We start from the raw sequence: 71,919 nt of genomic DNA, 5'->3' as shown, positions 1-71,919 counted from the left end.
TCTGATAGTCCTTGATATCGATACACTTTATTAAGAAAGAGCCTTGCTGTGACTTCACTAAACGATGTCTTCTTACAAGGAACAAAGTCCACCATCTTTGTAAGCCAATCTACTACGACAAATATGTTGTCAAATGAGTTCGATGATGGCAGGTCCGTGATGAAGTCCATGGAAATTGAAGACCATGGTCGACGTGGAATCGGCAATGGCTGTAGAAGTCCACAAGGGCGATGCCGAGGATTCTTGGATCTTGAACAGATGTCGCAGGAGAAGACAAAATCTTTCACATCCTTCCACATTTGGGGCCACCAAAAATCTCGAGAAATAAGCTCCAAGGTCTTGTTGAATCCAAAATGTCTCGCAGTTGGAAAATCGTGGCGAGATTGAAGAACTCGGAGTCGTACTGGTCCTTTTGGGATATATAACCGCTCCTCAAAGTATAAAAGATCTCCCTCCACCTTGAACTTGTCGTCATTGGTATGCTACTTAATATCAATGGCTATTGAATCTTCAATGGTCATGGCACCTACCTGATTCAGGAAGTCAGCATCAATTGGTACAATAGTAGCGCAAAGCTGAAATTGCTCTAGCTTCAACAATATCGTATATTGTTGATCAAACGCTGCTTCTCCAGCCTTTGGTACAAGATACGATCTCCTTGATAAGGCATCAAATAGTCCTTGCTACTTTCCAGGTCGATAAGTGATAACAAAATCGAATCTAGATAGCAACATACTCCACTGAGCTTGACGTCGATTTAGAACTCGAGCCGACATGAAATACTCCAAATTCTTGTGATTTGTGTATACGATCACTAGGTGTGCAGCTCCTTCAAGAAAGTGATGCCATTCTCTGAAAGAATTCACTATAGCAAGAAGTTCCTTATCATGAACCTCATAATTGATTTCAATAGCAGAGAACTTTCGAGAATAGAATGCAACCAAATGGAGCTTCTTGTCTTCTCCCATTTGTGAAAGTAGAGCTCCCAAAGCAAAATCCGAAGCATCAGTTTTTAAATAAAAGGCCTTTGTAAATTCTGGATGTACTAAGATTGGAGCCATAGTAAATGCGATCTTCAGGTCTTGAAATGCCTTCTCTGCTAGAGGTCCCCATTCCAGCTTATCCTTGCATGTCAACCGAGTGAGAGGAGCAACAACTTGAGAGTAATTCTTGATGAAGATCCGATAGAAGTTGACAAAACTAAGAAAGCATTGTACGTCTCTAACCGTCTTCAGAACCTCCTAGGACACGATTGCTTCCACTTTTTTTGGGTCCATCTTTTAGCCTTCCGTAGTCGCAACGAACCCCAAAAATTCCATCTCTATTTAGTGAAATAAACACTTCTCCAACTTGGCATATAATCCTCGCTCACGTAGTTTCTCTAAGACCAAACAAACGTACTTTTCATGCTCTTCCTCATTTTTGGAGAATATCAAAATATCATCTAAATAGATGACAACAAAATTGTCAAGGTGCTCTCGGAAAATATCATTCATCATATGTTGAAAGACCGCTGGAGCATTGGTGAGACCAAAGGGCATGACATTATACTCAAAATGGCCATACCTTGTACGGAACGCTGTCTTCCACTCATCTCCTTTCTTGATTCGTACGAGGTTGTAAGCTCCCCTTAGATCAATTTTTGTAAAGATCCTTGCACATCCAAGTTATTCTAAGAGACCATAAATCAAGGATAACGGATAACGATTCTTCTTTGTTATCTTGTTGAGGCCTCGATAGTCCATGCACATCTGCAACGAGCCATCTTTCTTCTTCACAAATAAGATGGGTGCTCCAGTTGATGATTTTGAATGACGGATGAAGTTCTTGGCTAGATTCTCGTCGATGTACTTCGGCAACTCTGCCAACTCAGTCTGCGATAGATTGTAGATTGGGCCAAAAAGCGGTTGTGCTCCTTCTTGCAAGTCTATGGCGCAATCATATGGTCGGTGTTCCGGTAGCATGTCGGCATTTTTCTTTTGAAACACGTCTTTAAAATCCTTATATTGCTCCGATATACTTGTTGTCGAGATCTTCTCCCCAGTAGTTGGAGCCACATAAATGACAAATGGTGTGCCTTCCTTAGATGATCTTATAAATGCTCTTACTCTAATGAATAAGGATTTCTCTATTCGGGGTTTTCTACTAGGCTTGCTTTTGGGTGGTTTTGTGGGAAAGGTTATCTTCCGCAACCTCCAATCTATGGATGGGTTATGCTTTTCCAACTAAGAAAGACTAAGAATAACAGGATTTGATGGGGTTCTAATAATATTGAAAATAATATGACTACTATGACCCTTTAACGTCACTTCTATAGGTTTTGATTCATGGATGACACTACCAGTCAATAAAGGTCGCCCATCTATGACCTCAATGTGAATAGGTTTGGATTTTTGTACTAAAGGGATTTTATGATACTTCACAAATTCTTCGTCTAAGAAACAAGTAGATGCTCCTAAATCTAATAATGCTAAGGTTCTCAGTTTTTGACGGCCAATAAGCAAAGGGATTGTAAAACAAAGGGCAAGTTGAACAGAAAGAAAGGAACCTGGTTATTGTTGCGATATTTTATTGTCTAGCCGAATGGTTCCTATTGTGGCTGGACATCCTCGTTTTCGTGAATAAACATGCCCCTAGTCCTGACAATACGTTGATTTTGCTTCTTCGGACAGTTTCCAACTTTGTGGCCTTCTTCACCGCAATACAAGCATAGACCTTCCCCCATACGCTATTTTTTTTCTTCTAAAGTAAGGGATTTGACACGTATCGCATCAATTTGCATGTCTTCTACCTCTGAATGTAAATTCACGCTGCTTGTGGACATTGTTGGGGCATGGTGAACCGTATGTTGTCTTGAACGTTGGTCTTGGCGGCGTTGGAATAGGTGATTATCGCACTTCACAGCTTGGCTAATAGCTTCATTGAGGATTTGTGGATCAGGAAGAGTTAACAGCAAATCCTTCACATCATCCCTTCAACCCTAATAGAATTGACTCATCAACACTTCTTCGTCCCAATTGATGTCACATGCTAATTTCCTGAAGTTCGATGCATAGACTGATGTAGAGCGCATCCCTTATCGTAGTGATCGGATCTTTGTTGTAGCCCATCGAACCTTGTCGTGTTCACCAAATGCTTCCCCAAACGCCTCCAAAAAGCCTTCAAAGTTGTTTAGTATGGACGATTGTTTCTCAAACAAAGGAGCAAACCATGATATAACTTGTCCTGTAAGTAAGGTTCCAATAAGCCCAACACGTTGTCGTATTACGTGCTTTCCTGCTCGAGAACGTGCCGGGCGTCTGGCTGTAGAAGGTAGTATGGAGATTCGCCGATAGTCAAGCAGTCTATCAGTTTTTGACTGCTGGAATATAAACGACTGCAATAATGTACCGTAAATCTATACGGGTGCTCTTCGACTGCTTGTCGAAGTCCTTTTTGCCCCAGCCGGTAGGTCTCTAGACGTTACAGAGAACCCCGTACAACCCAAACTGTTAATCTTCAATACTGCTTTGTACTTACGATCTTGTATCCATTGACTGTCTTGTTAGATTAACCCAATAAATTTCATTCACTCCGCATACTCAATCCTATAGACACCCTTTTAATCCTTCAATCACAGACGTAACTCGATTTCACAAAACAGTCAAGAGTATTCAAACCCACTTCATTTAAAAATCCCGATTCACCATTACAACACTGACTTCAGCAGCGATTGCCTCAGTCTTCCCCAAAACTCTACGAAGAAGAAAAATCCAAATTCTATGTCTTTCCTTCCCCGACCCGAAGCATGAAGCTCCTCTCTCTAATTCCCTTGATCTTCAAAAACCTCCCATGAAAAAAAAACCGAACTGGTAACCTTGCAGAAGCTTGAAAAATCCTTCCCCCCCCGATTTCCCTCAAAAAAAAAAAACCACCCCCAAAACTATCTCCCACCTAACCTTATCCTCCAAATTTCTTCAATCTTCCGTCTTAGATCCGGAATTGGCTCCCACCTCAAGCTTGGATCCAAAATTGGCTCTCGCCGTCAAGCTTTCTCCTCCGTTTTTGCCTTTAAGAAATCCATTTACCGAAAACAACGTTCTCTGAGACGGCACAGAGAACAGGACAGCCTGAAACAGAATCGAACCCTGTAATCGGGACCACATTGAGTCGCCCGACCAATTCAGGTCCTATATTGGGAAAGATGCCCGTAGTAACCTGGATGTTCCCATAATTGGGTCAAATTGGTCCTCGCGTCAGATTGGCTAAGACCCGTAGTAAGACCTGGATTTCCCGTAATTAGACTGCACTGGGTTGACCGGCCAATTCAGGTCTCATATTGGATAAGAGGACCCGGATTGGATTATCGAAATTGGATCCAATTGGCTCCTCGAACCCGTCTTGTGAATTGGTCCTTCTCTTCCTGCTGACTCCCGTTATTGGGATCGAATGGAGCATTTCAGTTTGCCCCGACTGACTGTAACGGAGTGACTGAACCTGACCACTCAGTATTTGTACTGGAGTTGGTCGATGCTCCCAATATTCGAGGTAACTGAATATTAATAAAATTCCCCTTTCTTTTTATTTTCACTGTATAATCGTGTTACAACACGACATCCACCCCCTCTGAACCTGTGCATCCTCCGGTATGCACCAATTTACCCAATTGCTGTTTGATTCAGAATATATCCCCTACGTCTTTGTCCAGTTCGTCGTCGTCACCTTCATTATCCATATCACTTTCATCTTCTTGCTGCGGAATCTCTGTACCTTCATTAAGGTCTTCCATATTCATCTCCGCGTGTCTTCGTTTAAATATTTTTACTCGCTTCCCTGCAATTGGTATTTTCAATTTTGTACTATCTAACTCCCGTAATGAGTAAGTCGCATTATCATGAACAGTTGTTACAACATATGGTCCAAACCAACGTTTTGAAAATTTCCGCAAAGTACTATGTTGATTATCCAGACTATTGTCATAAACAAGTACCCAGTCACCTTCCTCGATTGCTTTTGGTCTCAATCGATGTTGCTTATCGAATCGTGCCTTGTTTTGTAACCTTGCTCTTTTTAACCTTTCCAATGCTATCTGGACATCTTCCGTTCTTTGCTCCAATTGTCAAATCCTAATAGCCAGAAGTTCTTCTCTTGTCAATCCATCTTCCCATGGTAGCATACTCCAAGTAAGTACCTTTTCTTCAATCGGCATAATTGGTTTTTGACCTGTCATAAGTTCTACTGGCATATATCCTGTCACCGAACTATGTGTTGTTCGATCAGCCCATAATGCAAATGACAAAAGCCGTGGCCACTCTTTAACCTTCCCATTACAAGCTTTAACCAATGCTTTCACAATCGGCGGGTGACCACGTTCGCTTTTTGCATTCCCTTCCGGATTATAAGCAGTAGTCAGTGATAGTTTAACTCCACATTTTTCAAAGAACTTACGAGCTTCTTGTGCATTTAATTCTCCACAATCTGCAGTGATTTTTCCTACGCACCCGTAACGGCAAATGACATCTTCAAGCAAAAACCTACAAATCCCCTCTGTAGATTTTGTCCTCAATGCTCTTCCTTCTACTTGATTTGATAAATCTTCACGAGCTAAAACCAAATATCTCATCTGCCATAACCCAACTGGCATAATAACCAAATCAACAACCCATTTAAAATGAATAGTCAGAGGATACGTAGGATGAAGACCATCTCGATGTCGGATATTAGAATACGATTGACAGATTTCACATGACTCTACAAATGAGAGTACATCTCGATACATATTTTTCCACCAATATCGTTCCTTGAGTTTAGCAAAAGTAGCCCAGATTCCTCTATGCCCTGCCCATAAACTATCATGAAACTCCTTTAATAATTTTAGTTTTTCTTCCCTTTTGCCTATCACTCGTTGTGGCATCCCAATTTCTTTCTTTGGTCTCTTCCATAAGAATCCATCTCGAAGTAAAAATCCATATGCTTTTTTTTCTTATTTGTTTGAATTTTTCTGTAGACCAATTCCCCTGCTTAGACAAGGTATTCAAATAATGACCAATATCCAATAATTCTCCTTCATAAGCTTCTTCAAGAAATAGCTTGTCTTCTCTGTTGAGATTTGATATTGAATAGAATTTCAATCCGACATCATCAATGTCTTCAACCATTTCGTCCTCCCTCTTGTATCTTGCTCGAGATAGCATGTCTGCTACTAAATTGTCCTTTCCAGTGATATGCTTAAATTCTGGATTTAGTGACTTAATATAAGCAATCCATCTCAACATTGCAATATCTGGCGTTGAACAGTTAATAATCATTCCAAGCAATGGCAAGCAATCTGTTTCAATTACTACTACTGCTCCAATCAAATAGTCCTTTTCAGCTTTCATAGCCGAAACGACTCCCCAAAGTTCTCTTTTGACTTGCGAATATGCACGCTGACGAATACTTAAAACTTTAGCCCCAAATCGAAGTGCAAATCTACTCCCATTCGAATCATCTTGACCCACCGCCCATCCAACGGCAATTGGACTAGCGTCTACAGTAAGAATCATTGGTCTATTGCACTTATAATCAACCTTCCTCAATATTGGAGGTGACATCAATAATTTCTTCAATCTTTGCATTGCCTGAATATGCCTTTCTTTCCATTCAAATCGGTAACCCTTGCGTAACAGTTCATATAATGGATCCGCTATGTGAGCAAAATGAGGGATCCAGATTCGATAAAATACACATGCACCCAAAAACCTGCGAACCTCTGTTAAAGAACCACAATCCTCTTTCATCCTTCCAATTGCATCAACTTTAGTCGGATCTGGTTTTCTTCCGTAAGATCCGCATAAATGTCCAACAATTACAACCTCTCGTATTCCAAATACGGACTTCATACCCGATAATGTAAGATGAACTTCTCCAAGCCGAGTTAAAATCTTTTCACAATCTTGTATATGATCAACAACATATCTGCGACATCCCCTCGTATCTAAAGTTTCATCCTTGTCTCCTTCTCTGCACCCTTTTATTGGAACATCATCCTGAAAAGGCATAGTCTTTTCCGGAATAAAATCTCTCAATACCTTATTCATCCCATTCATCATATGTGCAACTGAGTTGGTCGCGCCTTGAGGAAGAGTGCACATTCTAACCAATCCAAGCGGTGTCCTCATCGTTGTCATATCTCTACTTCCTTCGGCAAGTTGAAATTGATCATAACCTGAATACAAATCACCCATTGAATAGATCGCCCTTCCAACAAACGCCTCAGCAAATTCATCCACAATAGGTCCAATTCCTGCATTCCTGACAGTTACAGCATTCACCGGCTGCATATCTTGAATAAACCGCAGTGACCCATTCTTCTTAGGTACCGTAAACCATCGACTAGAATACGGCGCAAATGAAGGTTCTAATATTTTCATCTTTATCTTTTCTTTCAATAGTTCCACCAATTTAGGTAAATGTGCCCTCGGTACTGGAATCGGTCTTAGATTCCAAGGTACATGCGGTACAGTGAAGATAACCATAGGTGTTATAATATTTGGATCCACTCACCCAATTTCATGAGATTCGAAGGCAAACGATCTACCTTGTTTAGCCAACATCTTTTTGAAGCAAGTAATTTCCTTTGGCAATAAAGAACCATTAGAACCAATCTTCAATTTTTCAAAAGTCTCTTCAGTAAACTGATGTCCAATACTCATTGGATCTCTTAAACTTGCTTCTTTTGATGCTTCTCCCATTTGTTCTTTAGAATGCTCTGATAATGGTCCGGCAACAGGCTTTACCTTCTTATCTGCCGTTTTATATCTCGTCTCTACTGTGACTTCTGGTGCTTGAAAAGATTCAAGCATGGTATAAACCTCTCTCGAATGAATCTCAACAATCTTATCATTATCCCCTAACCCAATAGATGTAATCAATTCCAATGAATCTTCCAGCCCATTTTCTTCATAAACACCTAAAATCCTCTCATCATCTTGCAATGTACCTATCTTGCGTAACTGTCCTTCAATATCATATAATCTTTTTCTTTCTTTTCTTTTAAAATCATCAACTTTCTTATACATAATATTTCCATTCTCCAATATACCAATAAAACTCGCATCAAAGGCACCTTCATCTCGCGAGAGTACCTCCTCTTTTGTACCTCCATAATCTCGCTTTACGGTGGTACCTTCCCAAAATCCTTAAATCCTTCAATAATCTTTGGCAATGGTTTCTCCCTCAACCTATCTCGATTCCGTTCATGGTTAGGAGGTACTGTTAGAAATTATACAGCTTTCCTCTCATCTTCGCTCCGTACCCTTGCATAAGCAGAACCATCGTCAAGTACCTTTATTTCCATCCGTGTTGCCGTGATATAAGGTTGTCCTAAAATCAACGGATAAGACGTTGTATCTTGAACGAAGAAATGTTGCTCCGTAGCAACATCCCCAATCCGAATTTTGACATCTGGACAAGCTCCATATAATTCGCCTCGTGTGTTATTAGCTGCTCATATTGCCCATCCATGTTCCATATCAATTGGCCATTTTTGCTTCTTATAAAGATCTTTAGACATGAGATTTATTTCAGAACCATGGTCCACCAAGGCAACTATTGGTTCTTCTATATCTCCTACCTTCACCAATACCTCAGTAGTTGCCCTTGCCCAATGCTTTCGAGTATAATGGCTCAAAGTTTCCATTTCCTTGTCACTAGAATCTTCAAAACGTACTCGCTGATTATACCCATTCTTTTCATTTGTTGATTGCTTGTAACCAATATCAACCTCTTCTTCATCTCTACATATTCTTGCATCAATAGCATGACTCATTCCAGTTTCGCTCATTAATTACCTCTTTCGCTTAATGCTGTCAATGATAACATCATGAAACTCCTTCTTTGCAATTCTCAAGACTTCTTTCAATGTGAATTCCACCTTAGCGTTTAATATACGTTCTTCCAACACCCCTTTCAAATTTGTTGCCGCTTCAATGTCAGAAAGTAGCTTATAAGCAATTGATTTGCCCTTATCTTTTGTCTCCTTTGTTTTTTTTTCCAATGATGCTGAGGTATCCTTTACACGCAATTCTTGTGAAGCTGCCTCCCGAGCCTTGTCTCCTCGAGTTTGCCTCTTAAAAGAATTTCCTTCTCTAGTATCATCAAAATTTCCTCGTCTTTTTTCTTCCATCAAAGCTTCATGTTGGCTCTTAGCAATATATGCATGAACTGAAAGAGACTCAACAGGATCCTCCCAACCTGTTCTTCCTCGTATTGTAGCTGCAGTTCTCAATAACGCTTCTCGAGGTAATTTCCCTTCTTGCATTGTAGAAGCGGCAGAAGCCCAAAACTCACTAGTTTCCGTACTTCCACCAATTTCATCATCTACTCTAGCACCATAACTTGCACTTTCTCGTACTACTGTTTCATGCTCTTTTAAGTAATCTTGAACCAATGCTCTCATTCCTCCCTTGCCAAAATTGGTTTGAAGAAGATCCTCCCTATCTTTCAATGTTATCTTCCCATCTTTCCAGCAAATAATTCCATGCCGTATCATATTATTAAATTCATTGCAATCTTTTCTAGTGTGTGAAGCATCATCACACCAAATGCATCTTTGTACATATCCTTGTTTTGAAACATTCTTTGAATTGTTTATAGAAGTATTCTCTTCAAGTCTTGCCAATTTGATTTGAAGATCTCGCATTCCTCGTATAATTTCTTCCATACCCATATCTGCTTTCTTTGACAAGGATGTCGAAGGTTGAACTGTAGGCATTGTCGGTGGTGTTGTACGTACTGGAGCTTTGGGTGCTTGTACTGTTTTCGGAATATTGCTCCTATCCTTCCTCCTTTCTTTTTTTGTAAGCAACCCCACCGCATCTTCAACGTTCTTCCACTTCGTTGTCAATCCTTCATCTTCTTCTTTGTCTTCAAGAAGGGGTTCTAATTTCTCTTGCAATTCTCCATCAGCAGCTTGAAGAAATAGATCAACTTTGTTCGGCTCCAATGTCAATTTTTCTACCTTCGATAATTGAGAGTACTGCCTTTTAAATTCCCTTAGTAGCTCTGTTGCTTGCAAATTCTTATTGGGCCGTTCAATCCATCCCAGAAATAGCTTCTTAGTAACACGATGAACATCTTCCAAGAAATATTCGTCTTTCAATGCATGTAAAAAATCCTCCCATGAATTCCCACAACGATCCGTAATCGATGTAATGTGGTCCCTTATCTCCGGTGTCGTGGCAAGTCCAAATAGTGCAACCATTTTTCTCTCAGAAACCCGATTTAATTCCATTTCACGAACATAACATCTTAAATACCTTGAAATATTCCTCCCATCAAATTGATCAATTTTATTGACCACTGCTTGCAATGCTTTGGTTGCCAAAGCTTCCTTTCGATCATTGCTTTGTTGTTGCTGCATTGACAATGAGAAGGCTTGAAACAAACTAGCAATAGACGGATCCATGTGCATACCTTGTCCTTTAGAAGACTCCCCACCAGAAATTTATCCAAAAAATCCTTCAAAATTTTTATTTTCGTTTTCTATAAAAATAAAGATAAAATCAACCGAAATCCAATACCTTCCACCTCAAACTTTCACGTCGGGTTCACCACTTATGTCGTATTACGTGCTTTCCTGCTCGAGAACGCGCCGGGCGTCTGGCTGTAGAAGGTAGTATGGAGATTCGCCGATAGTCAAGCAGTCTATCAGTTTTTGACTGCTGGAATATAAACGACTGCAATAATGTATCGTAAATCTATACGGGTGCTCTTCGACTGCTTGTCGAAGTCCTTTTTACCCCAGCCGGTAGGTCTCTAGACGTTACAGAGAACCCCGTACAACCCAAACTGTTAACCTTCAATACTGCTTTGTACTTACGATCTTGTATCCACTGACTGTCTTGTTAGATTAACCCAATAAATTTCATTCACTCCGCATACTCAATCCTATAGACACCCTTTTAATCCTTCAATCACAGACGTAACTCGATTTCACAAAACAGTCAAGAGTATTCAAACCCACTTCATTTAAAAATCCCGATTCACCATTACAACACTGATTTCAGCAGCGATTGCCTCAGTCTTCCCCAAAACTCTACGAAGAAGAAAAATCCAAATTCTATGTCTTTCCTTCCCCGACCCGAAGCATGAAGCTCCTCTCTCTAATTCCCTTGATCTTCAAAAACCTCCCATGAAAAAAAAACCGAACTGGTAACCTTGCAGAAGCTTGAAAAATCCTTCCCCCCCCGATTTCCCTCAAAAAAAAAAAACCACCCCCAAAACTATCTCCCACCTAACCTTATCCTCCAAATTTCTTCAATCTTCCGTCTTAGATCCGGAATTGGCTCCCACCTCAAGCTTGGATCCAAAATTGGCTCTCGCCGTCAAGCTTTCTCCTCCGTTTTTGCCTTTAAGAAATCCATTTACCGAAAACAACGTTCCCTGAGACGGCACAGAGAACAGGACAGCCTGAAACAGAATCGAACCCTGTAATCGGGACCACATTGAGTCGCCCGACCAATTCAGGTCCTATATTGGGAAAGATGCCCGTAGTAACCTGGATGTTCCCATAATTGGGTCAAATTGGTCCTCGCGTCAGATTGGCTAAGACCCGTAGTAAGACCTGGATTTCCCGTAATTAGACTGCACTGGGTTGACCGGCCAATTCAGGTCTCATATTGGATAAGAGGACCCGGATTGGATTATCGAAATTGGATCCAATTGGCTCCTCGAACCCGTCTTGTGAATTGGTCCTTCTCTTCCTGCTGACTCCCGTTATTGGGATCGAATGGAGCATTTCAGTATGCTCCGGCTGACTGTAACGGAGTGACTGAATCTGACCACTCAGTATTTGTACTGGAGTTGGTCGATGCTCCTAATATTCGAGGTAACTGAATATTAATAAAATTCCCCTTTCTTTTTATTTTCACTGTATAATCGTGTTACAACACGACAACGTGACTCCTCCGTTGGATAGCGTTTGGGCTTTAAAACTTCTATCAACCTGATTTGATTGACGAATCCTCGAAATTTGGAACGCGTACCATCGAACTTGTCCGAAAGGCTAACTCGGGGCTCCTTATGTTGTAGAACCAGCGGTGCTTGTCGAACCTAAGGCAAAGTTGCTTCTCCAAGTGCAGAAGTTTGAGGCTTGTGCAACCTAGATTGTGCCATCCCAGATGCTCCATCATTATGAAGCCTTGCCACGACTCCTTCAATCTCTACAGTTCTTTGCGATAATGTAGCGAGGGCATTCATGATAGCATCCAACTTGGCCTTCGAACTTTTCGTCATACTAATGTCTTGGCCTCCGGCCATTCTAAGAGAAGGACAGAAATGACTCTACAAGAAGACAATATTGGTTTAGAGGAGGGTACTCCGCAATCTCTAAAATGCCTTAAGAGCTTCAAGAAAAGGCGTAATCCACTCTCTCCAAGAAGAATATGACTCCAATATTGTAACAAAAGAAGTATCAGTTTAGAGGAGGGTAATCCGCAACCTCTAAAATGCTAGTACACTTCCAAACAGAGGGATAATCCGCACTCTAACAAGGAAGAAACTAACTCTGATATCTGAGGTGAGTGAAGTCTCGACAAATTGTCACAGACACAGAAATACAGACTCGAGATTCAAGAAGAACTGTCACAGATACAGAAATATAGGCTCGAGATCTAACAAGAAGTTCAAGAAGAACTGGCAAGAACTAGATTAATCAGATGAATACAAGAACAACACCAGAGAGGTGAGCTAGAGCTCCAAGAGATGTGTTGTCGAGACTGAAGAACTCTTCAGCCTCGATTCCAATATATACTCCTATTTAGGAAGCTTCTCAAGCTACTTCTATCAACTAGGAAGCTTCTAGAAGGTTCCGGAGACTTGCTTCTAGAAGGTTCTAGAAACTTATCTCTAGAAGGTTCTAGAAACTTGTCTCTAGAAGGTTCTAAGGACTGTGTCCCTAACACATGGTTATGAAGAGCATTTTTGAACAATCAAATATCATTGAATATTATTATACAAACAATGAACATGCAATGCAAATGGATATCTTTTTAGACAACTTACACTATCTTGTTTGTAAGTATGATCATTTTGATCAAAGTAAACTTCTCCTTTGTCACACTTGTAATTAATGCAATCTTTATCAATGCATCGTTTGTATATGATATGACTTTAATTGTATGTAAATTCATCAATATTATATTTCATTTCTTCTATACTTTCAAAATACTCCTCTGGTAGTGCATACATATATTCTTCACTTTCCATTTCAAAATGCAAAAAAATTAGAAAATATACAATTTATCTCCTCTATCTACTACACACAATCTAAAAAAGAGTATATATTAGAATAAGATGAAGTAAATTGAATAAATTCAAACACAATTATAGGGCAAGTAGGGAAAGAACAATAGAACAATGTTATTACTAGCCTTTGAGAATTGTTGAGAATTATTGGAAATTATATCCAAAATGATAATTCTATTTATCCAAATACAAATTATGATCTTAATGATGAAGAAGATTTGTAATATCCATGAGTGCATTGCTTCATTAAAAATTTGAATCATATTATCATTGTCATATGTGTGTATATATGCATATATATATATATATATATATATATAAGTTTTTTATTTATTTACTTATTTTTTGCAATCAATTGTAATCAATACAATATTATTTTTGAAAACTAAATTAGTAAAGTTTGATGTAAATGTGAATATGTATACAAGCATCTACAAAATGCAAGCAAATGCAAACATGCACTTTAACAAGAAATGATTACCATTACTGCAGTTTATTATTTAAAATGGAATAAAAAATCAGTATTTATGTCATATTTTTGAAAATATCATTAAAATATAAAAGTATTTATTAATAGACAATATACTCTCTAAAATTAAAAGCATTTGATGAACAAGTAGACGGTTGAATTTAATAAGTTGAATGTACAGAAGCAATAGTCAAGATATGGGTGTCAAAAAAAACTTTAAAAAAGAAAAAAGAAAAAAACCTAGTGTCCTTCTTAATTTATAATTGCATTTGAATCTCTTTCTAAAAATCAATTTTCGAACTTTAAAGAGTCTGATGGCAACTACAGGCACAAAGTAAGAGAGATGTGGTTACAACACAAATAATACTCTTTCATGCTCCGGAGCCAACAGAATGCCTGTGCTTGCAACAGGAGGTTAGAAAAATTGGTAAAGTACTGAACAGTTGTAAATGAAATGTTTCCATATTGAATGGTTCACTTTCTGGAGCACCTATAAAAACCCCAGGAAGTGATGTGATCTGTTAATAAAGATACAACTTCTAATATCTTTGGCTTATTGCATTGTACATATTCGATTCCTAAAGTAATGGCAATTCAGGAATCGAATATGTACAATGCAATATGAACTGGTACGCTCCGTAAGCTGCAGTATGTATTACAACGTGTCTTGCAAGGCAGATCTTGAAACAGAGCACAGAGAAACAAATCGAAGCACAGTACCTGCAGGCGATCGAGCATTCTGTCTAACTTACAAGAATTCTTTGTAGAAGTCTGGAGCTACAAAGGTTTGCAGTGATTGACCGCGTATGGCATCATAAGTTTCAGCACTCTAATTCACACCATGTTAGAGGACATGCCTCATGCTCTCCCCAGAGTCGATGACATTCTTTCAAGGAATATTGGTGAATCCAAGGCTGCTTTGCTCCTCAATAGATAACAGTGAAAGAAGCTGCGTCCAGAGCGGCGTCTCGAAATGGATATTACTGGTAACGTTAATCCTGTGAGATCGGTCAGTTTAGTATAAGTCATCGCCGGAGTCGATTCGCAAACTCAAGCCTACCGACTAATTGAAAGAAGTCAAACTACTCTGTGCAAGATCTGCACATGAGATGTCGGATTTTGAGGTAATGGCAGGATGCAGCAAGGTTTAAGAACACTGATGAAGTGATTACTAACAATTTGCAGCGCCTCACAAACACATCAACCCTGACACCCTGCGCCAACCACTCACGAAACAAACCAACCAACGAAAACCTCTCTCTTACGCTCTCTTTCTCTCCCCTTCCATTCCCTCCCTCTTCGCGCTCATACAAACAAGTTTGTATACTAACCGGAAAATTGCAGAACCGGCCAACAACCTTTATGCTTGCTTCAACTATACGTTCCACTCGGCTTCCCTCCCGCAACTAAAAGCCCCTGCCCTACCTACAAGGCAAGCCAACAGTCGAAAACGGAAACGACTTGCGGCGTTCGAGCCCTTCGTCTCTCACATTCCTGGACTAAAAATGAATCGAATCGAATCCTGTCATGATTCGAAGGGGGGAAGCCATGCGTCGACACCGCCAGTGGAAGGCCTTCTTCTTCATTCAATCCCCTGGGCCAAATTTCCACGCTGGCCCACATTGATGACGCCCGCATTGCCCCGGTATGGAGTGCGCCAGCCCGGATTGCAGTGACGGCTGGACGGACCATTTCATTTCGACGGTAACGGGGGCAGCATTGCGAGAGAGAGAGACCATGTTGCAGCGCCCCAGTCTATTGCGGCAGCCCTTCTGAGCGAACTATCCAACTGCCGAAGATGGCTTCCGCTTGAGGATGTCGACCGATTCACCGTTCGTTCACGACCTCATCGACACGAAGCGCGGTATGTTGAGAGTTCCCATTTGACTTCGGACGGCGGAGATGCGAAGTCTAGGGATTTTGTGTTCAACGTGTCCGGTGACCGCTTCGTCGTTTCTCTTCCTACCGAGGCTGGAACATTGCTTTTGAGTTGACGTGAAGGAAAAATATCCGTATTGATGCGGTTGCCACCATCTCTGGGGAGGTCGGATTGCTCTTTCTTGGAGTTCCTGAGCCCTTTGGTAAGTATGCCTCTATATTGTCACACTGAGTGCGTCGGATTTCTCGGGCTAATTTGGGGTTTGCGTAAGCGTTCCTTATATTTTAGTCGAGCTGGAGCAATCTGTATCAGCGTCGGTTGAGCGGCGCCGAGCGAATGCCTTTCCGGATGAGGTTATAGATTTGATTGGGACGTGAAATGTGAATGTGGTGTGGACATTCATTCTCAGGGAGTGAGGTCCGTTTGGCTTGTGCAAGATTAGTCTCTAGTGACGCGAGGGACTGGCTTCGTGATGCGGATACGTGCGCGTGCATTTTGTCGGCGTTGAGGGAGTTCAGTTCGGAATTTCGTTCGTGTGCATCTGTTAAGAGGCTGGGACAGGACTAAAACAATGCAAATCCTTAGGCCTTACGAGAGAGTGTTATTTATGTGAATCAGAGTTCAGTATAGTGTGCCACTTTCACTTAGTTAAGATTCTCTAGGCCTCTACGCCTACAGTTTATCAGAATCGTCGTATGCTTTCTATTCCATATTCTTGTAGCTTTGATAGCATTTGGAAGTTTATGCAGTAGTAGTTTGACAAGGGGGAGAGTGTAGCTACGTATGCCTCGACTACCTGTGAAGTTTACTTGATATAAGTCTATTCAAGCCAAGGCATGATGATGCTGCATTACAATACTTGTTTTGTAGTGGAAATGATCAGCATATGTCAGGCAGTAGGCTAAATCACTGTGGGTCGGTTCTTTTCAATGCTGTTGGGACCAACTATATCATATCTGTTGAATTACTGGAGAAAATTGGGGATTCTTTGGTCAAATGGGGTCTAGAATCAAACACAGATTCTTGAGGTTCAAATTCTGTACGTTCCGAATACTCTTTTCTGTGAATTAACCTGATTAGAACTATACTTGGAGGCAAAAAGTAGATCCTCGTGACGAAGATTTCCAGAGGTTCTTAGGTTTTACAGGTCGCGTATTTGGTGGTACCTCAAGTACATGATGTTAAAGCTAGGCCACATCCTGCTATACTTTTATCTTTCGTGCAATTGTTGCTAAGCAGAGATGATTGTCTCTGAAACGTGAGCCGACGCTCTGCAAGTAATTAATTTTGTGTCATTGCTTTTCTATGTGCACACGCTGGTGCTTCATTTTATCTTTTAACTTGCTCCACTGCGTAGTAGCTGTCATTGAGCTCGTGGTCGAATCCAAAGGGGGTATAAGTAAGGGAATTAACAACAGAGGCTGGCTGGTCCCCTTCCAACCTACTTTGACTTTTCTCTAATATCCGTCAGAGAATTCCGCATCGACTCAAGTGGCTGCATTATGATTTACTTTATGTACTAATTTCAATACGGTACGGGACTTAGGTTTCTTCCGATACTCTCGCCCTTATCTGAACCTGCCATACCAATACACTGTTTTTTGAGTGCAGAAAAAAGTCGCAGGGTTGTAGTCAACCTTTCCCTAGATGATTCTAGGGATGATGGGCGCTGTCCTCTTTCCCGAAATCCAGCCCGACAAGGTTGTACTTAATCCCGTTTTCTGAGTTCAGTGCATAGTAGACAAGTGAACCGCCAGTTTATGTTTGTTTGGATTATTAGCTGCTTTTTGTTACGTTGCGATAATACCTGAATAAAGAAAAGATTCATGCCGCAGCGTCGATTTGAACCACATTGGGCTTCTACGGCTATTGTTTTGTGGTTGGTTCGTGGAGATTTTGCGTCACTTAGCAAATACCCTAATCTCGACTTTCTCATGGTAGGGTGATGTTTATTGAGACAGAGAACATCCACAATCGTCGTGGAAGAATGTAGGTGGATTTGCCTCCTAAAGCTGTGAATTTATTCTTCTGTTTTACTGTATTATCGCATTTGGTTACTGCGTTAGCACACAAGCCGTTGTGTGGTAGAGCATTTGTTACATTGTTAGTGACGGCGACAGGATGGCTTGAGGCATTTTGCATGTGTACAGTTTTGAAGTGTGTAATTTTATTTTATTTTTGTTTTTGTTTTGTTTTGTTTTGTTTTGTTTTTTTTTTTTTGACGGAAGTTACAGTCGTCCGGATCTGTTCTTCGTGCCGGTTTTTCATGAGCCTCAGCTTAGCTTAGTTGAAGGTGAATGTGATGACATTTTAGGAAAACTTATTTTTTAATGCTCTATTGATACAGATTACTTCCTGAAAGTTCGTGCTTTTATACTCAAGTGAAGTGCCTGCCCACTTCTGGTTATCTTGAGGCAGTGACTGGATGGGATTGACAGGAGGTAGGGCTGAATGGGTAACACATGCATTGGAGCAGCTGGATACTTCCAAGGCTTCTCTGCTGCTATTGCGCTGGGAGGCCGAAGCTTTACATCGAATAGCGAAATATCGCCCTCTGCGAAGGCAGATGGCGATAGACACAAAGCCGGAGGGGACTCTACTGCGACTCAACAAAAGGCACCCCGCCAAAACTACATCCCTTCTGTAGAAGCTACTGATCAGCAGGAGTTCAGGGATGTGATTGAAGCTATGAGAAAAGGTAGAGAGATTGAGCCTGTTCCCGGTCAGAGCTTAACTCACTCTGTTCTGCAACGAAAAACTGAGAATTTGAGAGACTTGTATACTTTGGGTAAGAAACTGGGACAAGGCCAATTTGGCACCACTTACCTGTGCATTGAGAAGGCTACCAGTAAGGAGTACGCATGCAAGTCTATTGCTAAAAGGAAGCTCATCTCAAAAGAAGATGTGGAAGATGTTCGTCGTGAGCTGCAAATTATGCATCATCTTTCAGGGCATCCAAACATTGTCATGATTAAAGGGGCATATGAAGATCCTGCTTCAGTTCATTTAGTGATGGAGCTTTGTGCAGGTGGTGAGCTCTTTGACCGCATCATTCAGAGAGGCCATTACTCTGAAGCCAAAGCCGCGATTCTCATTCGTACCATAGTGGGTGTGGTCGAGACTTGCCATTCTCTGGGGGTGATGCACAGGGATTTGAAGCCGGAAAACTTCCTGTTTTCTAGCACAAAGGAGGATGCTGCTTTGAAAACGACTGATTTTGGATTGTCTGTGTTTTTCAAGCCGGGGGAAATTTTTAGGGACGTGGTTGGTAGTCCTTACTATGTTGCACCTGAGGTATTGAGGAAAAACTATGGTCCTGAAGCTGATGTCTGGAGCGCCGGAGTGATTCTATACATCCTCCTCTGTGGGGTTCCCCCTTTTTGGGCAGAGACTGAGCAGGGAATTTTTGAACAGGTACTAAAATCAGAACTCGACTTTGCCACAGATCCATGGCCTAAAATTTCGGATAGTGCCAAGGACCTGATTCGCAAAATGCTCAACCCTGAGGCTTCTAAGAGGATGAAAGCTCATCATGTTTTGTGCCATCCTTGGATCTGTGAAGATGGAGTGGCGCCAGACAGGCCAATCGATTCAGCAGTACAGTCTCGGCTCAAACATTTCTCTGCAATGAACAAGTTGAAGAAAATCGCCATCAGGGTAATTGCTGAATCGTTGTCAGAGGAAGAAATCGCAGGTTTGAAAGAGATGTTCAAGATGATGGACGCTGACAACTCGGGATCAATCAGCTATGAAGAATTGAAAGAAGGTCTCAAGAAAGTGGGTTCCATCCTCAAAGAAGAAGATATGCGGCAACTAATGGATGCTGCTGATGTTGACGGGAATGGAACCATTGACTACGGAGAGTTTCTTGCCGCCACTCTTCACTTAAATAAAATTGAACGTGATGAGAACATGCTTGCCGCTTTCTCATATCTGGATAAGGACAAAAGTGGATATCTGACGGTTGATGAGGTACAACATGCCTTAGCTGAGTTCAGAATGGGAGATCTATCTGTGGATGAACTACTTCGTGAAGTGGATCAAAACAATGATGGTCGAATTGACTACGCTGAGTTTGTTGCGATGATGCGCAAGGGAAACACTGGTGGCGCTGGTCGATCGTCGTTACGGAACAGCCAGAGCTTAAGCTTAAATGACGTTTTGATGGTTGGTTAACCTCGCATCAATAGAAAAGTTGACTTGTTACGACTTTAGCGCTTGAGAGTGGCTGTAACAATCTTAGAATGCCAGTCGTTTTTGTAGGGGCAAGCAGCTATCCTTAAGGAAATATTGGCCTAGCTTGTAATGTTGCTTCACAGTATCTTGAGGTTAAGTTCCCAAAAGTTACTCCTTTCAATGTGCTTGGTATGGAAAACCGATTGCTGGAGATATACAAGCTGTTGATATTTATGCGTCAGATTTTGTGAAGTTCTTTAGGATTACTGGCAAATGTTCCTGTCACATTATGTCAGTCGTGTTTTTGGCTTTGGACCGTGCTTCAAAAGTGATGCCTCTTAGCTGAAGTTAATAATTACTTTCTATTGCTTTTTGTAGTGTGTGTGTGTACATATATATATATATATATATATATATATATATATGATTTATTGTTATTATTTCTTTCTTTCTTTCTTTCTTTCTTTCTTTCTTGCTGCTTTTCGTTGTTGTGTAACACATTAGAATCTCGATCTACATCTAGTCTACGTCCCGTGTTTTTGGTTTTAAGTTTTTGTTTATCTTGTGTGAGGAAATGGATACAGGCATCCTATTCCTTGTGGTTGAACGATTCTGAAAGAAGACTAGCTATGAATGCATTTCTATGAAGATTTTAATTAATTCCTTTGTCCCAAGTCAATTGATTTGAATCTAGGATTTTTTGATAAAAAATAGATGTAATGTGTATAAAACAATCTCAAAATCCAATGCAATGTGACCTTTCAAAAACACTTTCCATCATCTTATATTTTTTTGATATGATTTTTAAAAATAAGTTAATAAATATAGAATATGGCAATTCTATGCGCTTGAAATTAGAATGTTAAATTGGAATGGTAAACAAAGATGTACAATTTAATGTTGCATTTTAATGGTTGTTTAAATGTTGCACTTTAATGTTGTACTGACAAATTCTAGTTGTGTAGCACTTGAATGATTATAAACTTTTTAAATTCATGGCTATTACAATTTTCAAAACAAATAATAATACCTTTTAAATTATTTATCAAAGAACCATTATTTTTTTAAAATAATATCATTATTTTGATATATATAGTTTTAAATGTCATCATATTAAAAAAAATTAATTCTTTTTTGCTTTTATTTGTTAATGGTCGATATTGAGTTGCATTAGTTAGTTTATTAATCATTATTTATTGTGTATAATATTTTTTTTGTTTACTATTTTAATCAATCACTTGACTTATTGTCCAAAGAACAAGTAGACTTCACATTAATCTCTTTGTCTTAAACTGAAATAATTTTAAAAAGTAGAAAATAGAAAAATATATATATATATATATATATCTTTGACACAGAAATGGGTTTATCTGATGCATTAATAGAATGAAAGGTACAACTTACAAGTTAACATCTAATACCTCATTGGGCAAGGATTAGAGTATTCTTTGAAGTATTTGTTACTTCTTAAGATAATATACTTCTGTATATTAATACATCACATTAAGATATTCTATAGTTCCATTTAATTACCATATGTATTTTAGATCCTAATAAGTATTTTGCCATCTAAGATTTGTTCCATCTCTTCAATAAAGCAACTTTGTATTTGAGGTGTTTTGTAAGTTTTTTTCTTATAAATTTCTTGCTAATTTATCCACATTTTAGAAAACCTTGCAAAATTAAAGTTCTAACATAGTGATCACTCCATACTTCTCTTTCAAACACAAATTTATTTCTTTGAATTGAAATGGTCTACAAGCAAAGTCTTTTTAACAAAGTATGTCTATGTATAGTCTAACTTACCCTCTTTATGTATTAATTGCTATTGCTTTATGCCAAAAAAGCTAGATGAATATAGCATCTCTAGGTTCACAAGATAAGGACTGGATGTCATTTCAATCCAACAAGAAATTATTGTCTAGTATATTTTTTTATTTATTTCCTATCACATTGGACGACAACAATTTTCTTTGTATTAGATTTTGTCCAAGTATGGCTGAGTAAGTCATAGTTTCTTCTCTTTTTGCCTAAAAACATGATTCAAAATTAAAAGTGAGTTTACATACTGGGCTGTAAAATACATTAATGCCAATTGTGCTTTCTTTTCTTGTAGAACTTATTTTTGGAGCTGCTCTAATAATTTTTAAAAAACCAGACACTTGATTCACAAAATCACTTAAAAGATGATTATCTGAATTCATCAACATGTAAAATTTTGGAAAAAACTTTATCTTGTTAAAGTAGATTTTTTTAATTTCTAGGTAAAAATAAGTGTAAGAAAGACAAAATATATCCTTTGTTATTAAGAATTTGTAACATGGATCCAACTTTCTTAATAGTAAGAGATTGTTTTTAAGTACTAAAGTTATATTTTATTCTTTGAAATAATAAACTTTGTATAAATTAATGTGGAAGTCAATAAAACAATATTCTTAATCCCACTATAAAAATCTATTCCAAATCCTATGAAACAAAATAAGAAGATTGAGTTGTATGTGTTTAAATGTTAGAGCTTGGACTCTGCTAATTTTATTCTTTGTTTTGAAATAAATACTCCAATTACAATTATACAAAAGCATCAATACTTAATTTGGAAATCAAATTCTAAGAGCAACAGATATAGCATGCATCATTCTGAATTTAAAAAATTGTTGGATATTAGCATGTCTTTGTTGTAGGGCACCTACAATCTATTTAGGTAATAGAGCTTTGAATGTCTCTTTTGAGTCAATAATACTTGGAACAGCTTGTATTTTGTCATTACAATATCTAAGCTATAATATTTTTTATCAAGTTAAAGACAAGGTATTCTCCCATAAGAGGTTTTTAATTAAGCATTTTATTTTCCAAATTGCTTTTGAGGAATGTTCACTATAAGTCCAAATAGCTAAAAAGAAATGTAATGATGAGAGTAGAATCTTACTTATCATAATAATCCACACATCAACATTGATCTTTGTAGAATACCAATATACTAATTTATGTGTCATTCCTTTAATAAAAAATTAATCAACCTCTTTAGTTTGGAAGAAGAGGCAATATTGTTTTATTTAATATTAAAAATTATTAATACCAAATAAAAATAATATTTTTATGCTAGAAATTGAAATTATTAAAAATTAATCTAAATAAAAAAATTAATATTTTAGAATTTTTTTTTTCAAAATTTTATAAATCTTCTACTTATTATCAACTCTAGAAGGCAAAAAAAAGATATGCTTAAATCATTAAAATTTGTGATATATACTAAAAATCAATACAATTATAAAAATAAAAATAACTCTTATTGTATCTTTTAGAAGAATATATTGGTTATTAGTTGCAAAATAAATCTAAATTGTTGAATGGAAATCCAGATATTAATTAAAAATCATAAATTATTTAGATTAAAAGTCATGAAGTCATAATTTGTTGTATAGCAAAGATAAACTTTTATATTGTTTCATTTCTCAATTTTTAAAATATAAATCATCTAAAAAATAATAATAAAATAATAATAATAGTATCATAATTTCTTAACTATCTTATTTATTTGATAGTATCAAAATTTTAAAATAAATACTTAAAAATATATATATATATATATATATATATATGTGTGTGTGTGTGTGTGTGTGTATGTGCATATATTAAAATATATCAAAAAATATAGTACTAAAAAATATAAAAATACTTATATTAAACTTTACATCTATTACTTGCATTCTAAAATGACCAAATATATCACTTGTTATTGAATTAATTAATATAAAAAATATTTTTAAAATGGTAATATATATATATATATATATATATATATATATATATATAATTTTTAATCTAAAATAAATTTATGGTTTTAAATTTAGCTATTATTTATTTATTTACTTAATTTATCATATAATTCATTAATTATCTTGACAAATATCAGAGTTATTTAAAATGTATAGCATATATTATTTTATATTTTATTATATTTTATGTTAAAAACATATGCATTTTCTATAACAATAGTCATATTAGATGATTGGATTTTAATTTTGGCACATTTTAATAAATTAAAGAGAGTATTAAATAGACTTAACTTTTTACTAAATTTATCTATCCTATTGTAACTATTATTAGAAAAATTGATCATCTCTAAAAACCATTTATAGAGTCATAGCCTTCATCCTGATATCTCTTATTCCTAGCCCTTACACAACTATGTGGTGAAAGATAAAAATATGAGTTGTATTATAGAAGAGCCTACTTAAAAGATATAGTAGCAAAATATGTATCAAAGATAAGAAGGTAGTAAAAACTTTTAGTGTTAATGTTGCCTTTTTGTAAAAAAATGCTCCTACAGCAATTCCAAGCTTCTTTTGATAATTAAAGAGTAGTATGTAAGAACATAATTTAAGAGGGTTTTTTTAGAATTAGCTTTAATTGAATTGGATGCATATTAAATTTCAAAGTGCTTTTCAAAGAAAGAAATGTATTCAAAGATTTGAGATTTTGAAAAATAAAAAGAGACTTATATATTTAAAGAATTTGTAAGTATTGTAACAAATTCACAAGTGAAATTTTGTGATTTTTTTATTGTGCTTGTCTTGAAAATTTGAATTTTAAGGTCAATAAGATCTTCTGTGATTCTAAAAAAATCTACCGATTCAATTAAAGCAAAAATTTGTGAGAGCATATAAGGCTTTAGTATCTACATATTTTTAGAATCGAGGAGCAATTGAATGGTTAAACAAGGAAAAACACTACTCAAAGATCAATATCTAGATTTTAGAAGGAAGACGGCCGACATCCAAAAGTTCTAGGAACTCTTTCTCTCTATTGGTGAATTTCCTCAAAGTTTGTATTCTTATTATTTACTTACATTTTAAAATTTTGGTGAAATTTAAGTTGAAATTAATGGTTTGATAAATAACTATTTGAATTCTATACTGCTATAGGAATTGGTTAGGATTTACTTAGGATTTACTTGGATTTTTTTAGGATTTATTTAAGATTTCATTAAGGTTTATTTAGAGCTATATTAGAATTTGGTTAGGATTACTTAAGATTTCTATTTTTATTATTTTAAAATAATTATTTATTATTTATTTAGATTTTTTTATTTTTAATATTTTTTAGAATATATATATATATATATATATATAAGGTTAATTTATAATTTTGATGTTTTTTTTTATAATTTCTTTAAAATTTTCTTTAAAATTTGATTAAAGTTTGATTAAGATTATTAAGATTTAATTAGAATCTATATAAGTTTCTATTAGACTTATTAGGACCTTATTGTTGCAATTCCTATTTATCTTCCATATCTAGGTGCCCATTCCATTTTCAAGCAAGATTTTTTGTAATATGACACAACTTCTTCTATTCCTAACCTTCATCCCAACCTTTCTCCTATCTCCTTATTGTTTTCTATGTTCCCAACCCTCATCTCAATCCTCTCAATTCTCAACCCCTATTCTCAATGTCTATTACCATTACCAAATTTCATACTAATCTGAGTTATGGTTTTTAGAGTCTGCAAAGAATTTAACGAAAAAAAGGTCAGAGAGGAAGAAAAAGTATGTTAAAGCAAAGAATAAAGATGATTACGCTAGTCATAACTGGGTATATTTTACTCAATTTGTATTGATGAAATACAAATTCTTTCTAAATGCTTTACCTACCAATCTTGAGGAGATTACTTATGCTGCCTTGATTTTCACAAACAAGTGAACTTCATCTATGCTCCTATATATTAGTTTTTGCATTTATTAAGATTGTTGTCTTAAGTATCTATATACCCTTGTGATGTCATAAATCTTGTCTATACTAATAGTTGCTTAAACAAACTAGAAAATCATTTAATCACAGTGAGCTTTACTTTTTTATTGATTGCATGTATTTTGCAAGTTTCACAATTGTAATTATTGTTCTTTCTTTCCTAAATCATAGTCTCTTCATAGAATTCTTCTTGAAATTTCCTATCTCAATTAGAAATAATAAACTTTGTTGCAAATTGAATTTATGTTTTATTTTTAACTTTATTTGAATTTTCCTTATTCTAAATTGTGTCAATTTATTAAAATATTATCTAAATGCACAACATGTATAAACTCAACTCTAGTGTCGAAGTTTTTTTTATAGTAATGCAAAATTTCAAATAGAATTACTTATTTATTAGTGTATAAAGACTATTAGTATAAGTTTCAAAACTATTCATAACTTAAAAAAATTAGAAACAATCTCCATGCTTATCATGCACAATTATAGAGCTATTGGAGGTCGAATTAGAGTGTTAATGCCAAAGAATGGTAAAATTTTGTCACTCAATGTTCAAAGAATTTTTTGTGCTATAATTTGGCTCTAGCATTAGTGCCTAATATCCTCAAAGTAACCTTCTATGTTTTGCTACATAAAAAGAATGTAAACATATTTTCTAATTCTTTCTAAAATCTCATCACTCTTAATTTGAATGGATAAAAACGCACACCAATTAGGTTGTGCTTATTGCACTTGCCTTTATACTATGTTTTTCCTCACATTTATAAATGTTTCATATTCTACTCTAGCAGATCTTCTCCTCTTCTTTGACCTTTTTTTCTTAAATTCATGGCAAACTCTCAAAACAATAACAAGAATCAATATAAGTACTGGTAACAATGACTAAGAGTAGAGGGGGTTGAAATGAGGGTTGAGAATATGGAGATTGGAGGGATCTGGGGAGAAGTAGGAGAGGGAAGGATGAATACTAGAAATGGAGGGAGCATGGGCTCAAAACAAGGGAGGGGTTGGAATAAAGGGCATGATTTTAATGATGGTTTCTAGAAATGATCCATTTTTCTAATGATAATTACAATAGGGTGGATCAGTTTAGTAAAAAGATGGGTCTATTTAACATTCTCCTAAATTTATTAACAACTTATGACAATCAATACAATTTTTATAATTTATTTCAAAATTATTGACTCTATAGTTATGAAAAACTAATCCTTGTGATTCTTACATTTGGCATCACAATTAAAATAACAAGTCCATGAAAATTCAATTTTTACATGTTTTTTAATTAAAAAATTGTTGGCACTATTTTTTTGCAAATTTAAAGTATTTTTATTTTATTTTATTTTATGTTCACATTGAGACATGATTCTATAAACAACAGATCTAATTTTGTTGTTCAATAAACTAGATTGTTACATCCAAAGTTTCAAAACTCAGCAAATTTTAATCATGTGAGGATTCTTTGCAACCGTTACAAATAAAAACTAATTACCCAAATGTATTCACTCTTTCTACACCATAAACATGAATATAGTAGTTCATAATTTCAACTGGTAATTTCTAATGCAAGTTTAAAATACCTTCATTAAGTTAATCCCCCATTATATGTTGATTGAATTCTACTCTTTTCTTCTTTCTTTCCTGTTGATTTAAAGATTTGTTGACTTTAATAAATTGTACTAATCTGTTCATACCCTTGTTGCTCTACCTTGTCAATGCATGTGTAATCCTTTCTTTCCAAGACAACTTCATTCACCTCAATAAAGCAATGAAATGAAAATATCCAACAGTGCCAAAAACTTAGCTTCAAATTAAAATCATAAATCTTGAAGATCTAACTTCTGGCTACGTTACTCCACTTTTTGCAATCACCATGAACCACTATCAATAGAAGTAGCTAATCACAATTGAGATTAGATTGTGACAACGTAGTTGGAAACTTAGAAAGAGATTATTAAATAGGAACACTACATTTGGATATCAGCACATCAAATAAATTGTTGTGCTTCTTATCACTGGTTGAATTGAAAATAACTGCAACATTTTCTCCACTTGCCATCTACTTAGTTACATAACGTCTCAAAGCTCGAAGCTTAGTGGACGCATGCACTGCTTGATTCTGCGTAATGAAGTAATCCCTGCAGAAAGCAGATCACCAGAGTCTACTGGTGCCCTCCGCAGGCATTATGGACTTTTCTCCATCTTAGACCCTCCAGTAAACACGGAGGCCTTTACACCAGGTGGGCACCAGAAAAATTTAAATGGGCATTTCCTCGAGGGCTTTATAACAACAGATCACAATTCACAAGTGACAAGAGACCAAACTTCACAAAAGAACACAATATGCAATTTGCTTAATTCGACATTACAATAATGCATAAAAGACAAATCATAACTATGCTAAGGCTACTGTACAAATGCAACTTATCACAGCACTCAGCTCTATTGACCTAACTTTCCTGTTGATGTGCACATCTATCAGTTTGACCTCGAACATGACACTGCACCCTTACAACCTTTACATCTCTCCGTTCAATGGGGTCATACCTGCCACTCAGGAATGTAAGACTCGCTTGTCCTTCGCTTGGCCACTGTTGCTCACTAAAGCTCAAGGTTTGAAATGAAATGAAATTTCCTCTATGAACCCATACTGAATCGGAAGTAGCAGACAAACCATAAGCACACCAAACAGCACATCTCTTCGCAATGCTTAAGCTCGAGCACCCTAGCATTGAATTGCACGCGCTTCGAGGCCGTTCACCAGAGTGACCATTCAGAAGGTTATCCTTCCAGCAGGTCTGTCGAGATATGCTACCCATCTTTAGTTAACGTGATATCCATCCAAGAATGGCTCTGGTTATCCACGCAAGTATGATTCACTAAAAGCTGGGAGGAACGATAGTCGGTTGGCTCTTAGCTTCCGCGCAGGTACAATCTCCTGAAGTATGAACACGAGTTTAACGGTCGGCACCATATTCTAGCTGTTGCTGCCTGCAGCTTCAGCTGCCCTTTGCCGCATCATTTCCATTACCGCAACCCTTCGTCGTGATTCCATCTGTTGCTGTAGTCGGCGCAAATGCTCTTTCAAATCCCTAACAAGACCAATTCCCATTAAGCAGATAGGTCACCCACATGGCATATATTCTCAGAAAGTACGCACTGATGTAGTTCACAATACGTGGAAACTCCTAGAGAAAACTCTCAGATTCTACAAATTGCTCCGATGGATAAACGATATACTAGTCATAAAGTTTGTCAAACAGGTTGCTATGGCAGTAGTACAAGCCTGATTCATTCCATCCAATCAAATAATCCAAAGTGAACAAAGGCAGAGCCGTACTTGCAACGAGGTACCCTGCACTCGGATTCCTTGCAAGCTCTAGCATGAAGCTGCAAAAGGTACCACATTCTCTTGCACATATTACAACCCCCAGAGGCTCTAACTCTGCAGTTCATGCCATGCCGAAACAGGCCTTTCACACTACGACATTTGGGGTATTGGCAGGTACTTATTCCACACTGGGATGCGTGTACCAGTAATTCGAGCATTTTCCGCAACTGTTCCAACCCGCCAAAAACCACAACAGTATTATTGCAGCAGTTAAAAGAGACAAGAAAACTTGTAGCATTCAAGAAATGAGGTGGGAGCACATAGCTGGTTCACAAGTCGCAATGATACAAAGGCTAACATCAAATAAATAATAGCACTGAGGTGTAAATTTGTAGGTGATTTGAAAGAAGACCTGAAGAACTCTCTGTTGTCGAGCTTCCTTGTTCTGGGCAGTTCGATCATGGAACGGAGTAAGTTTATGCGGGTGTTTCGCCGAATCCTTGCACTTGTTACAAAGGTCAAAGTCGGCACAAGTTTCACACCGCCAGCCATTACCCGCCTCAATATCCTGATGACAAATATTACAGCTCACCACAAATGCCGGAGCTGTTGGATTGTGCAAATGGTAAAGCACCATCATGGAAGAATGTTTTGCGCGTCGCAAAGTGTCGTATTGGTAGTGATTCCCTTGACACAAACTTAGGAACGCTTGTCGAGTGTCAAAGAACTCGCTTTCCATGAGTTCATCCTTATCCTTTGTGTCACTTGGAATATCAAGGATTTCAAACTAACCACACAATCACTCCACATTAGTTAAGGAAACTCCACGAACTATTTCAAAGAACCTGATGCATAGCTTGAACAGATGAAAAGCCTAGTTCTCATTATGGTGAAAATTGTTCGAAACATCACCTCAAGTTCACTACATAACCATCACCAAGCCTCCAAATCACGTCATGTGTATATAAAAGGAAAGACATTAAGAATATGGCAGGCTACAAGAAATAATTACCGGCTGAAAAGAATGCAGTTCTTTCATATTAATGGGATGCCTCTCCCTCTCGTCAAGCTTTAGTTCTGCATCATAGCATCTGGAAGTTGCACACACACACAGGAACTGTTCAAGACCCTGAAGAAGGAAACCATGTGGACATATCGAATAAATATAACAGAACATGTATGATGCTTGACAAGATCTAAAAAGCCAATACAACTTCTTCACACATGCAATACAGTCAACGGTTAACTGCAAGAGATTCTGCAGCGAAGAAACTTTCAGGATGCAGCCACATTGACAGAAAGATGATAGCGAACTTACTTATCACAAAGCTGAAAGTTTTTACATTGCTTGCAAACCCAGCGACAACCGCTAACAATGAAGAGACGGCAGTGCGTGCATGCATGATGCATATGCACCATTATAAAGTCCTCCTTCATTGGGAAGATTGATTCTCCCAACTGCATCCAAAATACGAAATAGATGTCAAAGGTTGCTTTAACGACCACAAAGATGAAAAAAACTTGTCGATTCCAAGACCGGACATGTCAATGATCCAAAACGTACCTTCTGCATAAGTTGGCTATCTTTGCTGGCATTGCTAGCCAGCTCGGTTTGGGCCATTCCTTTAGAAGAACGTTTAGTTGGCTGCTTTTTAGTCTTGCCCTTCTTCAAACCATTCTTGCGAACGTCCTCCTCTTCCTGCTGCAATTGCACTATCATGTCCTCGGCTGCGCCTGGCCAGTAGTCACCATCAAAATATGGCAAGCGAGCTGCTGTCACCTGCAAGATCATACAAATTGTGAAGTCATCTAGATGATTAATATCCCAAGAGAAACCTTATCCTGCCTAGTTTTAACTCCAATATCAAAAACTTTGTCCAGACACAATGAAGTAATTGATAACTGATGTACACTACAAATCACTCTACAGGGCCAACATATATTTTGGCACATGAAGGTCAAAAATACCTTAGCTTTGCATTCGCCAGTTGAGGTAAAAAAGTAGTCATACAAATTAGTGATCTCAACAACAATCCCATCATTGCTTGCCTTTCGCAGCATCGTCAAGTACCAATCTCGAAGCTTGTCGGATTTGGGTGTCTTTTGGATTTCCGGATGACAATATAAAATATAATCCTCACCCTTTAATGGTGGGCAAGCCCAAATGTAACAACTACTAAAACCTCTCCTCCGACAATAGTCTAAATAGCCAATCTGCAGAAGTATGTACACAATTAAGTTTAATAGGCAAACAGAAGAACAGTAGCAGCAGCAGCAGAACCAAAGTTCTATTACAGAAAATATTAACACAAATAGCATCCAAAGTGGAAACATCTTAGATTATAACTCAAACTTCAAAATGCAACTGGAAGATAATCAGCCTTCACAAAATAGGCCTAAATTTAACGCATTAGAAAACTCTAACTCAATTTTTACGACATTTGATGTTTGATACACCCAATTGCAAAGATAACAGAATCCTGTTCACATAATGTTACTGGTGCACAGCAACTCAGTATATCTCCAGCAGACAGGATGAGTGCTCACCAGAATTTCATGGTAAACAAAAGTGCGCAGAGCCTCTCCATTGACAGTCCGCACATCTGGGCGAAAGTATTTCACAGAATCCAAATATGACAAGTACACCCTTCGCTGATTTGGAAGAGAGCATTCCATCCCAAACTCTTGGACATACATGCCGAAGAGACAAACTTCTACACCTTCGATCTTTTGAAACAGCAATACCACCTGAATAACAAAAATAGCAAACAAGTCCCTATAAATACGCTTATATTAACATTGAAACCACAAAGCAAAAACATCGTGAACATGAGTTTTGAAAGACAAGCTTGGAAACTTTGTTGGCCACACTAAACCACAAGCAAAATATACCTTCGACTTGTATGGATATTCAGTTGGATAGTCTTCTTCTTGAAAAATTTCCAAAAACCGTTGCTTGACTTCCAGCTTCTTGTCCACAGAGGACACAACTCTGACCACTAAGGCCTCTGCACTGGCAACCTAAACTCATAGTATCATACAGCAAGTCAGCACTAATCAAGCAATGGAGATGTAGCAAGAGACAGCATTGCTTTTGCAATTCTGTCGAAATTAAAACTAAGGTCGTGAAAGACATAGGATTGAAACATGACAGCTCGAAAGATCAAATCCAAGAATAACTACAGTAACTAAATAAAAGCACGTGCAAGTACCTCATCCACGTTCTTCCCTTGAACTTTGGCCCGCTCTGAACGCTCTTGTTTGAGTTTACGTGCCAATCTTTGCTCCAAATGATCACTTAAGAAGGTTTTTGGCAAGTCCTTAGCACCTAAGACTGCAGATGGGGGCAGTGGCTTACGTTCACCGTTTTCCATTTCCACACAACAACACTCTGGACAAATGTATTCACTGTCTCCTTCATTTCGGCGACCGTTGAATAAAGCACAAACTTGGTGCTGCCACAAGTTGCATTTATCGCATTGTACCCACTGTAACCAAGAAGAGGAAATCGTTTAGCAAAAGATGGGGTAACGCATAAACATTATTAATGAGAAAGATAAAAATCAAAAGCCTTTTCCAGCCTTTCACGTCACCAATGATCACACAAACAGACACTGAAATATAGAATTCAAAACACATTCAACTCCAAAAATCGTACGAGTACGAAATCCATACCGCCTCCTCTGTTTCTTCGTCATTCTTTCGCTTCTCCAACTTTGATTTTGGATAAATCATTCCCTCCATTTCCACATTCTCTGATCGAACTTCATTGTAACAAGGCACACAAAAGTAGTGCTTAGTGTCTCCTGAGCCAGTAGTGTAATATAGAGCGTTCCTCTTTATACGGGCCCCACATGCAGTGCAGTAGATTGGAGGGGGATCAAACGTCAACTTCTCCACGGCACATAGTTGGCATGCGTTTTCACTAATTGTATACTCACTCAAGGCCTGATTTTTCTCAGCCTTGGCCTTGCTCTGTTTAAAGTCGGGATTACCAAATTAGTATTATCATAGAAACATGAAAACAAAATAATATAAAATTCAGAACTACGAGACATTGGAAGCTCAACGCCGCATCTGACATGAGCAAAGAAAATGAGCTTCATGAAAGAAGTGTAGATAGAACTATACCTGGCCAACCCATTGGCGCAACCCTGTAATGTGCTCACGAATCTGCTGAGGTGTGAAGAGCTCAGTTAATGATGTGCCTAAGTTCTTAGGTTTTCCAGTCTTCGTTGGGACTGTTGCCATATTGCTCACTGGCGCGGCAGCCGCACCTAACTCAACCTTAGGAGCAGAAGTAGGTACAGTGGCACCTCCATTATGAGGTTCAGCTTTGACTGCTGCATTCGACACCTGCTGTCGGGGCTCTGACTTAGGTTGGCTAGGTACCTCTGTTTTAGCACTGGTAAAACCACTATGCATAAACACACCTGTCTGGTGCCCATTTAACTGCTGCTCAACTTTGGTTGAAGCAGGTCCTGAGGTGGCCGTAATCTCTGTCTTCACTGTAACTTGCTCAGGTTTTGTCCCCATGATTTGGGGGCGTGCTGGTATTTGTGCAGGACTTGGTTTAGGTGCTGCTGGCTTACCGGGTGCTAAGGTATGTGTAGAAGTTCCTGGCAAAGGCAAACTGCTGCCACTAACAGGTTCCGTTTTGGCACGCTTCGTGGGTGGCTGTTGTACATCCGTTTCCTCCAAAGCAGCAGCCTCGCCGGTAGGACAAGACTCTACCCCATTGGGGGATAAAGCAAATGATGACACACCTGGATTAGTCGAGTTGGATGCAGCTCCTGCTGCTCCTCCCTGTTGCGCAGCTGGAGGATTAGCTTGCCCTCTTTGTTGATTCATGACTTGTTGGCGTACAGGTCCGCAAACTGGACACCGTGCATCACGACAATGCTGGTGATGGTGAAGCAAAGTGCGAGATGCATTGCATCTACTGAATGTGCACTCCCGATCTCGGCATGATGCTATATGAGTCCAGAGCTGCCTTGCCATGTGACAGTGAGGAGTGATCTGGCATTCTCCTTCTGGAGCTGTACACTTACTAGCATGACGCAAAAACAACAACCATCTCTGCTGCTTTGAGTACTGTTGCTGCCTCTGAGCATCCACGTTAAGCCCACTAGATTCAACCAATCCACCTGACGGAGCTCCATTGGCTCCAACTTGGCCAGAGGCATTCATGGTAGAAGCTCCAACTTGGCCAGAGGCATTCATGGTAGAAGAAGGAAGAGTAGAGCCATTTGTTCCTCCAGCCTGACGAGCTTGTGCTGCCTGGTTTTGTTGCTGTTGCCCAGGAACAGGCACTCGTTGGTAAGAGGCTCCTTGGCCAAAAGTGTTTTGCTGAGGTGTCTGATTAGACTGCACGTGCTGTGTTTCTTGTTGCTGCACAAATTGAGACTGAGAAGAGACCTGAGAAGCACCAGAACCTCGAAGTTGCTGGGTCTGTGGTTGCTGAGACTGCTGTTGCGATTGCTGCTGTTGTAGCTGCATAACCTGTTGTGACGGCTGTGCATGCCCCTGCCTCTGCTGCTGGATCATAGTGAAAACTTGCCGTTGCTGTGAAGCAGGTTTGGGAAGACGATTGAGCTGCTGCTGCTGCTGCTGCTGCTGCTGTATTGCTTGTTGCCTCTGTGCTTGTGTAGCCTAGCAACAATCAGCCAAAACTTAGAGGTTAGCCAACAGTCAACCATAAATTGAGCTTTTCGACTTTATAAGAAACAGCTCTTTTCAAATGTTGAATTTTCCAACCTCCCCAAACAGTTGTACTAATCAAATGAGCAATGTTATAAGATCCACAACTGAATATGGTAACCTAATTTAAGCATCTATACCTAGGCGATGAAATAGATATCACTACAATAAGCAAGTCAAATGCTTGAGTTTTTACATACGGAAACAAATATTACTCTGAACCCTCAAAACAATACTGCTGGAGGGTGTTACTTTTTTTGTATATTACCACGATTAGTTTCAGTTTCTTGTTTTTAGTAGCTCCAAAGCAATAATATAGTACATTTAAAACCGCCCCCTTGTACAATGTGAACGAGACCCATCAAAGTTGCATATGCTTGGCAGTGTAAAGAATCAATTCACGCCTGGAAATCCGACCCCATACTCAAACAATCCGGCTCTAATTTAAACAATTCATTCATCCTTAAAACCAAGGCTTTATTATTCCACTTACCTGCTGTTGTTGATGCGGTCGTATCTGCTGTTGCTGCTGCTGTGGTTGCTGCTGAATAGTAGACATTTGCTGCAGGGATCACCATGTGAATCAATAGATAGAAAATGATAACAAGGCAAGACATTTTCTTCTACTTAGCTTTTAAGTCTTTGGATTCAAACAATAAATTAATAAAATAGCCGCAGAACTTTACAACTCAGAAGCCGCAAAAAACTGGCAGCAGCCACAACAACTAGCTGCAAACCTGAGAATGCAAGCTCTGATGCTTGCGTGTAAACTGTTGCGCATCAGACGCTGTCTGCTGCATCTGCGATGTTACTGGTTGCTGTTGAGACTGTTCCAGCTGCAAATACATATTCCAACAAGAAACATCCAGAAAGTCATTAACAAGGCAAAGACCAAAACCCACTACTGGCAGAAGACAAGCTGAGTTACGCTCAGTGTAACGACAATAATTTCAATAATAGGGCAAAACCAATACAAGCATGAGAAAAATGGCGCTTGTATCATCGAACACCAGCTTCGTTTAAGCCACCTACCGCTGAAGGCTGCTGCCCTTGAGAATGATATAGACTCTGATTATTAGATAGCTGGTTAAGCTGTTGCTGCTGATTCCTGGACGCCAAGCCATTATTTAGCTGATGCTGCAAATTATTGCGTTGATGAACCTGCTGCTGAAAACTGGCTTGCTGCTGCTGCTGCTGCTGCTGAGTTTGCTGTGATGGCAAGCCTGGGACGGGTATCATTTTCGGGGCCTGTGAGTTCGCAAATGATGTCATACCCAGGTTGTTGGGTTCAAGACCTCCAGAAGAAAAATTGCCACCAGCCAGGTCTGCTGCATTCATTGCATAACTACCCCCTCCCATGAGTGCCATTGAATTTGGCAAAGACTCTGCATAATAGCAATCCAGTTGAGTAAGCATATGTCAATACAAGCTAAATGTTACACTACTATTTAACATTCTTGACAGGAATGTTAAATAAATACTTTGGTATCTTGCAACACGCTATCCTCGAAAAAAAGGGTTTTACTTTCAACGTCAGAGAGACTTAAGTTCACAAACAAAACCCCTGTTGCTATCATACATCAGGAGTGAGAAAAAGAGCACGTAAATGGCACAGAACCAACGTTGCAGGGCTTACGTTGAATTCGTAGATTTTGAGACCGTTGATGTTGATGTTGCTGTTGCTGTTGCTGTTGCTGTTGCTGCTGTTGGGACATCCGCTGCTGTTGTTGCTGAAGTTGCAAACTAGAGTACTGAGACGTGTTTAAAAAAGAAGCCGGTGAGTGCAGGTTAGGAGATCCGTTCATTAGGTGCTGCCCATTACCAAGCACCGTTCCATTGTTCAGACCTCCATTACCCATCCCAACTGAGGAGCCAGGCTTCCGCTGCTGTTGAACAACACTTGCTAGACCTCCACTCAGTTGCCCGTTGATGCCATCAAACATGCGATTACCTGGCCCGACTCCAAACTGATGCTGCTGTAACTGTCCTACACCAACTCCACCATGTGGGAGCCCTAGGCCACATGACGATGCTGGAGCCATCCCCAATCCCTGAGAAGTGTTGAGTCCCGGAGTTGGGATCATCTGACTACCAGCTGCTACACCCAAGCTGGATGGTGTGTGTCCATTTGAAGCCATACGTGCGCTACCCAAGGGTTGCTGAGAATCCAACGTATAATTAGAACCAGAAACTCCAGGAGTAGACATCGAATTGCTGCTAGATATATTATACATGTTCGTGTGTCCAGAGGTGGGTATCATGTTGCTAGAAGTCCCTGGTGTTGGCATCATAGTTCCGGCACCATGGCTCATGGCATTCATAACATTGTTGTTACCCCCTGAAATTGACATCATGCCATTTAAGCCTCCTGCGATGCCAGCTCCTGGCTGGATCATGTTCCCTGTGCTCCCAGGTGTGGGCATCATTGAGCTAACGCCGCTAGCAGTGGGCATCAAGGTGTTCCCGTTCCCAGGTGTAGGAATCATATTGGACGTTGCACCAGGGGTTGGCATCATTACACCCATGGGAGCGTTTGTGGCCATCGAATGCGGTTGTTGCTTTGGCACCATGCGCCGTGCCACAGACTGCAGCCGTTGCTCTAATGTTTTAAGATCTGCGTATTCCTCCTATGTACCGCCAGCAGCATCCCAAGGTCTACATCAGAACAGACTTGTTTCTACTCCAATAAACCACTCACACATGCATTTCAAACGCTAGCAAATGTATGTTCAACGACATTCACATTCGGAACCCCTCATCAGCTCCGTAGACAGTTTCCGCACCGGGTGTTACGAATATTTCTTGCACCAAGTGTTATTCGTGCTGTCAATAATTCAGTTCCTCACTACACGAATTGAAAACTTTCCCAAAAAACAAAAAACAAAAAAATTACATAATATCAGCTTTAAATAAAACTGCCTCACTAAATGCACATACCTTGCTAGGTGCATTCTTGTACAATGCTTCCTCTAGCCGCTTCACAAAATCAGGAAGCTTTTGCTGCCACTCAGGAGTCACATGTGGCTTCCGATTCTTGAACAGCTGCAGTCTGTCGAATTTGCATAAAAATTCTCAAATTAGCCTATCTCGAAAACATACCTAAGCAAAAGATGTCGGGATATTTAACCAACGTACCAAATCCTGTTTGTGAACTAGGAGTAGTGTCAATGAAAAAAACTTCAATAAGCAGCAAAATCAGTCTCTAGATCACAAAACCCATCAGGGTTGCGTAAAGTTCTAACATATCAAGATAAGAGAACCAAACCTCCTGCAAATTCAGATAAACTTTATACTACAGAAATCTCCCAAAGCATACGGAGAATCCTGAATATCTCAAGTCCTTTCACCAAGAAGAGAGACAGGACAAAATCAAACCTCCGTTCCAATACAGCTAATCCGCTGACGCTATCGTAGCAGAAGGTGAGACATTACGAAGACAAAATTCTCTGCTCCCAGCCCCTACAATCTTTTCATATTGCTACGACATGGTGGTATTTTTATGAGCCGAGTAGGCAACTCTATTCTGCAGGAGAGCCGGTAAAAACCGAACGAATCAATTCATGGCTGCCTTGAGGTGTACAGATGCCCCAATTTCACGCATTTGCATGAGACAATCAGTTGAGGTTCTAGAGGAGCGACCTAAGTTCGAGCCTCCGATCTTAAACCACGGTCGTCTAAGTGAGTGAGTCTACTAATCTCCATTTGTCATAACGAGGACTGACATGTAATTAATCTAAAGTCGCTGAAACAAACTCTGATGGCCGCGAGTACTATACGTACAATCCAGGCAATAGCAACAAAAACCTGCATCTTTCTGGGAAAGTACCCATGATAGTGCTATCAAATACCAGAATTTGAACCCAAATTCTGCAGTAACCTATCTCAGCAAGTAACGACAGAAGCTAACGCTTAAACGATGCCAGTCAGACATTGCTCACCGGAAGTGAACAGTATCCACCTCACTATGGGTCACGGTCACGGTCACGGTCGTAGAAGGACATATGACCACGCCCATCTCTGTCAGTCGCTACTACTTGCAATTTAGAACCGAGAAACCCCCTTCTCCACTCCCCCCAGACGGAAGCTAAACGAAAGTTCTTGATGGAGAAACGGAACAACTGAAATGCAACTACCACTTCTAAAAGATTGTACAGCAACTGAGCGACTGCATGCAGATGCAAACCACAAGATCTGATCTTAAAGTGCCTAAACATATTTCGTCATGACTCCGGAGACAAGGTATACAAGGTACTCACATGTTCTCAACGATATGGCGGCGGAGGCTGGTGTCCTGCTCTGATTGCCATCGCGGCCATGTACTCGGTAATCCCGTACTGTTGGGGGCGCTTCCATTCTGCTGCGCCCCGATTGCTGCATGACCTAGAACTTGCCCTGGAACCTGCGTTTGTGTCTGCATTTCTGAACGCCTTTACAGTTCCCAAATACCTGTTTCTACTCCTGATCCGACAACCTGACTATGTACTACGTCACTGGCCACTCCATCTAATTACACTGCTTTCTACTCTGCCCCTGAACATGAAAACCATTGCCTGCACTCCTGCAAGTTCCCCTACCGCTTCCAAGTTCATCTGGTGCTTTGTGAAACCCTGCTCCTACATTCCCGGTCCCTCATGCTCCAACCTAAGCCTTCTCCGACATCCAGTATCACCTTCCCTTCACTCCACCTATATAGCCAATAATAGTCCACCCTGCAATCAAATCATCCAGCAGGTAACCCTCATAAGAACATGAAGGTAGAAAATGCCCATCACGAAACGAAAGACCTTGGATTGCAAGTAGCCACACCTGACTGCCACCCTGAATAAAAGCCACCAACTCTCGAACATCATTCTCGAGCAAAAGTACATGCGAATTGCAGGTGGGCAGCGAATGGGTATATCATTGGCGAGGATCAATTCACCGAATTTGCCACCACAAACCACTGGCGGGTAGCTACGGGCAAGAGGTCGTCTGAAAAAATCTGATTGACAGCACGAAGGGATTCAATCCCTTGAAGTGGGAGAAAAAAATTCTGCGGGTTTGTGACTCTAGGAAAAACCGAACACAAGAAAACCTGAAGCGAAAGAAGGAAATGAACGACTTACCCTTAATTTGACAAACTAGACAGCTAGAAAAACTGATCGACAACAACGCAAGAAGGCAAGTTCCTGAATCATATTGTGCATGTCCTATCGATAAGGCAGGACAGGTGATGGTTCAAAAATAGGCCGGGGTCTCTAAACCTTTCAAGTAGATTCCACACCAAATTATGAATATTGTGATGCTAACATCGCGGAGGGCAGACGGAATTAAGTAATTGCGGACCTAGAGTGAGAATTCAACAAAAAGGCGGAGATTGAATTGGCTTGGACAAATCTAAAACCTAAAACGACCCTCAGAGGGGGGTGAGAGGTAAAATAAGCCCTCTACGGTGAACTAGGGCAATTCATAACAGCAGAGGGAAGGAGGCCTTTTTGATAAATATGTAATTCGGTCCATTAAAGTAAAAGAGAGGGTTTGGAGCAGAGCACACAAGAAACCCCTCGCGGACGCAGGACAGCCTAATTCTCCATGGCTAATGTGGGCTGCGGAAACCAAAACCCAGAGTGCAAAGAAGGGGGGGCACACGAGGGCAGCGGAAGGGAGCACGCGAGAGAAAGGGCAGAATGAAAGACCTACTAAATACCCTGTTTTCTGCTGACCTGGTCACAGAGTGCAGAGAGAAGTGACGCCATCCGTGGGAGGCACACGTAAATAAAATCACGGAGCATATGAAACCATAAGTTCGCAGGGAAAGTAGCCAGAAAACATAGGAAGAAGAAGAAGAAGAAGAAGAAGAAGAGGCACCACCACCACCACCAGAGGAAGGAGGAGGAAGAGGGCAAAGGGATGGGGGGAGGGGCAGAAACAGAGAGGAGAAGGGGGGGGAAATATGGGGGACTGGGGTTGACGGTGGAGACAGCACAGAGTTGGAAGAAGAAGAGGAGGAGAAAAGAAAAAAAAAAAGGTGGGGGGGGGGGGGGGGGGTCTGGAAAGGAGCCGAGAGGAGTAGTACCAGTAGTCAAAAGGAGAAGAAGAAGGGAGGGGAGGGGAGGGGTGCTAACAAGTGCGGTGTGTTGTTGTAGTGGTAGTTGTGGTAGTAGTGGTGGGTCTGGGTTTGGGTCTGGGTTTGGGTCTGGTCTGCGAAGAAGTGGGGTGATGAGCAGTCCGAGAGAGAGAGCCCGAAGCCAGCCACCCACCCAGCCAGAGAGAGAGAGAGAGAGAGAGAGAGAGAGTAATAGGGAGGGCGAGCGAGAGGGCGAGAGAGGAGGAGCAGAAGAGGAGGAGGACGAGGAGGAGGAGAAGGCACCCTTCCTTCCTTCCTTCCTTCCTTCCTTCCTCGGCCTACATAGCGTGCCAGAAAGAAAGAATGAGAGTGAGAGAGAGAGAAAGAAAGAAAGATAAAAGCCCCCCAACTCCCCTCCCCTGGCTTCTATATTTGTAGAATACGCGGCGGTACCCGGTGTGCTCTGCCTGCGTTAAGACCCGCTCCCTCCTTCCCTCCTTCCCTTTTCCGTTACCTCCCTGCCCTTCAATGGCCTCATCCTGCAATTGGACTCCAAGACCCCCACCCCTCGCTAGTCTTCAAAAACTCTTCCCTCCTCCTCCCTCTTCTTTCTTTCTATTTCTTCCTTCTCCCCCTTCCGCGAGCCAACCTGCTCGCTTCAGAGCCAACATGGCTATCTCAGTTGGACACTGACATCCATCTATTCATAGACTTCCACTTGGTCTTAGGAATAGTGATTATCTCAGGCATTGGAGAAGGGCAGGGAAAGAAAAAGCTTGGCATATCTACTCTTTGTTATTGCTATGTTGCTTGGCATTGTGGATGGTCACTGTGTTTGCTGTAAAAATGAACTTTGCTTATTACCAAACAAAGAAATAGTCGAACAAAGAAACAAACTGTATTTAGAGCCAACTTACTACCTACATTATATGACTAAGTTAATTTTAGTTAAATATTTTTTTTACAAAAAGCATAAAGATCTTCATTTGATATATAATCTTATATTATCATTCATATATTTATATATACACAAATACATTTATACACACACACACACACACATGTGTGTGTGTATATATATATATATATGTATAGATAGATAGATAGAGAAAGAGAGAGAGAAGCTTAATAACAAATTTAAATTACTCTTAAAAAAATTATAATTATAAATTTTCTTGAACTTCTTATTAAAAAATTTTGAATAAGTAATAATCATTTATACTTACTAAATTTGAAGTCAAATATATGATATTAGATCTAGACTAATTAGTTTTATGGCATGGCTTTAATATTTGAGCTCTTAAAAATATCTATATTTATTTTTTTAAAATCATATTTAATTAAAATTTACCACTAGTGAGGTACAAATAGTTACTACAAAAAAAAATAGCTTCAAAAAACAATAATATTTTATCACGAAAGAATAGATCCTATTTTCATTCATTTTGTGTATGTATATACACATATATAAAAAAATATTAGTATTTTACTTCTAAAAAATACATAATATTATTTTAAAATAACAATAAATAAATATGTAAAAAAACGAATTATAATGAAGAAAATATCTCTTTTTTTACAATGCATCAATTTTTTTATATTTTACAAAAATATTTTATTGCATTCATAATTTATATTATATCATTTTATAATATTATGTATTTGATAATCATTAAAATAATATTTTATTTTATTATATGTAAAACAATGAATGAATGATATAAATTTCTTGAGATAGAATATAATCATTAAAAAAAAAATTGAATTATAGATAAAAAATACTTATAAAAATTTTTACATTTATATATATATATATATATATATATACACACACACATTTAATTAATTGCACTTAAAGAAGAGACACTTCTTCTATATTCTTCCAAAGATTATTATAAATTTTTATTTGAAATCACCTAATAGAGTGACTAATTTTAAAGCTTTACCAATGGAAGGTTTGTATTGTTTTTATAAACCTTGGAAGACAATCTCATTTAAGAGTTGTTTAAATTACGATTAACAATTATATAATAATATTACAAGATATTTTCTCCATGTCAATACTATTTTAGATGAGCATTTAAATTTTAAAAAATATTAAAGAATTGTATGATCATTATATTAAATAAAGTGTAGAAGTTATTAATACAAAAATATATTATATTAAACAATAATGTTTTTTTCAAATATAAGAATGTAAATAAAATTATGTATGTAGTTTTGAGAGGACTAGGTGGTAATATTAAAAATTAAATTCTGAAATTTGTTGGAAGTGATTTGATATAAAAGGAATATTTAATAGCCACTATTCAATTATACATGTGTCAATTTTTATTTTATTTTATTGTCAAAACGTTGGTGAGAGGTTGCATAGAGGAAATAAGTTGAACTTGTGAGCCCAAATACATGAAAAACTTATGCTTGAACGGATTCGAAGTTCCTCATTGCAAGCGATGCAAGTTCTTTGTTGTGTTTTAACCTAGTTTGAACGGCTCTCATTGCGAGATTGATCCTTTGAATTTGCAAGTGAAAATCATCTAACAAAGCTGAGAAGGTGGTTAAGGTGCGTTTTGGTGCAACCCCAACTTCAGGACCAAAGTTGGATGCAGCCTTGCTTGAATCTTACTTGCTAGCTATCCTTCAGCAGCCATCAGGTTTTAAAAACAAAGAGCAGGTTTGCTCGACTACGCGCTTGATATCCTCAACACACACTTCAGATGCTCTGCAATGCGTGCATATGGTTCGTTGCCGCATGACTGGATTCTGACAACAATGTTTGGAAAAAGGTGCAACAGGTGGACGTTTCTCCAGTTTTCCAAACCTGTGGTGCTTCTGGCTGGTTGGAACAGATGGAAGCGAGATCGACTTCGACAAATTCCTGCAAGAATGATAGTCTTCGAAAAGTTTTCATGCTTTTCCCGCAGATACGATGCTTTTGTGTTGTTCGATGCAGTAAAGACAATGGTTTGCAGTCTCAACTAGATCATGGCAGTCTTCCTTCAGCAATGAGTTATAACCGTTTTCAACAGAAAGAAAAGAAAAACAGAAAAATGAAGTTCACAATGAGTAACCACTTTTAGCTTCCGGCTCACAGAGAGATTCCTTTCTCTTACATCAGATCGCTAGGGAGTACATTCCTTGAGGTGTACAGTTCTACAATCACCTCTTTGTGCAGTATCAATCGTCGCAGCAGGCACCGTCTTTCAACGCAAGTCTCAGATTTCTAGAAATGTCAGTCTGGGGTGAGTGAGCGAAGTGGGGATGGAGTATGAAAAGGATTAAAGATACATTGTGAGTACTTGGGCTTTCAATTTCTTACTGGCGCTCTCATTCGTCCTGTAAAGCTGTGAAATTCATAATCGTTTATCAAACTTTACCAGGGCTAAAGCAGGAGAGCGGCATAGCCTAAGTTTGAGAACATTGCTTGAGAAAGCAATTCACATTCCTTGGTAAATTCCTTTTATTCAAACACTAAAAGCTGCCTACCTGAGATTTTTGGTTTGCTCAAGCGCTTTTTCTTGTGCCTCAGCAACCTCTAAAGCATAGAATTGTTGTGGATTGCTCTCACGGGAATCGAAGCTTTTTTGTCCTTGAAATCTCCAAGGTTCAATTGATCACGTTAGTTAAACCTCCTCTGAAGCCTGTGATAAATTTTTGACTTGTCTGCACATGAAATCAGATTTATTCGCACTGTATACATAACCAGGACCCTATTATCAAGGCATATGGAATCCATTTCAGAAAATACTATGAACTGAGAGGGGATCGGACTGTGTAACAAACCAGCAAAGATAACGGGATTGTTAAATCCAGTGGAGTTTTGCAATCCTTTCAAGTAAGATTGGTTGGTGGTCATGGGGGTCTTGAAGTAGCCCTGTTTAACTCTCACCATTCTGCGGTGATCATTGCCCAAAAACACCAGATCCAACGTCATTTGAGTCAAAACTCACAACTGGAACTATTATCTCTTCTGTTCTCATAGAATACCTCCAAACTTGCTCAAATAAAGAGTCCCAACGGATGCAGTGGCATCAAATTTCCTTCGTGAGTTTCAGAATTATACATCACAAAAGGGGACGGAAAATAATACTGGATGTGGGAAGAGCACCTGAGGTAACTTGCATTTCGACAATCTCTGGAGTAAAGCCCCACGAGTGTCCGAGTTTCATCTCTACGTAAATTGCGAGAGGCATTCGGGGAGTAGGCACACAATTTCTTGCTCAGGGAGTCCATCTCTTCCCCGGTTTTGCGCACTTTCTTCTCATAATAATTCTTGCTTCTGCACCCATTTCATCTTATTCCATGAGAAAAATTTCATCGCATGCCTTGAATCAGGTAAATGTTCTAACCATCCGAATACATGGTGTGCCATCGCTAGTCTCAGCAGCAAACAGAACTCAGACGCACTTGAGGTCTCTAAACGGACAGCAACAAAGGCATTATGGGAGCAGAGCCATTACGTGAGGTCGTCAAATTTGAGCCAGGCTTTCGGGTTCTTGTAACCTGTTGGGACGGCATGGTGCGGTATCTGCTTATCACACCGATTGCATTTGAGCTACATAAATTTGAAGACATTGCAAATAAAGATTTCGATGCCACAAATGGAAATTGCGCGAAAAGTCATCGCAAGAGCATCATTGGAACTTACAGCCCAGATGTCTCCACTAGTGTACCGGACGGTTCTTGCGCTGGTATGAGTTTGGTCGCCATATCCAGAGTACCTGTCGCTGGCTGAGTGCGGTGTGGCTGGTCCATTGTGCGGCACACATTGCCGATGGTTAGGATCCACATACTTGACCTGCCTGGAAATGGGGTCGATAGTGTTAGAAAGCGGCAAACGGGGCACCGTTCTGGAAATTCTCGGAGCCCTGGGGGTTCTTGGTGTTGCGCAACTGGGTCTCGGAGATTTGATCACCATAGCAGGGCACGTCTTGGGCCTAGTTCCGTTACTTTGGATTCTCGCATTCGCCTGCTCTGCTGGTGACCCCATTCCGGGACAGACAACTTACACCTCCGCTGTCATTGTAATCTGTGTCAATGCCCAAAACAATTCCATACGCTCCATTACACCACCACAACCCAAGTTTTCATTATTTACAAATCGATTCTTGCCGTGTACATAACACAATGCGCACAAATTTTCTCTGGTTCACTCGCAATCCAAAGCCTTGTTCCAAAAAGCAGACCAATTGCCTGGAAATTCGAAGAGATCACTGACATGGTCGGCTATTGTCATCGTTATGCTTGAGACGCTAAATACATTGCCTCTTCGAACTGAATTGAAAACAAGTTAGGGCAAGCCATAAATGACTGCTCGGTCGATCAGAAAACAGACGTTCCGGAAGCGAGAAGGAGAAAGCATCATACTTGAGATAATGACGATGACGACGGCAGTTACTTGTCATTCTCAAGAGCGCAAGCAGTGCAGCTTACAATCGGCAAATCCGATCGTAAGCGACGAGATCGACTACCCTTGCATTGCATGCAGATCCATTCATTCTCTTACTTTGCTACTTCCAATTTCGAGATTCATGCGGCGTCGGGAGCGGTTACCTCGGCAGTTTGAACATCAGGCACAGACTTTAACCGTGGCTAAATTAAACCCTGCCTAATCAAAGCCTTAAGCAATTAATCTAGGATTTGGGTATTTCTCACTGTTTCTGTGAAATGTGATTTGGAAATATATTTGTGATGTGCAGCAATCTTGACCCAGTTTTTTAAGGTTTTAGTTTGTGGGGTTTTTGCACACATTAGCTTTCATTTGTTTTCAGCATTGCACTGCCTAGTGTTTATTCACTTAATTTCTTTGTATTTATTGTGGGTTTGTTTTATTCATTGAGTGTATATTGATGTTTTTAATTTATATGTTTAATATGCATGGATACCATTGTGGGGTATTTCATACATGTATTTTTATTTTTAATGTATCCTCTTTGCAATATAATCTTGTGAAAACAGGGACAATTTTTCCTTCAGAATGGTTTTTGGTGGAATTTAAACCACATTCTTTGACAGGGTTTTTGGACATTACAATGAAAGTATTTTCTTTGCAATTGGTATTCAAAATTTCTTCCATATTCACATTTACTGTTTGTTTTGTTTTGTTTTGTTTTTTTTTTTTCCCTTATATTTTTGAAAAGTTGGTAATATATGCTATATTAATGGTTATTTGTGGATATGATTTTGTTTCAATTTAGTGTTGTGTTGTTCTAATTTTTTAGAGAAAGTAATATTTAAGTTTGTGGGATTCATATTTGTCTTTTAAAGGTAGTAGCTAATCTTTGTTCTTTATTTTTTTAATTTAATATGGTTGCATACAACATTTATATAAAAAAAACTATATACAAGATTTATTGTGTTTTACTACAAAAACTGATTATTTTGTTATTTTTTTATTAAGTTTGATACAATAATTGTTCAATGAATCATTTTTTTAAAGTAGTCTATTATCTATCCATATAAAAAAATCAATTAACCTACATTTGTCTAGAGCATCAAAGAATCCCATTGGTTGGAGTAGTAAGATGATAAAACCTAGTTACTTATTTAAACCAATTAACAGGATGTGTCGAGATGGAATGGAATTAGCTGGGTGTCAAGGAGATGAATTTCAAAGAAAGAAAATCTCAATACACTCTTATATCACTTGAAAAGACTAAGAAGTCATTCAAAGATATATTGAACTAAAATGAAGTAAAATGACTATTGCTAAAGACAAGAAGACAAGAAAGTCTTGAAACAAGACTAAAAACTAGAAAAACATTGTAGTGTTGTGATTTGGCTACCATGTGAAAATAATGCATATATATATTTAATATACAATTTATTATACAATGTGGTAAAAGCCACATTATTAAATTTTAGTTACTTACAAAATATGATTAGATTACTACTTTGAAGTAATTAGTTTAAAAAGGCTATTATTGAGGTTGATTTTATGTTGATAATAGTTTTTATATATTTAGAGCCACCTTTATTAGACATTAGTAACTCTTGAAATCTTGTTTTGTTTCTTTTATTTGGTATTTAGGACACATACTATGCAAAACTTATTAGAAAAAGGATCAAAGTAGGATTTTTGTATAAAAAAGAGTAGTTATGCCAATCATATGGATGAATGGAGATGGATGATAAAAATCTCGATTCTTATTGGCCAAAATTCATACCCAATGGACTTTAAGGAGGCTACCTAAGGCCTTATTAGGGATTAAGATTACTCTTTTGAGGGATTCAAACTTAAGAGGCTAGGATCAGAAAGTTTAGGTTTTTGGTTGTGATTTTGGTGCAAATTTTGTGTAATTTGGAGCTTTTATGAAAGAAATATAGGTGCTTAAAGTTAAGGTATTGGTTTTGTATCTATTGTTGCTCTTTTAGACATAACGCATGCATATAGGAAGCAATGAAGGATCAACAGTAGGATTGAAGAGAACACTTTTTTGGCTACACTTTTCATATATTTCTTGATAACTTCTAAGCTAGAATGAAGAAGATATAGGAAGTTAAAATCAGAACTTGCAATCTAAAGGCAGTAAGTGATCCAATTTATTGGTGGTTGTGTTTTGAGCTATATCTTGAATAATTTGACAAGATTTTAGCTCAAAGTTTCTAAAAAGATATATTATCATGTTACTAAACTTTATATTCAAATTTTGTGGCATTTGGAGTTTGGATTTTTGAAATATGAAGAAAATAGTATATAGGTGCTTGTAAATTAGGATTTAGAGAATCTTCTACGATTTTTAAGATGCCAAATGATTTGTAATAGTTTTTTTTTTTTTTTTTTTTTTTTTTTTTTTTTTTTTTTTTTGTGTGTGTGGTAAAGCTTAAGAATAATGCCTACATTATCTAAAAATTTGAAAAAAAACTAGATTAATTGAATTAAGAAATATGAATTTCTAAAATTTAAAGAAATTTTGTTTTTTGTGGGAGAAAAATGTTTTAAAAGGGTTTGGCTACAATTTAGATATCTTATACAAGATAAAAGAATTTTTAGGAGACAAGACTTTATATTTATGTGAAAGATGGAGATATGGAGCTATGACAAAATTATGATATAAAGATGAAATTTTGAAAGGAGATTATAGATTTTCTTTGAGTTTATTAGAAATCTAACTTACTGACAAATAGTTAGTTATGATTTGGTATAGCAAAGAATATTAGGCCATTTCTAGATGCTTTAAAAAGTCTTATATACAAAGCTTCTTAAATATAAAAGGATTTTTATTAATACAATATCTTTTGATATTGTTATATTTACTTGTGTTTTATAAATAAAAATATATCATTTAATGGAACTTAGCTAATAAAATAAAACTAAACTCTCTATAGCTAGATACTTAGTATATTCTTATATAAAAAATCACACCATATAATAGCATTGACAAGAGCAAAAAAGGCTTTATTCTTACTTTCACATATATTATTTAATTGAGAGATATATGGCAATATTTTAAAGGACTTTCAACATGTATTGACTTTGCAAAACACATGTTTTAACTTGCAAGGCGAGTTTCTTATATACATGCCATATTGTTAGCTTGTATCACAAGCTATCAATACATACAGTACATGTCTAATTTTTTGGCCAAGTTTCTAATCTACCAATTAACTTTAAATATATATATATATATATATATATATATATAAAGTCAAATATACATATATGAAGCTTCTAAAAAGCTTTGCCATAAGATAATATCAAATCTACTTATATTTATTTCTATCTAGCACTTCTTATTTAGATAAATATATATGTCTATGAAAATACTTCCTTTCTTCTCTCCCCTCCTCCTTCTCCCTCTTTTTAGAGATGAGTTCCATAAAAAAGTAATCATCATCATTCATGGATCTTGCTATTCTTCATCTTGATTTTAATAAGTATCATCCATGAAAATTATCAACCTTCTTTATTGCATTTGCAAGATTCTTAGCATGCTTTCATATGCAATCAATAATATCATCTCCATGCCAATAAAGAAGATATTTTAATTTATTTTGACTCCACCTAGAATCTAAGACTTCTTCCAACTCAAACTCTTGATTATCATCTACTTTTGAAACAAAACTAGACTATTTCAAAAGCCCAAGATTCTTTTAATCCATAGCAATGTAAAGCTTGATGACAAAATAGGACAAAATAGACTAGAACAAAATTCAACGGAACTAAATAGAATACGACATGAAAGACAAAACTAAGCAAACAAAAATAGAACAAAAAAAATTAAACAAAAAGATGCAAAACTAACTTTTATTAAGAGAAAGGGTTCAAAGCCATACATGATTAGATGCTCCAAAAGGCCCTTGCTAGTCTTATTTATACCTTATTCTATTAACCTATGCTTTTTTAGAAGGTTCTATGGTAGGCCTTATCTAAATAATCACTCTAAACTTTTTTTAAAACATTCCATGGTGGATCCTATTTGATCCACTAATCTAATCCCAAATTCTAAAAACTTCCATGGTTCTAACTATCTATACAATTATCTTATCTATACCCTGTTACAATTAATCCTCCACTACCAATATAGAACGACCTCATTTTGTTCTCGATGATATTTGTGAATTATCTTTTGGCAATAGATGAGGTTTTGTGCATGTTCTCATGTTGCATCGTGAATGGGATAACCTTTCCAAAGAACCTTGTATTTAAGTTGTGGATGTCCATTGCCATGACAAAGGTAGCAATAATTCAAAAAGCTATCCATTTCATGTTCTTATTGGTCATCAAATATAAGTGGTGGTAGTGGTAGTTGCTGTCAACCTGAAAAGCGCTTTGGTTTAGTATGAAATTCCTTCAGTTGTAAAATATAGAAGATTGATTAGATCCAAATATGTGGCAAAAGCTTAAGGCGGTATGCGATATTAGAAATCATTGTAGAAATGCAGAAGGATCTAAGCTATTGAGGTATTAATTTATGAATTTGAGTTGATGTAGTTAGTAGCAAGTTGGCATTAGAGAGTAATACCTAATCATCCATCCATAGAAGTAGATATGCATTTTTAACAGTTTGCTTATTCAAACCTTGATAGTCCATGCAAAGACAAAGTCCACCATCTTTTTTGGAAGCAAAGAGTGTATGTGCTTCCTATGGTGATGTGCTTTTTTGAATGAGGCTTTTCTCTAAGAGTTTGTCAAATGTCTTTTGTAATTCTTTAAGTTCTTTTGGTGCTAGGTGATAAATTAATTAACTTGCTAGTTTCACTCTAAGTAATAGTTCTATTTGAAAGAAGGCACCACGATTAAGAGGTATGCCACTACATAGGTTGATTGGAAAGACATCATGATATTCCTGTATAAGTTGTTTTGTCTATTCTATTTCTTTGACTATCTTTTCTACTATTGACCCAAGATTTGGAACCACCATAAATATTGATTTCTCATGTTATATTTGCTTCTTTATAAAAGTCATCTCTATGAGTAACTCTTTAATTGCACATTGTCTTTTCTCTTCACTTAATATGGAAGTGCAAAGAATCACCTTGCATCTTCTATCTTTAAAAGAAATTGTTCTTGTTATCCAATCAACTTGCTTATTTTCCATCTTTAGCTATAGCATACCAAAGATAACATCATATATTAGCTTTGTCACCTTCAATCTCTATCTTAAGATGTAGGCATCTATAAATTTTAAGGTTTCTTCTTCTCACGTGTAACTCAATATGTTCTCTCAGTCATTTATAAGATATATACTTCCTCCCTTAATTGCTTTAGTTTTTATTCCAACCCGGTCGATAATTTCAATTGAGATACAATTTTTTATAGAATCACAATCTAAAAGCACTCGACAGGGTTGTCTTCTTAATAGTTCCATAAGATGTACCAGTTGACTCTTTTTATAGTTGTCCAAGGTCATGCTATTTGTCTTTGATAGATAGTAGCTATTTCTAATACTAGCTCTTAGGGCCTTTATTGGAGAGCCCTATTTACTTACTTTTTTCATTATCAACTAGGTGAGTTTTGAGAGTGTGAACTTGCCTTGTCTTCTTGGTGCTTGAATTTTGATATTTTGGACAACCTCCGATCTGATGGCTTGGCTCTCAACAATAAAAATACAATTCCTTTTGTTCTAATATTTGTTGTCTTTGTAGTGTCAATGACTTTTTAAGGCATCAATCTCCATTGGTGTTGGTTATTGTGCCATAGGATTAGATAGCAACATAAGACTTTGTACTATAGGTTGTACTCTATGATTTTTGAAATCTATAGCATCGACCTTGTCTGCAATCCAAATTACCTCTTTGAATATTTGTAGATTTCATAGTTCTACTTCTCATTGGATCCTTTATTTCAAACCTCATAGGAATTCATCTATCATCTCCGCCTTCAAACATTATTAATTTGGAGACATAAAGACTTGAATCAAGAGACATAATCTTGCATCGACCTAACTTATGTAAGATTTGTCAACTAATTTTGTGCTATCTTCTCTTCATTGATGGACAAAATTGATTCTTAAACTCGGTTTCAAACTCCCAGTCACAAAATCTACCTTAAACTCCATAGCTTTGAACTCAATGCTGCCACCAAATGGCTACCATATCTCTCAAATAATTGATTAAATATATGATTCCTTCAGTGGTATTTGTCCTTGATAGTTGGACGCAATGTCACATATTGAACAGCCATTGACATACATCTTCTTGTCTTCAAGTTCTAGAATATGTACTAGGCTTATTCAATTTCAACCAAATAGATGTCAGCTTTCTTATCCTCGATGCTTTTATTTATCTTTGCAAAGTAGTTATCTTGTTTAAGAGGTGATGTATTTGAGCCTCTACCATATTTCTTATATTATAATTTCTTTATTGGACTCCACTATTGTATTTTTTTTTTTTTTTTTTTTTTTTTTTCTCCCAATTGACTTTTCAAGAATATCTTGTAGTAGCCTCAATACAATACCCAATGTAACCATAATAATTGACTTTGGACTCAATGATGACTATTGGCATGCTACCAAAAATAAGCACTCTAATACTTGCTCTAATATTAATGAAACAAAACCAGACTATCTCAAATGCCCAAAATCTTTCTAATCCACAGCAACATAAAGTCTTATTACGAAATAGGAAAAAATGGATAAAAAAAAAAAACTGAACAGAACTAAATAGAATTGGACATGAAAGATAAAATTGAGCAAATAAAAATAGAATAGAATTGAACAAAAAGATGCAAAACTAAATTTTAGTAAGAAAAAGGGTCCGAAGCTATACTTGATCAGATGCTCCAAAAGGCCTTGGCCAGTCCTATTTATACCTTGTCATATTACCTTGGACTTTTTTAGAAGGTTTCATGGTCGGTTCCACCTAAATAATATCATAGACACCGAAATATAGGCTCGAGATCTAATAAGAAGTTCAAGAAGAAATGGTAAGAACTAGATTAATCAGATGAATACAAGAACAACACCAAAGAGGTGAGCTAGAGCTCCAAGAGATGTGTTGTCGAGACTGAAGAACTCTTCAGCCTCGATTCCAATATATACTCCTATTTAGGAAGCTTCTCAAGCAACTTCTACCAACTAGGAAGCTTCTCAAGTAACTTCTATCAACAAGGAAGCTTCTCAAGCGACTTCCACCAACTTGGAAGCTTCTCAAGCAACTTCCACCAACTAAGAAGCTTCTCAAGCAACTTCTACCAACTAGGAAGCTTCTCAAGCAACTTCTATCAACTAAAAAGCTTCTCAAGCAACTTCCACCAACTAAAAAGCTTCTCAAGCAACTTCCACCAACTAAAAAGCTTCTAGAAGGTTCCAGAGACTTTCTTCTAGAAGATTTTAGAAACTTGTTTCTAGAAGGTTCTAAGGACTATGTCCCTAACATCACCCCCTCCTTTAGCTTCAAGGTCTCTGAGAAGCAATGTTATTGTTAATCAGTATCAACGCAAGAAAATAAAGATCTGTCGCATAACGTCTACTATGAACTCCAACTGTTATTCACGAGACAAGTGGTTCATCGGCCCTTGAAGCCAATGGTAGTGGCCCACTCCTTCAACTTCTGACTAAGCATGAACTTCCGTTGTCGTGTTGTAATACGAGTATACCGTGAAAATATAAAGAAAGGGGACTTTTATTAATGTTCAGTTACCTCAAATATTGGGAGCAACGACCAATTTCAGTGCAAATACTGAGTGGCCAGGTTCAGTCACCCCGTTACAGTCAACCGGGGCATACTAAAATGCTCCGTTGGATTCCAATAATGGGAGTCAGCAAGAAGGGAAAGGACCAATTCACACGACGGGTGAGCCTGGTTCAAAGAGCCAATTGGATCCAATTTCAAGACATCCAATCCAGGTCCTCTTACCCAATATGAGACCTGATTTGGTCGGGCAACCCAATGCAGTCTAATTACGGGAAAATCCAGGTCTTACTACGGGCCTCAGCCAATCTGACGCGAAGGACCAATTTGATCCAATTACGGGAACATCCGGATCTTACTACTAGACTCTTACCCAATATGAGACCTGAATTGGTCGGACGACTCAATGTTGTCCCGATTACGGGGCTTCGATTCCGTTTCAGGTTGTTTTATCCTTTGTGCTATTCCGGGGACGTCCTTTTGATAAAATGATCTCTTAAAGGTAAAAACGGAGGAGAAAGCTCTGACGACAGAGCCAATTCCAGATCCAAGACGAAAGAAGCTAATTTCGGATCCAAGATAGAAGGAACCAATTTTGGATCCAAGACGGAAGGAGCCAATTTTGGATCCAAGATGGAAGGAGCCAATTCCGGATCCAAGATAGAAGATTGAAGAAATTCAGAGGCTAGGGTTTGAAAGAGGGGAGAATTAGGGTTAAAGGGGAGGAAGGTTAAGAAATGGGGGGGGTTTTTTTCAGATTGGGTTTTTTGGATCGAAGAGCTAGCTTCAAGCTCTTTTCAAGGTCACTAGTTTGGTTTCATTAGGATTTGTGAGGGGAGAGCAATCGCTGCTCAAAGTCAGTGTTTATTTTGGTGTTTCGGATTTTATATAAAACATTGATGGTTTGCATTCTCAATCGGTTTGTGCAAGTCGTGTAGCATCTATGGGTCAAAATTTGGTATTGTCTGGATAGTTGGATGTGCTAAGTGTATACAAAAATTTGTGTTAATCTAACGATGCAATCAAGAGATATTTGGGTTTTAGTACAAAGGATTGTCGGAAGTTGGCAGTCTAGGGTTGGATAGGATTTCTGTGATATCTGAAGATCTACCAGTTGGATCGACGTAATTTTTGGCTTGATAATAGAAGATTTGGAGATCAAGCAGCTATTCAATTTTGAGCTGGAGTTAACAGTTGACAAAGGAGAAATCACTTCTGGAGTTTCTACATCAAATTTCAAGGTTGCGGCCGAGTATCATCAGTGCAGTTTTTGGGCGTTTTCTTGCAATCTGTAAGTTGGGTTGGGCTGAAATTTTTTGAGCATATAGAAGGCTTATACTGGTATTTGAGTGCAAAATTTCACACTAAGTGGATGGTTGGATTAAAAGTTACAGCTTGTCAAAGCTCATTAGCTAGGATTAGGGCTTGTTAAGAAAAACAAAAATAACTTAATTATAAAAGAAATAAAGCAATTGGAATATTGTATGGTTAAAATGACTATGAGGAGTGTTTTTAAATACTTGAAAATTGATATTTCAATTATATTCTTCATACATGGATAAAATCTATTAGGGTTTCTTTGTTATTTGCAAAAACAACTATACCTTCCACAGCCAGATACCCAGTGTATTCCCGAACAAGACAACACGTAATACGACATAAGTGGTGAACCCGATGTGAACGTTTGAGGTGGAAGGTATTGGATTTTGTATGTGGTTATTTGGATTGATGGTGCAAGATGACAAGGTTGATTTTAGAGTTTTTGGAAGACTTGGAGCTTTGGAGGATATTTTGAAAAGTAATGGTGATATTTGGATTATTATGGAGTAAATTATAGCTTATAGACATCTTGGGGCATTTTGAGGTATCATAAGTTATTTATTGGAGCATTTCAAGGGATATTTTTTTAACACTGTGGAAGAAAATGGAAGATATTTCAATGAAGTCTTTAGATAGGTTGAATACTTTGGATGGACCAAATGTTAAAGAGTTTTTTGAGGCTTTTTGTATATTTATGGAAGAACAACAAAAGATACAAGCAATTGAAAGGGATATCACAAAGGCATTACAAGGAATTTTTAACAAATTTGGGAGGTTTAACGGATGCAAGATCACTAAGTTTTTACAAGTTTATACATGTGAGATGGAGACATGCCAAATCCCTGAGGCAAAGATGATTTCAAGCTTTTATTTGGCTATTGAACCTGGGATTCATAAAAAGGTGAAGAGATTACTTGAAAGGGGTGTGGAGACATGGTCAAAATTTCAAGAACTTTTGAAGAAAGAATTTATTGATGCAAATGAAGATAAGATTACCAAGCGACAGTTTTTGGATTGGATAGAATTACAACCAGACATGCATATGGATCTTTATGAATTCTTGAAAGAATTTGAAAAGAGGTTTTATCAACTGTCATCCTCAGAGAGATAGTCATTGGATGCTATAAAAATAGAATTATTTTTAAATGGTCTTGATGATGCCATGGGAGACAAACTTTTTATACTTCTTGCAGATGAGTCTACGGAGAGTGGTTGTACTAACAATTGGGAAGAGTTGAAAGAAGCAACAATTCTTTTAGCAAAGCAACAAAGAGCACAAGCTAAAAGAGTTAGAGTATGGTCTAAGAAATCTTCTACTTTGGCTTCTATATCATCTTTATCAATACAAGGGATTAATCTTGAAAAAAGAGAAATGGAACAGTAACTGGAAGACTTCGAAGGAGGAGCCAATTTTTTGCAAATGAAAGAAAGTGGATCTTTTATCAAGGATGGTGAAGGAAAGAACAAAGACTTTGATCAAATTATTACTATGGAAGGTCAAAATATCAAAAAAATTGAAGGCAATATGGAACTCAAGGATTTAGAAATTAATGATAATAAGGATGAAAATTATGGCTATTCTACATTGAATATGTTTATGCAAGTGGATGATGGCAATTTGGATGGAACATCTCATGGTGGTAAAAAAGTTTATGGTGAAAGTTGTAAGATTTTTTAAGAACATGAGGTTTCACAAGGCTATGAAATTTTTCAATATTATGAAGTAATACAACATATTGAGATAACACAAGGTTATGATGTTTCACAAGGATGCATTCAAGAAGAAATGAAGGATGTTTTACAAGGATACATTCAAGAAGAAATGATAGATATTTCACAATATAATGTGGCGAAAGAAGATTATGGAATCAAAGGTAAAGGTACTAAATCAATAGCTTTAATCAAGTTAATTGTGAGTACTAATCTTTTGGACCAAGATCAAGGTTACATGGATAATGCACATGTATTGGGGGCACAATTGGATTTTGATAAGAAAAAGATTCATCATGAAGTGTGGAATTCAAAGGTTGAAAATCTAAAAATCTTTAAATATGAAGACATGGGCAATGGATTTAAGGATTATATGGACGTCTTAAATCAAGCATGGAATCAAAAGAACAAAAAAAAAGATGCAAGCAAGATGTATGTGGCCATATGGAATAAGTTTCAATTAAATCTTTCTATTTCAAAATTTGTACCTCGCCAATAGTTTGGTCATGTACAAAGTTGGATGTTTCCAATTTACTTATACAAGTGGATACATGGATTTTTGGTATTGGATAAAGAATAATGGTGTACTGAATTTGGCACATACCGGAGGATGTGCAGGTTCAGAGGGGGTGGATGTCGTGTTGTAACATGAGTATACTCTGAAAATATAAAGAAAGAGGACTTTTATTAATGTTCAGTTACTTCGAATATTGGGAGCAACGACCAATTCCAGTGCAAATACTGAGAGGCTAGGTTCAGTCACCCCATTACAGTCAGTCGGGGCTTACTAAAATGCTCCGTTCGATTCCAATAACGGGAGTCAGCAGAAAGGGAAAGGACCAATTCAACGACGGGTGAGCCTGGTTCGAAGAGCCAATTGGATCCAATTTCAAGACATCCAATCCGGGTCCTCTTACCCAATATGAGACCTGAATTGGTCGGGCAGCCCAATGCGGTCCAATTGCGAGAACATCTAGGTCTTACTACGGGCCTCTTATCCAATATGAGACCTGAATTGGTCGAGTGACTCAATGTTGTCCCGATTACGGGGCTCCGATTTCGTTTCAGGCTGTTCTGTCCTTTGTGCTGTTCCGGGGACGTCCTTTTGGTAAAAAGATCTCTTAAAGGTAAAAACGGAGGAGAAAGCTCTGACGACAGAGCCAATTCTGGATCCAAGACGGAGGATTGAAGAAATTCAGAATTAAGGTTAAGAAATGAGAGGGGAGAGAAGAAGTTTTTGGGGAGTTTTTGAAGAATCAGAGAGCTAGCTTCATGCTTCGAGCAGGGAAAAAAGACAGAGAATTGGGTTTTTTTTTCTTCATAGGGTTTTGAGAAGAATGAGGCAATCATTGCTGAAGTCAGTGTTGTAATGGTGAATCGAGATTTTTAATGAAGTGGGTTTGATTGCTCTTGACTGTTTTGTGAAATCGAATTACGTCTGTGATGAAGAGCTAAAAGGGTGTCTATAGGATTGAGTATGCGGAGTGAATGAAATTTATTGGATTAATCTAACAAGACAGTCAGTTGATACAAGATCATGAGTATAAAGCGGTATCGAAGATTAGCAGTTTGGGTTGTTCGGGGTTCTCTGTAATATCTAGAGACCTACCGGTTGGGGCAAAAAGGACTTCGACAAGCAATCAAAGCGCATTTGTATAGATTTACGGTGTATTCTCATAGTTGTTTATATTCCAACAATCAAAAATCGATAAACTACTTGAATATTGGCGAATCTCCATACTACCTTCTACAGCCAGACACCCGGTGCATTCTCGAGCAGGAAAGCACGTAATACGACACCGTGTCCTCATTGTGAAAATGTCCTACAAACACGCCTTCTAGCTAACCATCGTAAGTAGGCTCGAATTCAAATATAATCACTAGTGATCGGTTACTCGGTATCCTCCGTCGTCGTCGTAATATAGGCGGTTCTTCATCTCGAGGTCGCCTTCGTGAGCTAGTCAGTTGAGATAATCTGACTGACATAGTATCTATCTCTTGGCTATCCATATCAAAAGGCTATTGAAAAAATTCTACTTTATCAACTACGAGTTTTGGTGGAGCTCTCCCTCTTTCTTATATTCTTGGATGAGCAAGCTTCAGAAGGAAGCTATCGTCAAATCGGCTTAGATTTATGAGGATCTTGTTGATGAAACTCATGTACCTTTTGTGGCGCATTGGCAAGATTTTTAATTGGCTCCCACGTTCGCTCATTAATATCATAGCCGCACCAATGAACAAGATACTTCTACTTGCCCCACCTTTGTCGTGAATCCAGCACCTTTTCGACCTCGTATTCCTCGTGGTTCTCGATCTCAATACTAGGTGGTAGACATTGCACTGTTCCGAGAAAGGATGACTCTCGATAAGGCTCCAATAAAGAAACATGAAAGACTGGATGTACCTTCATAGAAGCCGGTAATTCCAGACGGTACGCCACTAAGTTGATTTGCTTCTGGATGATAAATGGTCCCAACCTTCGATAGTCCAACTTATCATATGGTCGCTTGATCTTGATATTCTGTCGAAGAAGCCATGCTTTATCTCCAATTTTGAAAGTATGTGCTTGATTCCGAAATCTATCTGCAGACGCCTTGTAGGATTCTTGAGCGGATTGTAATTGAAGCTTCAACGTAGTTTGAAGCTCTGATAGTTGTTTTGCAAATCCTTCAGTTGTTAGATTGTTATTTGTTGATGGACTCAATAAATCAAGCTTCGGATGATATCCATAGTTAGCAAAGAATGGTGTGTATTGAGTCGCCGCATGGAGGGTGTTGTTATATGCAAACTCGCCTAGCGGTAGATATGTGGTTCAATCGTCTTGCTGATAGTTGATGCTGCATCGTAAGTATTGTTCAAAGACTTAGTTCACCCGTTCCGTTTGGCCGTCAGTTTGAAGATGAAAAGCCGAAGAAAGCTTGATATCCACCTTCAGTATCTCAAAAAGAGATCTCCAAAACTTTGATACGAACTGGGTTCCTCAATTTCATACGATATCATCTGGTAGTCCATGATATCGATACACATTATTGAGAAAGAGCCTTACTGTGACTTCACTGGACGATGTCTTCTTACAAGGGACAAAGTATGCCATCTTTGTAAGCCGATCTATCACGACAAAGATGTTGTCAAATGAGTTCGATGATGGTAGGTCCGTGATGAAGTCCTTGGAAACTGAAGACCATGGTCGACGTGGAATCGATAATGGTTGTAGAAGTCCATAAGGGCGATGCCGAGGATTCTTGGATCTTGAACAAATATCGCAAGAGAAGACAAAATCTTTCACATCCTTCTACATTTGGAGCCACCAAAAATCTCGAAAAATAAGCTCTAAGGTCTTGTTGAATCCAAAATGTTCCGCAACTGGAAAATCGTGGTGAGATTGAAGAACTCGGAGTCATGCTGGTCTTTTTGGGATATATAACTGCTCTTCAAAGTATAAAAGATCTCCCTCCACCTTGAACTTGTTGTCATTGGTATGCTGCTTGATATTAATGGCTATTGGATCTTCAATGGTTATGACACATACCTGATTCAGGAAGTTAACATCAATTGGCACAATAGTAGCGCAAAGCCGAAATTGCTCTAGCTTCAATAATGTAGTACATTGTTGATCAAACGCTGCTTCTCCAGCCTTTGGTACAAGATACGATCTCCTTGATAAGGCATCAGATAGTCTTTACTGCTTTTCAGGTCGATAAGTGATAATAAAATCGAACCTAGATAGTAACATACTCCACTGAGCTTGACGTCGATTTAGAACTCGAGCCGACATGAAATAATCCAAATTCTTGTGATTTGTGTATATGGTCACTGGGTGTGCAGCTCCTTCAAGAAAGTGACGCCATTCTCTGAAAGAATCCACTATAGCAAGAAGTTCCTTATCGTGAATCTCATAATTGATTTCAATAGCAGAGAACTTTCGAGAATAGAATGCAATTGGATGGAGCTTATTGTCTTCTCCCATTTGTGAAAGTACAGCTCCCAAAGTAAAATCTGAACCATCAGTTTCTAAATACAAGGCCTTTGTAAAGTCTAGATGTACCAAGATTGAAGCCGTAGTAATTGTCGTCTTCAGGTCTTGAAACGCCTTCTCCGCTAGAGGTCTCCATTCCAGCTTATCTTTGCATGTCAATCGAGTAAGAGGAGCAGCAACTTGAGAGTAATTCTTGATGAAGATCCGATAGAAGTTGGCAAAACTAAGAAAGTATTGTACGTCACTAACCGTCTTCGGATCCTCCCAGGACACGATTGCTTCCTCCTTCTTGGGATCCATCTTCAAGCCTTCCATAGTCGCAGCGAACTCCAAAAACTCCATCTCCATTTGATGAAATAAATACTTCTCCAACTTGGCATATAGTCCTTGCTCGCGTAGTTTCTCAAAGACCAAACGAACATGCTGTTCATGTTCTTCCTCATTTTTGGAGAATATCAAAATATCATCCAAATAGATGATAACAAAATCGTCAAGGTGCTCTCGAAAAATGTCATTCATCATATATTGAAAGATCGCTGGAGTATTGGTAAGACCAAAGACATGGCATTATACTCAAAATGGCCATACCTTATACAGAATGCTGTCTTCCACTCATCTCCTTTCTTGATTCGTACGAGGTTGTAAGCTCTCCTTAGATCAATTTTTGTAAAGATCCTTGCACGTTCAAGTTGTTCTAAGAGACCAGAAATCAGGGGTAACGGATAACGATTCTTCTTTGTTATCTTGTTGAGGCCTCGATAGTCTACGCACATCCGCAACGAGCCATCTTTCTTCTTCACAAATAAGATGGGCGCCCTAGTTGACGATTTTGAATGCTAGATGAAGTTCTTGGCTAGATTCTCATCGATGTACTTCCGCAACTCCATCAACTCCGTCTGCAATAGATTATAGATTGGGCCAAAAGGCGGTTGTGCTCCTTCTTGCAAGTCTATGGCACAATCATATGGTCAGTGTTCCGGTAGCATGTCGGCATTCTTCTTTTGAAATACATCTTTAAAATCCTTATATTGCTCTGGTATACTTATTGTCGAGATCTTCTTTCCAGTAATTAGAGCCGCATAAATGACAAACGGTGTGCCTTTCTTGGATGATCTTATAAACACTCTTGCTCCAATGAATAAAGATTTCTCTATTTGGGGTTTTCTACTAGGCTTGCTCTTGGATGATTTTGTGGGAAAGGTCATCTTTCGCAACCTCCAATCTATGGATGGGTTATGCTTTTCCAACTAGGAAAGACCAAGAATAATTGGATTTGTTGGAGTTCTAATAATATTAAAAATAATATGACTACTATGGCCCTTAAACGTCACTTCTATAGGTTTTGATTCATGGGTGACACTACCAAATAATAAAGATCGCCCATCTATGACCTCAACGTGAACAGGTTTGGATTTTTGTACTAAAGGGATATTATGATGCTTCGCAAATTCTTTGTCTAAAAAACAAGCAGATGCTCTTGAATCTAATAATGCTATGGTTCTCAGTTTCTGAGGGCCGATAAGCAAAGGAATTGTAAACGAAAGGGCAGGTTGAGCGGAAAGAAAGGAACCTGGTTGTTGTTGGGATATTTCACTGTCCAGCCACAGGGTTCCTATTGTGGCTGGGCATCCTCGTTTTCCTAAACAAACGCGCCCCTGGTCTTGACAATGCATCGATTTTGCTTCTAAAGGCAGTTTCTAACTTTGTGGCCTTCTTCACCGCAATATAAACATAGACCTTCCTCCATATGCCACTTTTTTTCTTCTAGAATAAGGAATTTGACACATACCACATCAATTTGCATATCTTCTATCTCTGAATGTGAATTCATGCTGCAAGCCAACATAGTTGGGGCGTGGCGAATCATATGTTGTCTTGAACGTTGGTCTTGGCAACGTTGGAATAGGCGATTATCGCACTTCATAACTTGGCTAATAGCTTCGTTGAGCGTTTGTGGATTAGAAAGAGTTAACAACAAATCCTTCACATCATCCCTTAAATCCCAATAGAATTGACTCATCAACGCTTCTTCGTCCCAATTGATGTTGCATGCTAATTCCCTGAAATCCGATGCATAGACTGATGTAGAGTGCATCCCTTGTCATAGTGACCGGATCTTTGTTGTAGCCAATCGAACCTTGTCGTGTTTACCAAATGCTTCTGCAAACGCCTCCAAAAAGGTTTCAAAGTTGTTTAGTATGGATGATCATTTCTCAAACAAAGAAACAAACCATGATAGAGCTTGTCCTGTAAGTAAGGTTCCAACAAGCCCAACACGTGACTCCTCTGTTGGATAGCGTTCGGGTTGTAAAATTGTTATCAACCTGATTTGATTGACGAATCCTCGAAACTTGGAACGCATACCATCGAACTTGTTTGGAAGGCTAACTCGGGGCTCTTTATGTTGTAGAACCAGCGGTGCTTGTCGAACCTGAGGCAAAGTTGCTTCTCCAAGTGCAGAAGTTTGAGGCTTGTGCAACCTAGATTGTGCCATCCCAGATGCTCCATCATTATGAAGCCTTGCCATGACTCCTTCAATCTCTACAGCTCTTTGCAATAATGTAGCGAGGGCATTCATGATAGCATCCAACTTGGACTCCAAACTTTTCGTCATACTAATGTCTTGGCCTCCGGCCATTCTAAGAGAAGGATAGAAATGACTCTACAAGAAGACAATATTGGTTTAGAGGAGGATACTCCGCAACCTCTAAAATGCCTTAAGAGCTTCAAGAAAAGGGGTAATCCACTCTCTCCAAGAAGAATAAGACTCCAATATTGTAACAAAAGAAGTATCAGTTTAGAGGAAGGTAATTCATAACCTCTAAAATGCTAGTACAGTTCCAAGCAAAGGGATAATTTGGACTCTAACTAGGAAGAAACTAACTGTGATATTTGAGGTGAGTGAAGTCTCAACAAACTGACACAAATAAAAAAGTACAGACTCGAGATCTAGTATAAAGTTCAAGAAGAACTGGCAAGAACTAAATTAATCAGATGAATACCAGAACAACACCAGAGAGGTGAGCTAGAGCTCCAAGAGATGTATTGTCGAGATTGAAGAACTCTTCAACCTCAATTCCAATATATACTCCTATTTAGGAAGCTTCTCAAGCAACTTCTACCAACTAGGAAGCTTCTAGAAGGTTTTGGAGACTTGCTTCTAGAAGGTTCTAGAAACTTATCTCTAGAAGGTTCTAAGGACTATGTGCCTAACATCTTCTACCAACTAAGAAGCTTCTAGAAGGTTCTAGAAACTTGTCTCTAGAAGGTTCTAAAAACTTATCTTTAGAAGGTTCTAAGGACTATGTCCCTAACAGCCTATCACAGAATATGTTGGATGCACTCAAAGAATCTATTGATGAAAATTTGGCTAAAAACTTCATATATCATTTTAAATCTCTAGTCATGGCACCTATCTTATTTGTGGAGAAAAAAAAAGATTTTTATGGATGTATATAAACTATTAATGACTTAACAAAATCACCATCAAGAATAGGTATCCTCTATCTTTGATTTCAAAACTTTTCAATCAATACAATTAAGCAGAGATCTATATAAAAATAGATTTATATAGAACATATTATTTGGTACATATTAAAAAAAAGAAATAAATAAAAAATTATATTTTGAACAAAGTATGGACATTTCAAATAAAATGTCATGCCTTTTGGACTCACAAATATACTTATTGCTTTTCAACATTTAATTAATGATGTCTTTTGTGAGTTTCTTGATGATTTTATCATTTATTATTTAGACAAGATTTTAATCTAGTATAAAAATATATAAGAACATGAAGTTCATATTTGTAATGTATTACAAAAACTAAAAGATGTAGGATTATATGCCAAGATAGAAAAAAGAAATATTTTATACTATTTAAGTTGATCTACCTAGGATATATCATTTCAAATAAAGCTCTTAGAATAGATCCTAAAAAAGTTTAAACTATTATTGATTTAAATATTCTAAAAATATTTAGAAATATGTAATATTTTTTTGAAATTTGCTAATTATTATAGAATCTTTATCAAGAAATTTTTTTAAGTTATGGCTCTTTTTATATGTCTCATCTATAAAAGACAAACTTGAAAAGAACAAAGAAGCTAAAGCATATTGGAGTCTTATTCTTCTTGGAGAGAGTGGATTACCCCTTTTCTTGAAGCTCTTAAGGCATTTTAGAGGTTGCGGAGTATCCTCCTCTAAACCAATATTGTCTTCTTGTAGAGTCATTTCTATCCTTCTCTTAGAATGGCCGGAGGCCAAGACATTAGTATGACGAAAAGTTTGGAGTCCAAGTTGGATGCTATCATGAATGCCCTCGCTACATTATTGCAAAGAGCTGTAGAGATTGAAGGAGTCATGGCAAGGCTTCATAATGATGGAGCATCTGGGATGGCACAATCTAGGTTGCACAAGCCTCAAACTTCTGTACTTGGAGAAGCAACTTTGCCTCAGGTTCGACAAGCACCGCTGGTTCTACAACATAAAGAGCCCCGAGTTAGCCTTCCAAACAAGTTCGATGGTATGCGTTCCAAGTTTCGAGGATTCGTCAATCAAATCAGGTTGATAACAATTTTACAACCCGAACGCTATCCAACAGAGGAGTCACGTGTTGGGCTTGTTGGAACCTTACTTACAGGACAAGCTCTATCATGGTTTGTTTCTTTGTTTGAGAAATGATCATCCATACTAAACAACTTTGAAACCTTTTTGGAGGCGTTTGCAGAAGCATTTGGTAAACACGACAAGGTTCGATTGGCTACAACAAAGATCCGGTCACTATGACAAGGGATGCACTCTACATCAGTCTATGCATCGGATTTCAGGGAATTAGCATGCAACATCAATTGGGACGAAGAAGCGTTGATGAGTCAATTCTATTGGGATTTAAGGGATGATGTGAAGGATTTGTTGTTAACTCTTCCTAATCCACAAACGCTCAACGAAGCTATTAGCCAAGTTATGAAGTGCGATAATCGCCTATTCCAACGTTGCCAAGACCAACGTTCAAGACAACATATGGTTCGCCACGCCCCAACTATGTTGGCTTGCAGCATGAATTCACATTCAGAGATAGAAGATATGCAAATTGATGTGGTATGTGTCAAATTCCTTATTCTAGAAGAAAAAAAGTGGCATATGGAGGAAGGTCTATGTTTATATTGCGGTGAAGAAGGCCACAAAGTTAGAAACTGCCTTTAGAAGCAAAATCGATGCATTGTCAAGACCAGGGGCGCGTTTGTTTAGGAAAACGAGGATGCCCAGCCACAATAGGAACCCTGTGGCTGGACAGTGAAATATCCCAACAACAACCAGGTTCCTTTCTTTCCGCTCAACCTGCCCTTTCGTTTACAATTCCTTTGCTTATCGGCCCTCAGAAACTGAGAACCATAGCATTATTAGATTCAAGAGCATCTGCTTGTTTTTTAGACAAAGAATTTGCGAAGCATCATAATATCCCTTTAGTACAAAAATCCAAACCTGTTCACGTTGAGGTCATAGATGGGCGATCTTTATTATTTGGTAGTGTCACCCATGAATCAAAACCTATAGAAGTGACGTTTAAGGGCCATAGTAGTCATATTATTTTTAATATTATTAGAACTCCAACAAATCCAATTATTCTTGGTCTTTCCTAGTTGGAAAAGCATAACCCATCCATAGATTGGAGGTTGCGAAAGATGACCTTTCCCACAAAATCATCCAAGAGCAAGCCTAGTAGAAAACCCCAAATAGAGAAATCTTTATTCATTGGAGCAAGAGCGTTTATAAGATCATCCAAGGAAGGCACACCGTTTGTCATTTATGCGGCTCTAATTACTGGGAAGAAGATCTCGACAATAAGTATACAAGAGCAATATAAGGATTTTAAAGATGTATTTCAAAAGAAGAATGCCGACATGCTACCGGAACACTGACCATATGATTGTGCCATAGACTTGCAAGAAGGAGCACAACCGCCTTTTGGCCCAATCTATAATCTATTGCAGACGGAGTTGATGGAGTTGCGGAAGTACATCGATGAGAATCTAGCCAAGAACTTCATCTAGCATTCAAAATCGTCAACTAGGGCGCCCATCTTATTTGTGAAGAAGAAAGATGGCTCGTTGCGGATGTGCGTAGACTATCGAGGCCTCAACAAGATAACAAAGAAGAATCGTTATCCGTTACCCCTGATTTCTGGTCTCTTAGAACAACTTGAACGTGCAAGGATCTTTACAAAAATTGATCTAAGGAGAGCTTACAACCTCGTACGAATCAAGAAAGGAGATGAGTGGAAGACAGCATTCTGTATAAGGTATGGCCATTTTGAGTATAATGCCATGTCTTTGGTCTTACCAATACTCCAGCGATCTTTCAATATATGATGAATGACATTTTTCGAGAGCACCTTGACGATTTTGTTATCATCTATTTGGATGATATTTTGATATTCTCCAAAAATGAGGAAGAACATGAACAGCATGTTCGTTTGGTCTTTGAGAAACTACGCGAGCAAGGACTATATGCCAAGTTGGAGAAGTATTTATTTCACCAAATGGAGATGGAGTTTTTGGAGTTCGCTGCGACTATGGAAGGCTTGAAGATGGATCCCAAGAAGGAGGAAGCAATCGTGTCCTGGGAGGATCCGAAGACGGTTAGTGACGTACAATACTTTCTTAGTTTTGCCAACTTCTATCGGATCTTCATCAAGAATTACTCTCAAGTTGCTGCTCCTCTTACTCGATTGACATGCAAAGATAAGCTGGAATGGAGACCTCTAGCGGAGAAGGCGTTTCAAGACCTGAAGACGACAATTACTACGGCTTCAATCTTGGTACATCTAGACTTTACAAAGGCCTTGTATTTAGAAACTGATGGTTCAGATTTTACTTTGGGAGCTGTACTTTCACAAATGGGAGAAGACAATAAGCTCCATCCAATTGCATTCTATTCTCGAAAGTTCTCTGCTATTGAAATCAATTATGAGATTCACGATAAGGAACTTCTTGCTATAGTGGATTCTTTCAGAGAATGGCGTCACTTTCTTGAAGGAGCTGCACACCCAGTGACCATATACACAAATCACAAGAATTTGGATTATTTCATGTCGGCTCGAGTTCTAAATCGACGTCAAGCTCAGTGGAGTATGTTACTATCTAGGTTCGATTTTATTATCACTTATCGACCTGAAAAGCAGTAAAGACTATCTGATGCCTTATCAAGGAGATCGTATCTTGTACCAAAGGCTGGAGAAGCAGCGTTTGATCAACAATGTACTACATTATTGAAGCTAGAGCAATTTCGGCTTTGCGCTACTATTGTGCCAATTGATGTTAACTTCCTGAATCAGGTATGTGTCATAACCATTGAAGATCCAATAGCCATTAATATCAAGCAGCATACCAATGACAACAAGTTCAAGGTGGAGGGAGATCTTTTATACTTTGAAGAGCAGTTATATATCCCAAAAAGACCAGCATGACTCCGAGTTCTTCAATCTCGCCACGATTTTCCAGTTGCGGAACATTTTGGATTCAACAAGACCTTAGAGCTTATTTTTCGAGATTTTTGGTGGCTCCAAATGTAGAAGGATGTGAAAGATTTTGTCTTCTCTTGTGATATTTGTTCAAGATCCAAGAATCCTCGGCATCGCCCTTATGGACTTCTACAACCATTATCGATTCCACGTCGACCATGGTCTTCAGTTTCCAAGGACTTCATCACGGACCTGCCATCATCGAACTCATTTGACAACATCTTTGTCGTGATAGATCGGCTTACAAAGATGGCATACTTTGTCCCTTGTAAGAAGACATCGTCCAGTGAAGTCACAGTAAGGCTCTTTCTCGATAATGTGTATCGATATCATGGACTACCAGATGATATCGTATGAAATTGAGGAACCCAGTTCGTATCAAAGTTTTGGAGATCTCTTTTTGAGATACTGAAGGTGGATATCAAGCTTTCTTCGGCTTTTCATCTTCAAACTGACGGCCAAACGGAACGGGTGAACTAAGTCTTTGAACAATACTTACGATGCAGCATCAACTATCAGCAAGACGATTGAACCACATATCTACCGCTAGGCGAGTTTGCATATAACAACACCCTCCATGCGGCGACTCAATACACACCATTCTTTGCTAACTATGGATATCATCCGAAGCTTGATTTATTGAGTCCATCAACAAATAACAATCTAACAACTGAAGGATTTGTGAAACAACTATCAGAGCTTCAAACTACGTTGAAGCTTCAATTACAATCCGCTCAAGAATCCTACAAGGCGTCTGCAGATAGATTTCGGAATCAAGCACATACTTTCAAAATTGGAGATAAAGCATGGCTTCTTCGACAGAATATCAAGATCAAGCGACCATGTGATAAGTTGGACTATCGAAGGTTGGGACCATTTATCATCCAGAAGCAAATCAACTTAGTGGCGTACCGTCTGGAATTACCGACTTCTATGAAGGTACATCCAGTCTTTCATGTTTCTTTGTTGGAGCCTTATCGAGAGTCATCCTTTCTCGGAACAGTGCAATGTCTACCACCTAGTATTGAGATTGAAAACCACAAAGAATACGAGGTTTAAAAGGTGCTGGATTCATAGCAAAGGTAGGTCAAGTTGGAATATCTTGTTCATTGGTGCAGCTATGACATTAATGAGCGAACGTGGGAGCCAATTGAAAATCTCGCCAATATGCCACAAAAACTACAGGAGTTTTATCAACAAGATCCTCTTAAACCTAAGCCGGTTTGACGATAGCTTCCTTCTGAAGCTTGCTCATCTAAGAATATAAGAAAGAGGGAGAGCACTACCAAAATTCGTAGTTGATGTAGTTATTTTCTCCAAGATAAAATAGAATTTTTTCAATAGCCATAGTTTGATCTTCTGATATAGATGGCCAAGAGATAGATACTATGTCAGTCAGATTATCTCAACTGACTAGCTCACGAAGGCGACCTCGAGATGAAGAACCGCCTACACCACGATGACAATGTAGGATACCGAGTAACCGATCACTGGTGATTGTATTTGAGTCCGAGCTTGCTTACCATGGTCAGCCAGAAGGCGTGTTTGCAGGACAATTTCACAATGAAGACACGGAAGTTCATGCTTGGTTAGATGTTGAAGGAGTGGGCCACTACCGTTGGCTTCAAGGGCCGATGAACCACTTACCTCGTGAACAACAGTTGGAGTTCATAGTAGACGTTATACGAATGATCTTCATTTTCTTGCGTTGGTACTCATTAACAATAACATTGCTTCTCAGAGACCTCAAAGCTAAAGGAGGGGGTGATGTTAGGGACATAGTCCTTAGAACCTTCTAGGGACATAGTCCTTAGAACCTTCTAGAGACAAGTTTCTAGAACCTTCTAGAGACAAGCTTCTAGAACCTTCTAGAGACAAGCTTCTAGAACCTTCTAGAAGCTTCTTAGTTGATAGAAGATGTTAGGGACATAGTCTTTAGAATCTTTTAGAGATAAGTTTCTAGAACCTTCTAGAAGCAAGTCTCTGGAACCTTCTAGAAGCTTCCTAGTTAGTAGAAGTTGCTTGAGAAGCTTCCTAAATAAGAGTATATATTGGAATCGAGGCTAAAAAGTTCTTCAATCTCGACAACACATCTCTTGGAGCTCTAGTTCACCTCTCTGGTGTTGTTCTTGTATTCATCTGATTAATCTAGTACTTGACAGTTCTTCTTGAACTTCTTGTTAGATCTCGAGTCTATATTTCTTTGTCCGTGAGATAGGCTATAGTTTAGTCCAAATAACGATTGAGCTCATTCTTGAAGATAAATAGAACAATCATAGGGACAATGCTTTGAAAGAATATTTATATATTTTTCTTAAATAACGTCTTGATATTCTTGATATTAGCCTAAAATATGACTTAAAATCTATTTTCCATCAACAATATGTGTGGCATATATAACAAAAGTTGATTCTTCTTTTGCAACATGCATTAAAGTTTTTATACGTACTAGTATTGATTTGGATGTATTGAACTTAAGGACTTTTACTTACCTAGCAAAATCTTAATCTAATTTATAAGAAAAATCAAGGTTACAAGAAATTCCATTTATTTGAGGTTTATATATTTTTAATTACAATAATTCTAAAATAATTGGAATTAAAAAAGATCCAAGTATATTAAATATTATTAAATTATTATAATTCTTAATTGCTATATTTAAAGAAATATTTTCACATATAACATTTCAATAAGACAACAAAAGACCATCTATTACTTCTACATGTATATGTTTGGTTTTTTTAATTAAAGATATTTTTTATTTTTTAATAAAGTCTTTATTTATAAAACAAGCTAAGGCCCATGAATGTAACAAGGCTAAGATTTTGTGATTTTGTGATCCTAAATAAATTTCTATTGTAAAATAAGGTGAAAGATCTTAAGAAATAATAAAATCTTTATTAGATATAGCATAAGATTTTAGTTGCACAATCTTTATTATAGCTGAAAAAACTTATGATTCAAAACATCATCTTCTTTAAGAACCATGTTCTTTATTTTGTGATTGCGATACTTCTTTAGACAATGTTGAACAATGTATTTGGATTCTCAACAATATAAGCATAAAGCTTTTTGATGATGATAATTCTTTTATTATTTAATAAGAGATTTAAAATATATTGTGTCAATTTGTATAGGCTTTGGTCTAGATAAATAAGCTTCTAAAAACTTAGAATATATTACCATGATTTGACTTGTATTTTTTCAACCAAATCTTTATTTTCTTTGTCTTTCAAAGAGTCAATTATTGCATACAATATCTTGTGCAATAAATTACTCTAATGAATCTACTCTTGGCATTGTCTACAATAAATCTTTGATATTATCTTTTAATCTATATTAAAATTGATTGATAAGGATTGTAGATATATAAGCTTGGTCTCTGCTATCTTTTTTTGATTAATTTTTCTAAATGTAGCTATAAAAAATTCTAAAATAAATTCAAATTATAGAATATTTTTTAATAATTTTCTATCAAAGATGTAAATCAAGACAAAATTCTTCCAAAGAAAAGTAATATGAATCCAACTTGAGTAAATCCATTAAAGTATTGAAAATGATGCAACCTTAAATAGAACTAACTAGTTGTAAAACTCCTCAAAACTTTGATCTTATTTCATCAAATTTATCTAACATACTTATCTTTATCTTTTTTATATTTGTAGTAATAAGACTCCTTATATTCAATTGTAAAATTAATCT

At 37.9% G+C, this 71,919-nt stretch overlaps 4 protein-coding genes across 22 annotated transcripts; 1 reads left to right on the top strand and 3 right to left on the bottom strand.

Moving 5' to 3' along the window:
• Positions 1-15,277: 15,277 nt before the first annotated feature.
• Positions 15,278-20,031, top strand: LOC112294803 (calcium-dependent protein kinase 26). 11 transcript variants are annotated; one of them, XM_024545653.3, is made up of 4 exons: positions 15,278-15,816; positions 17,226-17,315; positions 17,556-17,603; positions 17,962-20,031. In XM_024545653.3, exon 4 carries the CDS (start codon positions 18,066-18,068, stop codon positions 19,788-19,790), a length of 1,725 nt encoding a protein of 574 aa, XP_024401421.1. In that variant the 5' UTR covers positions 15,278-15,816; positions 17,226-17,315; positions 17,556-17,603; positions 17,962-18,065; the 3' UTR covers positions 19,791-20,031. The 11 variants fall into 11 exon arrangements, with proteins under 11 accessions (XP_024401421.1, XP_024401427.1, XP_024401424.1 ...); XM_024545658.3 differs by having other exon boundaries at positions 15,392-15,816; positions 17,576-17,603; XM_090244036.1 differs by having other exon boundaries at positions 15,403-15,816; positions 18,053-20,031.
• Positions 20,032-27,312: 7,281 nt separating this feature from the next.
• On the bottom strand, positions 27,313-28,357 carry LOC141046416 (uncharacterized). Its single transcript, XM_073540223.2, has 2 exons — positions 28,086-28,357; positions 27,313-27,767 (listed from the first exon to the last, which is right to left on the bottom strand). The coding sequence occupies exons 1-2, from the start codon at positions 28,355-28,357 to the stop codon at positions 27,701-27,703; spliced, it is 339 nt and encodes a 112-aa protein (XP_073396324.1). The 3' UTR covers positions 27,313-27,700.
• Positions 27,864-40,511, bottom strand: LOC112294042 (histone acetyltransferase HAC1). Of its 7 annotated transcripts, none has more exons than XM_024544145.3 (20): positions 40,272-40,511; positions 39,376-39,550; positions 38,826-39,278; positions 37,507-37,618; positions 36,206-37,196; positions 35,602-35,954; positions 35,307-35,405; positions 35,063-35,131; positions 33,001-34,521; positions 32,545-32,844; positions 32,082-32,357; positions 31,762-31,890; positions 31,417-31,617; positions 30,838-31,083; positions 30,434-30,649; positions 30,188-30,327; positions 29,882-29,960; positions 29,282-29,656; positions 28,879-29,096; positions 27,864-28,630 (listed from the first exon to the last, which is right to left on the bottom strand). In XM_024544145.3, the coding sequence occupies exons 3-20, from the start codon at positions 38,984-38,986 to the stop codon at positions 28,516-28,518; spliced, it is 5,601 nt and encodes a 1,866-aa protein (XP_024399913.1). In that variant the 5' UTR covers positions 38,987-39,278; positions 39,376-39,550; positions 40,272-40,511; the 3' UTR covers positions 27,864-28,515. The 7 variants fall into 7 exon arrangements, with proteins under 7 accessions (XP_024399913.1, XP_024399911.1, XP_024399914.1 ...); XM_024544143.3 differs by lacking the exon at positions 40,272-40,511 and adding an exon at positions 39,675-40,229; XM_024544146.3 differs by lacking the exon at positions 39,376-39,550 and having other exon boundaries at positions 40,245-40,511.
• A 3,347-nt stretch (positions 40,512-43,858) lies between these two features.
• On the bottom strand, positions 43,859-46,153 carry LOC112294310 (uncharacterized). Of its 3 annotated transcripts, none has more exons than XM_073540096.2 (6): positions 45,809-46,153; positions 45,264-45,644; positions 45,076-45,143; positions 44,724-44,894; positions 44,399-44,508; positions 43,859-44,278 (listed from the first exon to the last, which is right to left on the bottom strand). In XM_073540096.2, exons 2-6 carry the CDS (start codon positions 45,603-45,605, stop codon positions 44,235-44,237), a joined length of 735 nt encoding a protein of 244 aa, XP_073396197.1. In that variant the 5' UTR covers positions 45,606-45,644; positions 45,809-46,153; the 3' UTR covers positions 43,859-44,234. The 3 variants fall into 3 exon arrangements, with proteins under 3 accessions (XP_073396197.1, XP_024400369.1, XP_024400371.1); XM_024544601.3 differs by having other exon boundaries at positions 45,834-46,152; XM_024544603.3 differs by having other exon boundaries at positions 45,983-46,152.
• Positions 46,154-71,919: the final 25,766 nt, after the last annotated feature.

This window comes from Physcomitrium patens, chromosome 17 (assembly GCF_059467195.1).
Source record: "Physcomitrium patens ecotype Gransden chromosome 17, ASM5946719v1, whole genome shotgun sequence".
NCBI lineage: Eukaryota > Viridiplantae > Streptophyta > Bryopsida > Funariales > Funariaceae > Physcomitrium > Physcomitrium patens.
This window is presented reverse-complemented; position numbering and strand designations above follow the sequence as displayed.

What these genes read in the sequence shown, in the direction of transcription:
- LOC112294803 (XM_024545653.3), top strand. Translation starts at nt 18,066, where the DNA reads ATGGGTAACACATGCATTGGAGCAGCTGGATACTTCCAAGGCTTCTCT.
- LOC141046416 (XM_073540223.2), bottom strand. Translation starts at nt 28,357, where the DNA reads ATGGGTAGCATATCTCGACAGACCTGCTGGAAGGATAACCTTCTGAAT. An exon ending in CTTACATTCCTGAGTGGCAG is followed by an intron (nt 27,768 to 28,085) that starts GTATGACCCCAT and finishes CCTGGTGTAAAG; the next exon opens with GCCTCCGTGTTTACTGGAGG.
- LOC112294042 (XM_024544146.3), bottom strand. Translation starts at nt 38,986, where the DNA reads ATGCAGACACAAACGCAGGTTCCAGGGCAAGTTCTAGGTCATGCAGCA. An exon ending in CGCCATATCGTTGAGAACAT is followed by an intron (nt 37,619 to 38,825) that starts GTGAGTACCTTG and finishes CAAATTCGACAG; the next exon opens with ACTGCAGCTGTTCAAGAATC. An exon ending in AAGGGCAGCAGCCTTCAGCG is followed by an intron (nt 35,406 to 35,601) that starts GTAGGTGGCTTA and finishes ATGTATTTGCAG; the next exon opens with CTGGAACAGTCTCAACAGCA.
- LOC112294310 (XM_073540096.2), bottom strand. Translation starts at nt 45,605, where the DNA reads ATGGGGTCACCAGCAGAGCAGGCGAATGCGAGAATCCAAAGTAACGGA. An exon ending in CTCAAATTTGACGACCTCAC is followed by an intron (nt 44,895 to 45,075) that starts GTAATGGCTCTG and finishes AAATGGGTGCAG; the next exon opens with AAGCAAGAATTATTATGAGA. An exon ending in CGAAATGCAAGTTACCTCAG is followed by an intron (nt 44,509 to 44,723) that starts GTGCTCTTCCCA and finishes TGATCACCGCAG; the next exon opens with AATGGTGAGAGTTAAACAGG.